This window comes from Hibiscus syriacus, unplaced genomic scaffold, assembly GCF_006381635.1.
Source record: "Hibiscus syriacus cultivar Baekdansim isolate YM2019G1 unplaced genomic scaffold, ASM638163v2 tig00015482_pilon, whole genome shotgun sequence".
NCBI classification, from domain to species: Eukaryota; Viridiplantae; Streptophyta; class Magnoliopsida; order Malvales; family Malvaceae; genus Hibiscus; species Hibiscus syriacus.
In genome coordinates, this window is record NW_024062366.1 from 1 (window position 1) to 67,829 (window position 67,829).

Consider the following 67,829-nt stretch of genomic DNA (forward strand, 5'->3'; position numbering starts at 1 on the left):
GTTGGGGTCTAAGATATCTGCATCTGGTGCTCTGTTTCCATGTTAAACATTCTTGAATCGAGCATCAAAGATTTCCAGAACAAATCCTCAAATTGTCACACCCCAACTTAGGATCTAAAATTTTCTTAAAATTTATTTGGAGGACTAAATTAAAATTTTAACTAATTAGGGGACCAAAATAAAATTTTGATTAAATTTGAATCCAAAAAAAAGAAACTAAAAATAGATATCTATAATGTAATTATATCATTTTTCCTAAATGTGGGTTTTAAAAGCCCAAATATCATAAACTTTACCCTTCTCCTCTCTCTCTCTTCAACCTTTCCTCTTTTAGTATGAAATCTTTAATCGACATTTTGTCGTCAATCGTTGTTCTGTTTTGATACCTCCCACACTATCGTGTTTCTTGCGTCATCTCGAGTCCACCGGTGTCCATCTTGTGTCCTTTGCTAACAACGTGTGAGGGGTGAGAAAGAATAAGTTTACGACGTTGCGAAATCGAGCTCTCTGTCGTTCACCGTAGTGAATCAAACTTGGTAAGTGTCTCAAACCTCTTAAAATGCATATAGAAAATTTTCGTAATTTTTTCGACCCCTGAAGGCTCCGCACACGCTTGCGTGTGGGGAAGGTCAACTGCCTGGGGGCTTCTAAAAGCACGATCCGACCGACCCGACCTGTCTGCACGATCCGACCCGCCCGTCCGACCTGACCCGGTCCAACCCAAACCAAACCGATCAGCCGTTGACCGTTGACCATATGTTGACTGTTGGCCGCCATTGACTTTTTCGAAAACCTCCATCTTGACGTTTTTCGATGTCCTGGGTCCGATTTTGCGATTCATTTTGCCAAATCCTGATTCGAAAGCCCCGAATCGAGCCTGTTAACCCAAAAATACTTAGTATTTTTAGCATTTTTTATTATTTATTTGAGGTTTGAATATGAAATTAATTCGAGAATATTTTTTTTATGAAGGTGCGTGTGTTTCTCCCGACTAAGGGTCGATTAGATCTGATGCTTCCCGTCTGTCAGATCCGCTCGATCCGCATTCTTCGAGAGTTACTCGTAGGTTCCCGTAAATTATTTAAATAGAGGTTATTATTATTCATATTAGGAATCTGATATAAATTTTTTGATTCGTAGGATCTAGCACTGCCGCTGATCGTGATGGGAAGACTCTGTAGTAGGCTTCCTTATCAGATTACTCAGACCGATACATGTGTGTTTCTTGATGGTGTTACATTACTATTTTAAACTATTTATCTAACCTGTTTTAGATTTCTGATGGTACTGAATATTTTTACGACACAATACCTAATTTTCTTAATATTATTTATCTGATATCTGATTTACTGTATATTTTTTATATGATCTATGATTACTATATTTCTGTATCTGATTTCTGAGTATGAAATATTTTCATGTTTTAATGAATTAAACTATCATTTTCACTCGAATACATACATGTTTATTACTGTCATTAGGGGTATTATTGGAGAAAGTATATCAAGCCTAGTCTATGACTTGTAAGACCTTACTGCAGACTCCTCTGCTTTGTGCTCAGGGTAAGTCCTTACTGCAGGTCCTTATGCTATATGTATAAGGCCCTTACCGAGTGTACTGATGGGTATATGGTTATGAGGAACCTACACATTTTGGTGATCTGATGGGGTAGTGTTATATTTTTAAAGCATGTTTGATGAACTATTTTTTTACTGAAGTATTTTATCTGTATGTTTTTATGTAATTTTAACATTTTTAAGATAGTAGGAGACTGTAAATTAGTAGACTTGGCATCAGGAGAACCGACTACTCTAATTTTTGTACCACTGTATATCTCTATATACCTTTTTGTTACACTTTGGGGACACATGTTTTTGCTACTGTCTTAATATATCTATATTACCGATATTTTGTTCTGTATGTGTTTATATGATTTTCCGATATATATATGTTTATCGTATGAATCTTTCTTATAGCTAAGTTCATATTATAATTATATAGAATTTTAACGTTGTTTTAAATATAAAAAGAATTTTGAATACTATATATAACAGTCTAGATTTTTTCATAACGTCTAGGTCGGGTTTAGGGTTACAAAATTTTTGCATAAACTGTCCTCCTCGATCACCAATATTTGTTCCGATTTGGTGTTTTTAGAGTGTTTCCCGAAACTTGTTACATACTTACAAGACACCACACTTGCGAGGCACTGCGTAGTAGTGTTGAGAAACTTGTGCAGTAACCAAGAGGCTAGGACTTGGATCACTCGAACATCGGGCTGCATTGCTTCTATTGCTGCGGTACTCGAGACCGGTGGTCACGAGGACCAAGAGCATGCGGTGGCTATTCTCCTTATGTTGTGCTCGCAGAGTATTGAATACTGTCGCTCGGTGATGGATGACTGTTGTATATTTCCTCTCCTTTTTGATTTATCAGTTAACGGAAGCGAAAAGGGAAAGACAAGTGCAATGGAATTGCTTCGGCTCCTTAGGGATACAAACATGATAATGGTGATGATGATGAACAACACAAATGCTCTAACTCCAACGACGTCGAATACGAAGATGCTAACGACTATTCCAGACAAGATGTCTCGTAAGACATTGTTTGGAGTGAAATTACCAACGTTCGCGAGATCCAGTGCACCAAAAAAGAAGAAATGAAACTGGGATTTTACTGCTCTGTCAATATTATGGTTGACAAATCTTTACCTGATAAGATGTTTTACTCTTTCCAGGGAGAGATTTGCTTTCTGGGATTTGGCAACGCTATCTTCATTCTGTAGATAAAAATATAGACAATTTGCTGTTAATTGTCTTGATTCTAATTAAGATTCCCAAACAAAATACAATTCAGATTGCACGATGCACTGAAAAGCTAGCAATCAACCAGCAAAGTCCGTACAAGAAAAGCTTCCATCCGAATACAAATGCTAGTACTGAAATACAAGAAGCATTACAGAGGAGAAAGCTGTACATCTCACCCACAAGCTACCATTTACAGGCTGTTTTTGCTGGCTTGCAATAAAGCTGATGATACTAATCCATGGCAACACCAATGATACCAATCTCCAATCATTCACAAGCTGGTTTGGTGTCAAAGCTGCTAAGACAGATTGCAAAGGCTTGGAAAGCGGATAGGGGTATCGATAATCCATGGTGAAGATGTCCTTGCCAATTTTTCCAAACTGTAAGATTACCTTCTCTTGATTTTCAGGTGATACATTATGCGCAGGCTCAACAGCTGCAACAAGCTGGAAATTCTTAACAGAGGCCACCGTCACACGACCCCTGAAATTGAGGCACCAGCACTGTAACTGTTCATGCCATCTAGGAGCCTTGTTTTTAAGGGTTAACGGCTCTCCCGAGCCCAGGGAAAATAAAGGTGTGACTGCCAGGCCTGGGGAGCCGGTCTCTGTCAGTGGTCCTTTTCCTTTTGAACTAGGTAAGGGAGAAAGCTGGTCGTTGAAGGATTGCTGCAATGCCAAAGGTGTTGGGGCAGTGCCTCCTTCCTGAATAGCAGAGACAGGAATTGAATGCAAAATGCAAGTCATTCTCCTCGGTCCTCGGGTTCGCAGAACATTGAGCTCATAGGTAATGGCACCTATGCTGTAGTTGCATGCAGGTAATCTCGGGGACACCTGCTTAGAGTGGAATCTCCGATGGGTAATCAATGGGATCATTGAGTCGCACGGAGTTTGACTGTCATAAATGGTGAACTTGGTACCCAAAAAGTTAGACCTGAAAGGAAACTCGCAATGTCACCCTTGGCATCAAGCTAGTGTAATCAAGGAAACATAAGATATCAAATTGCAAGACTTGCCTTAGTTTACCAGCATACGAATAGCTGGCCCTAGCAAAATCATCAGCAGCCAAAGATATAACGAAGTCTGTGCATGTTGCCCTTCTGACTTTTCTTGCTGCCAAAAGCAATTTATGAGTCTCTCCTTCGGCTGTAATCAAAGCAGCGACACAAGTTGATACATATAAAATAGTGAGCAAGCTTCATATTATCGTACTTGAAGAATCTTGAAAATGGTAATATCATAGCCCCATTTGGCCATACCCATGTCTGAATATATCTCATATATTAATGCTTCAAGAAAAAAGATAAATAAATAACCAGTTTACAAGAAACACAAAGGACAATATAAACGAGATGACTTACATGGTACCAGACCATAGAACAAAAGATATGTAGAAGTTGCTCTGTCCCTTCTAATATAGCATTGTATCGGAGACTCACGAGGACCGGGCTGTTCATGAGCACAAAGCAGGTATAAAAAATTAGACTTAGCTTAATATGCATGCATTTGAAAGTTCTTAATATACAACAACCACCCAATGATCATTCCATGATGGAAATGTCACAACAAGGCATATGAATTGTCAGCAATTAGTAAATTCTTGACATAGATGCATGTTGTTGATGGTCTTTTCAGAAGAAGGGTAAATGAACCTACAAACAGTAGAAGTAGAGGGGCACAGGAGTAGGTACTCCGAAACATGCTCTAGTTCTCAAGTCTGCAAATATTGGATAGAGCTCTTCATTGCTACTCCGATATTTGCCGACTCAAACCAGAGCACGCCCAAGAATACCAGCTCTGGTTTCCTCCTAACTTTATTCAATCTCTTGCAGCTTCATTTACCCTTCATTCAAATAGACCGAAACACACACAACTAAGTTTTTTTTTTCTCCCCGTAATGTAAAATTAGCTAAATCTAAACAGTTTGGGATCAAAATGGCAACTTTCCAATAATAGTATAACCTGCTTCAATGAGATTGGAAACGTTAGCCTTCCGCATTGCTCAGGAGTCTTCACAATCTCCTTTGTAATTTCCCTCCAAGACCTACAAACTGCAGCACAAAAAACAACAGCAGCTCGAGCAGGCCAAGCTGTTTCACTCTCTTCCACCCTATGGATGATATCTAAGAGCAACTCTGGCGGCAGATTCGCCCAAGGGCATTGCTCGACGCATTCGGATTCCACCGGTGGCTGATCCTGAACCACATGGGATCGAGTCCGGCTACGCCAAAGCTTGCTCTCCCCACCTCTCTTTGATATGTTCCCAATACCATCTTTCATTTCCTTTAACTCTCGCATCATACTCTTTAGTGACATATTTTATAAGCATACCAAATCCTATCTCTCAATATTCAACTGCAAATATATAATAATATAACATTAAAAACACCAGAAATAAATATCTTTTGTCAATCATTCATATCTCAGCTAAACTAAAAGCAAATTTCTATGAAATCGAACTTCCATAGACCAAAATCTTCAAACCTTAATAACAATTAATACCCAGAAACTAAAAGAGGGAAAACCCAAAGATCAAAATCTTCAAACTTTAATAACAAATAATACCAAGAAACTAAAAAAAGGAAACCCCAAAGATCAAACAGCCAATAATGACGTAAAAACACACAAAAATTAATAACTTTTCACCTAAACAAAAAGTTAAAGAAATGTGGACAAACCAGTTCTAAGCCCACCGGTTCAAATCAACCGAAAACAGAACCAGCTCAGATTCATCTCCAAACGACACACGGTTTAATCAATACCACAAACTAATATGAAAAATCAGTTAACAGTGAAAGAAATTAATAAAAATGCCTTTTTGGTGAGAAAAAAATGCCAACTTCTACTTTTATGAGTGGGAATCTTAGATGTCCACGTCAATAGTAACCCCTACGCCACCGCCTTAACCGCCGTCAGCGCCGGCATTCTAACAGCCAATCACCCGCTCTTAGGATGATATTTGGGTCTTATCACCAGCACTAATGATTTTTGTGAGTTAAAAAAAATGCGTGATGACTAACACACGTGGCAATCAGCAAATCAAGTGTTTCGGGAGATACGTCTTTTCCTAACCATCTGATCAGCATTTGATGGATTTGGAACATCTGCTTTTCAAATCAATATCTCCTTTTATTTACCAATTTTATAAAAGGGTAAACTACAATCAAGGTCACTGAATTGTGTGTTTAGTAACAAACAAATCATTTTAGAAAAAAATAAAAAATAACTCAATTAAAATAATGTTATAAACATGTCATCTCGTTATTAAAATTAAAACGGCGTCTAATGTATCTTTATATAATAATATTTTTAATTTCCAAAATCTATACATTTTATCAATTATGTCTTAATTCAAAATAATTCAATAAATTTAATCTTCATATTTAAAAATTCTATCAATTTTATCTTTTATTACGATACTGACAAACCAAACGAGAGTATAAAATCAAATTAGTTAGATAACTATATTTTTTCATAAAACAATAACAAACTACTGTTAAATTGTTATTATACCAAAAAATGACATAATAATAATATAACATTCATGACAAAAGAATAATTATTTTAGGAGAATAGTACATATTAAAATAACAACATTTTAAATATAAAGAATTAAATTTATTAAATTACTTCAAAATAAATCAAAATAATAAATTATATAAAATTTAAAAGTTAAAATATTATTATATCATACCATAACATTATCTCATCTATAAATATTTATCTCAAGATATAAAAAGAAAATTGAATTAGACATGTATATATACAAACAATGTAGAAAATAATGAAAAAGAAAGTTAAAATCCAAAATAATTTTTACCTTGTCCTCAAGTAATCTTCTTGGGTGAACCGCCATAATCATCGGTGACGTAGAAATTCTAAAATACAACTCGTTAATATATGATTGAAAAACAATAAAAATTAGTTGTAATTAAATTTTTTATTGAAAACGTAACTTTTTAGTTTTGACAAAATAATGTTTTATATTAAAATGAAAATATTATTTTTTTCATAATATTTTTTATTGCAACTGACAATGTTACATTTCTTATAATATTTTCAATTGTAACCTTTAAACTCCTTGTAATATAATTTTTCAATTATGGAAAAATATTATAAAATTGTATAACTTTTAAAGTTAAACAAGATAATATTTTATGTTGAAAATCATAATAAATTAATTTTAAATTAGATTATCACACAACGTAACTACTAAAAGTGGTGAAGTCCCATTTTCATTGTTTTGGTGGAAAGCAATTTCTAAACAGCTCCATGAAAAATTAATGGAAGGGACAAATCATAATGAGATATGGAAGATAAAGATGGTCTATATGGATATAAGTTGGTTTAAGTAATGATAGTTGAGTTTAATGGTATGATAGGGGCTTAAAATATGAGAATTGAGTGAAGAGATGATGATTTTCGGGTTTAAACAGTAAAATTATGGGTTTTACAGATTAAACAGGGGGAACAGATACCCCCTGGGGGTACCGATTCCCCCTAAAGAAAAAAATGGAATTTTGGTTCATTAAACTAGCTTAAGCTATTAACATCAAGTTAAGGTTTAGGCTTCTGATAATTGGAAATTATGTTTATGTAGATATTGAGCCTAAACAAGTTCCAGAATAATCAAAGAATTAGGATCGAATCAAAGCAAGGCTAAGGGCGTGCAATTTAATTTGTACTTAGGTTATTGAACAAACATTGGCTAGCGATGAGTCAGCGACGGAGTTACTGTGGTAAGAAGTGACTCCTAAAATATTATTCGATTTGTGAGTGATATGATGCTTATGTGGCATGAGTGTATGTGATATATATATTATTGCATATGTTACATGAATTGTGTGAATACATGTTAGTGTGGTAAGCTATGTGAAGTGGTATAAATAATGTATGTGATTACATAAGTTATATGATATGAGATAAGACAGACATATGTGGTTATATGAGACATGATAAGAAAAATAGGAGAAAAGGAATATGAGATATGTGAAAGTGAATATATGTATACAAGACATAACATACATGCTTACATAAAAACATGAGAAATGATATAAGTCATATGAAACGATCTACATGAATACATGCACTTGTGATACATGTGATGTGATATGAGATATATGCTTACACATACATATGGTATGTGATAGAAGACAAAGAAATATGTGATCATATGAAATGTGATAAAGAGCTATGTGAAATAACAAGTGATATGAAATGTATAAATGATAATGTGTTGAAAATATTTTGATATTTCGATATAACAAACTAAGTTTAAATGAATTTTAAGATTTTACAAATGATTTTCTAAAGTATATTCGATTCAATTAATCGAATATCAAATTATTACTCCAAGTCCTTCAAGATCATTTCAAACCTTCCTAAATGTGTAAAATTGTGTTTTATACTTAAACTATTTTTGAAACAATTTTCGCAAAGTATTTTGAACCAAAATCAAGCCTAAAATAAAATTTTCAAAGTGATGCACTGATGCACCAATCCATGCATCGATGCACCATGGAATTAATTGAACATCGAATGCATTTTATGCATCAATGCACATACCATGCATCGATGCACAAGACCATGCATCGATGCACTCAGGCTATTTCAAAACATCAAATGCATTTTATTCATCGATGCACTCTAAGTGCACCGATGCACTGAGAGTCCAACGGTCAAAATATTTGAATTTTACACTTGATGCACCGATGCACCTAGGGTATGCATCGATGCATGAGACACTTCTAACTACTAATATTAATGTTTTCACACTTAAACGACTCTATTGACTCCACTAAGCATCCCCGACGTTCAGAATTATTTGAAGGTGAATTTAAACAAGCTTAGAAGCCATTGATCAAAAACAAGAAACAACAAGCAACTAGAATCAAGAGAGAATCAAAGAGAAAGCATCAAACCTCAAGTTTGAGCATTTCAAGCCTATTTTTCATTCAATATTCATTTTGCTTTCAAGAACACTACTTGTACTCAATTGTATTCATTTTTAGTGTTCTTTTCTTTGTTCTAGAATTGTGCAAACAATCTACCTTGTGAGGATTTCCTTATAAGTTTGCAAATTTGTAATATTCTCTTTGAGAAAGAGTGTTCTCAAGAATTGGGGTATAATCTTGAGGGTGTTGTAAGGTTATCTCTTTGGCCTCAAAAGAAAGAACAAATTAGTGAATTTGTTGGAAAATCCTTAGTGTGGATAGATAAGGTAGTGGTCGTAGACTTTGGTTGAGAAAGTCGAACCACTCTAAATCGCTGTGCAAATTTTTTCAATTTTCTGCAAAAGCTTCCACCAGATTTTTATTTGCCAATTCACCCCCTCTTGGCCAATTCCGTCGATCGATTAACTCAACAATTGGTACCAGAGCCTAACTCATTTGAATGTTTAATCACCTCTTGAGTCGATTCGGGAAGAGTTACATCGATAATCAAAGTCATCAATGGCCTCCACTTTAAACGTCGACTCCGGTCTCGATTCGATGCCCATCAACAAGCCTCCTTTCTTCAATGGGCTAATTATGCCTATTGGAAGAATATGATGATGTATTTCATTCAAGATAGTGACATGGGAGCATGGAATATTGTAGAAGACGGATATATCAAGCCTCTCACTCATCCAAGATTGTGGAGTGAATGAGAGACAAGAATGCTCCAACTCAACTCCAAAGCCATCCATATCATATTGTGTGCTCTTGGACTAGATGAATATGGAAGAGTTTCATCTTGTACAACCGCCAAAGAAATATGGGATAAACTACAAGTCACTCATGAAGGCACGACGAGGTAAAAGAATATAAAATTAGTATTCTAACAGATAGCTATGAAAATTTCAAGATGAAACCAAATGAAGATATCAAAGCTATGACGGATAGATTCTTAACGATTGTCAATGGTCTCAAATCATATGGAGAGATCATACCAAATGAAAAGCTTGTGAGGAAGTTAGTTTACTCACTTCTAAAATCATGGAAATCCAAGAAGACTGCAATCATCGAGGCTAAGAACCTAAAGTCCTTAACTCTTGAAGAGCTAATCGATTCCCTCTCACTCATGAAATGATGCTTGAAGATGAGTGGACCTCGATAAGATTGACGAGACACCAAAGAGAAAGAGAAGAAGAAAAACATTGGAGTTGCTCTCAAATCCACAAAAGATGAGAGTGATTTGGATGAATATGGCGATGACGAGGAAATGCATTGTTTGCCAAACGGTTCAGAAAAATGATGAGACCTTACCGAGGAAGAAAATTCAAACGAAATGAAGGCCTAAAAAATGAACCAAAAGAGAATGACCCTATCATTTACTATGAATGCAAAAAGCTGGGGCATGTAAAATATGATTGCCCACAATTAAAAAGAAATGGTCAATAAAAAAATAAGCACAAGGCTCATGTGGCTACATGGAGCGATGAAGAGGGTTCCGATGAAGAGGAACAAGAAGTAGCAAACTTGTGCTAGATGGCATTCGGGGAAGATTCTAAGGTAACCTCTAACTCATCTGAATTTGATGATTTATCTTATGATGAGCTATTAGAGGAATATAATGGGTTGGCTTCGGATTATGAGAAATTGTTTAAAATATAAAAATGATGTTTCAAAATTGAAAAATAAAAATAAACTCATATCCAAAACCATCAACGATCTTGAAAGTAAAATCAAAGATTTGCAAATCAAACTAGAAGAGTTTGAAAAGAAAAAATTGGATTTGCAAAATTTACTTTCAAATGTCAATGATGATCATCAAAAGAAAATTGATGATCTTAAAACTTCTTTTGATAAAGTTAGAACAAAACGTTTTGAAAATGGAGAAAATTCAAAATCCAACTTTGTTAGAAAAAGTTTTAAAAACTACAATCATAGAGGTCCCCGAAGAACCTCTAATGGAAAAATCGTTAGAAATATATGAGTTCCTAAAGAGCTCATTACTACTAAAGATAAGGATATCCTACACAAATGGATACCTAAGGGGGCTAGGATTTTGGAAACTAATGAATATGGACCCAAAATAATTTGGGTACCAAAAATTAGAAATTAATCTATGTTTGTAGGGAAAGGAGCATTGCTACAAGGCACGAGAAACAAATTCAAACTCATGGTACCTTGATAGTGGATGCTCAAGACACATGATCGGAGACAAAAACCGGTTCATAGAACTTAACGCCAAAAATGGAGGAGAAGTGATTTTTGGTAATAATTCAAAAGGTCACATCGAAGGTATAGGTACTATAGGTAATACATCTTCCATACAAATTAAAAATGTTTTATATGTGAATGGATTAAAGTATAATCTTTTAAGTATTAGTCAATTATGTGATAAAGGATTCAATGTCATATTTGAAACCAATGGTTGTAAAGTATTGACATTGCATCTAATCGAATTATGTTTGTTGGTCATAGAATAGGAAACATATACATGGTGCATTTAGACTCTATTGATATGACTAATTTATGCCTAGTTGCTAAGGATGAGCATGATAGTTGGTTATGGCATAGGAGACTAGGATATGCTAGTATGAGTGTTTTGCAACAACTAATTCAAGGTGATTTAGTTCGAGGGTTGCCTAAACTAAAATTTGATAATGATAAAATCTGTGATGCTTGTGCTAAAGGAAAACAAAAACGAGTTTCTTTTAAATCCATTAATGATGTATCAACTAGTAGAGTATTACAATTGATCCATATAGATCTTTTTGGGCCAACTAGGACTACTAGCTTGGGTGGAAAATAATATGCATTTGTCTTGGTAGATGACTATTCTATATATACTTGGGTTCTATTTTTAAGTACTAAAGATGAAGCATTAGAAAAAATCATCACGTTTTCAAAAGTAATCCAAAATGAAAAAGGTTACTCTATAACTAATGTTAGGAGTGATCATGGAACTGAATTTGAAAACCTTGATTTACTGAATTTTATGATTCTAAAGGTATTAGCCATAATTTTTCAGCACCTAGAACCTCTCAACAAAATGGAGTTGTTGAGAGGAAAAATCGAACTTTATAAGAAATGGCTAGAACCATGCTTTGTGAAAATAATTTGCCAAAATATTTTTGGGCGGAAGCCACAAATACCGCTTGTTATGTTATTAATCGAGTAATGATTAGGCCTATTTTAAAGAAAACTCCATATGAAATTATCAAAAATAAAAAGCCTAACATTAGTTATTTTTATCCTTTTCGATGTAAATGTTTTTTTAAACTACGGTAAAGACAGTCTTAGCAAATTTGATGCTAAAAGTGATGAATGAATTTTTCTAGGTTATTCCTTAAGTTCTAAAGCTTATCGAGTATTTAATAAAAGAACTTTAGTTGTAGAAGAGTCTATACATGTTGTTTTTATGATAATCTCCTTCCGAGGAAGGATTCTTGTTTGAATGATGATGTAGGTATTATAAATACAAATGACGTTAGACATGACGTTGGAGAATCATCATCAAAGGAAGAAACGAAAGAAGAGGAAACTCATGATCCTCTCGACAATCCAACTATTGAAGGAAGGGAAGTATCTTACCCAAGAGAATACAACTATGTCAAGGATGGTGAAATCATAGGTGATCCATCCAAAGGAGTAACAACTCGATCTTCTCTTAGAAATATTTGTAATTATGTTGCATTTATCTCATGCATAGAGCCTAAGAATATTAAAGAAGCATTAAATGATGAACATTGGATTATGGCTATGCAAGAAGAGTTAAATCAATTTGAGAGAAGTAAAGTATGGACATTAGTTGAAAGGCCTAGTGATAAATCTACTGTGGATACTAGATGGGTGTTTAGGAATAAGCTTGATGAGAGTGTAATATAGTGAGAAACAAGGCTAGACTTGTTGCTCAATGGTATACTCAAGAAGAGGGTATAAACTATGATGAAACATACGCTCCCGTAGCTAGGATGGAAGTAATTAGAATGTTATTAGCATTTGCATGTTTTCATTAATTTAAATTGTATCAAATGGATGTTAAAAGTACATTTTTAAATGGTTTTATAAAAGAAGAAGTGTATGTGGAACAACCTCCAGGTTTTGAATATTCAAAATTTCCAAATCATGTTCTTAAATTGACAAAAGCACTTTATGGTTTAAAACAAGCTCCAAGAGCTTGGTATGAAAGATTGCCAAACTTTAATTGAAAAAGGTTTTTCAAAAGGGAAGGTTGACACTACATTGTTTTTAAAGCATAAAGGTAAAGATTTATTAGTAGTTCAAATTTATGTTGATGATATAATATTTGGTTCTACTAATGATATTCTTTGCCAAGAATTTTCTAAGCTAATGCAAAGTGAATTCGAAATGAGCATGATGGGGGAGCTCTCATTTTTCTTGGGACTCCAAATCAAGCAAAGAAAATATGGCATCTTCATCAATCAAGCTAAGTACGTCAAAGATATGCTCAAGAAGTTTGGACTGGAAAATGGCAAACCTCATGACACTCCAATAAGCTCTTCAACAAAGCTTGACTTAGATGAAGGAGGTAAATGTGTAGATGTTAAATTATATAGGTCAATGATTAGATGTTTACTTTATCTAACTGTAAGCAGACCGAACATTATGTTTAGTGTTTGCTTATGTGCTAGATTTCAATCATGCCCTAAGGAATCACATTTTCTAGCTGTTAAGAGAATCTTTAGATACCTTAAGGACACTCCTAGTTTAGGTCTTTAGTATCTTAGAGACTCTAGCTTTAGCTTGCATGCCTTTTCTGATGCGGATTATGGAGGATGCAAATTAGATAGGAAAAGCACCTTCGGTACTTGCCAATTCCTTGGAAATATGCTGATTTCTTGGTTTTCAAAGAAACAAAATTGTGTTGCATTATCTACCACTGAAGCGGAATACATTTCAGTCGGTAGTTGTTGTGCACAAGTTTTATGGATGAAACAACAACTTTTTGATTATGGAATTGAAGTAAGTACTATTCCTATCAAGTGTGATAATACTAGTGCTATTTGTCTCACTAAAAATCCCATCCAACACTCTAGAACTAAGCATATTTAAATAAGACATCACTTCATTAGAGACCATGTCCCTAAGGAAGATGTAGTTCTAGAATTTGTTGATACTTTGCACTAATTAGAGGATATTTTTACAAAGCCTTTAGACAAGGAAAGATTTTGGACACTTAAGAGAGAATTAGGTTTAACCAACCTATCTTCACTTAGTGTTTAAAATAATTTTAACACTTTTAAGAATAAATGAAAAATGCTTATAATAATAATTTTTTATTGCATTCTATGCTATTAGTTAGGGGGAGTTTATGTTATTTGGTGAAAATTAATTTTATGTTCAAATGTAGTTTAAGGAATAATTTGATTGATTGAACATGATTAATTTTCAATATATGAGTTACCAAAACCACTAGAGCTAATTAATTTAGCATTTTGAGTGTTTAAAATGGATTTTCCACATTTTTGTGCTTAATGCATCGATTCACTTAACAATGCATCGATGCATCCCTTTGAATGTGCATCGATTCATCTTGCCGATGCATGCCTTGAATGTACATCGATGCACAGGGTCATGCATCCGTCGGGTTTTAGGTTAAAAAGGCTTATTTTCTCATTTGTTTCAAAACCTAAAACTAAACTCTCTTAGCCGTTCGCCTCCTCTCTCTTTCCTACTCTCAAAATTGCTCCAAATCCTTGGTTTTTGATCAGAATCTTTGAGCTTTTCAACTCCTAATCCTGCTTCAATCATTAATTCGTGCAAAACATTAATACATCCCTCTCAATTCGAATTTTCAAGGTAAACTTTTCTAAAAACTCATTTTATCAATTTTCGATCTTAGGGCTAGTTTTGATTAGTTCTAGGATGAACATTATATCAGTCATTGGTTATATGATGATTCTAAACTATATTTTACAACAAATTTCATAAAAAACACACAGTTTTTCAAAATTTTATTTGAAATTCGAAATTAAAAAAAATTATTTTCGAAAATCATTGATGTTTTTGACTTCATTATATTGTTTTTATGAAAACTATATGTATTGCAATATTTCCAATGATATTTTCAAATAGTTTTCAAAACTTTGCCCATTAGGATTGTTTTAGAGAACCTTGATTATTGCAGACTCAATTGAGTTTTGGGATTGATTATTGTGCATACATGTTTTTTAATTTGCAGGTTATCTATTTCTTTCCTTTTTCCAATCTTTAAATCATGTCAAATCCCAAATGTCCTAGTTCTTCTTCGAGTCGGTCAAACCAAAATCGTCCTCCCGTTCCTCCACCACAAAATCCAAACAATCCTTAAAAGACCATAATTAATACATGTTTTAATATGCCTGAACGTCGGAGAGAAGAATTGTACCATAGGTACATGGATTCTTTCCAATCTTATAGAATTAGGGAAGAATGTATTCCATCTCTACAAGTCATGATAGACTTTAAATTTGAATACCTCCTGATTCTTAGAACATGGAAGTTTGATAAACTATTTTCTCTTAGACATGTCGTCTTTCATCAATTAGTCCGCATTTTCTATTCTAATGCGGTTTGTATTCAAAATGAAACTCAATGTGGAACTATACGAATTAGATCCTACCTTTTAGGACAATATATTCTTATTGATTCCGCAACTATAGCTTCAAAATTTGGGTTAGATGACAATGGTGTATATGACGAAAAAGAAACTGTGGAATATCCATATCTCCCAAACGCTAGTGTTAGTACCCTTCGATCTCATCACGATCGTTTTCTTCATTTAATGATCTTGTGGTAGTTTCGACCATCCGCGGGTAGGTACTCCACTCTTCGTGCTAGGGATTTATGGTGGATGTATTGTATTAAGAATAAGATCAAAATAAATCTTCCACAAATTATCTTTAGTGTGCTAGTCGATACCGTAAACATTATCCCATCCAAACATGTTGAAACATTAGTTTATGGTTGTCTTCTTAGCAATCTCTTTATCAAACTCGGTTTGGATGTCTCTCTTGACAATCCTATTCCTCTCCAAAACCCAATCAATCTCACATCCTTGAAGAAAGCGGATTGGAAACAAGACGAGGTAACCGGTCAATGGGTTTTTAGACCCGGTAAGCAAACTCCAGGAGCTAGTTCCTCACAAGCTGCTCCTAGCTCCTCTCGTATTCCTCCTCCGGCTCCGGCTGCTAACGATGATCCTGAATTTCAACAGCTTATGCAAGACATCGATGATCACGTACCCGATGACGAGCCTACACCGGAACCAGCTCCACAAGAGGATCAAATGCCTCCATATTTTCGTTCGTTTTTGGAGACATTTGATCTACGGTATGCTTCCATCGAATCCCACTTGACTGCTACTCACGAAGCAGTAAATCAACGCTTAGACACTTTGGAAGCTCGTCAGATGGAGTTTCAAAGGGAGATGCTTGCACGCATGGATGCTCTCTCTCTTGAGATGCAAGCTCGATTTCCTCCTCCGCCTCCCGATCCTTCTATGGATGACTAGACTTATTTTATTTTGATTGTATTTGGGATTAAAACTTAAAACTTGGATTATTAAAACATTTTGTTGTTTTTGAATTGTTTAATTATTATTGGATGTTTGAACTTTTTATTTATTTGGTTTGATCTTTATTAGCTTCATGTTTATTATTTTTTGCATTATTAACATCTTAGTTGCATTATGACCAATTTACCATTTCGTATTTGATTTGAATATTGATTATGAACACTAATGGCTAACCTCACTTTTGATCTTTGATCTTAGCAGCTTAAGCTATATTCAATTAAAATGTTTAATCAATTGGCTATGTTTTTCAAAGCCTTCTTTCACTCAGTTTTTGAGTCTTTTTTATTTAACAAAAAAGGGGAGAAGTGTTAAGTGTTAAAAGTTTTAAAGGGGAGAAGTGTTATAGTAAGGGGGAGTAATTTCAAAATTGATTTCAAAACTTATTTTCAAAGAAAATCTTAAAATTACTCAAGAGTTTTGTTATATCAAAAAGGGGGAGATTGTTGAAAACATTTTGATATTTCGATATAACAAACTAAGTTTAAATGATTTTCTAAAGTATATTCGATTCAATTAATCGAATATCAAATTATTACTCCAAGTCTTTCAAGATCATTTCAAACCTTACTAAATGTGTAAAATTATGTACTTACACTATTTTTGAAACAATTTTCACAAAGTATTTTGAACCAAAATCAAGCCTAAAATCAAATTTTCACAGTGATGCACCGATGCACCAATCCATGCACCAATGCACCATGGAATTAATTGAAAATCGAATGCATTTTATGCATCGATGCATATACCATGCATCGATGCACTTAGTGCATTTGATGCATCGATGCACAAGACCATGTATCGATGCACTCAGGCTACTTCAAAACATCGAATGCATTTTATGCATCGATGCACTCTTAGTGCATCGATGCACTGAGAGTCCAACGGTCAAAATATTTGAATTTTACACTTGATGCACCGATGCACCTAGGGTATGCATCGATGCATGAGACGCTCCCAATCACTAATATTAATTGTTTTCACACTTAAACGGATCTATTGACTCCACTAAGCATCCCCAACGTTCAGAATCATTTGAAGGTGTATTTAAACAAGCTTAGAAGCCATTGATCAAAAAAAAAAAAGAAACACAAGCAACTAGAATCAAGAGAGAATCAAAGAGAAAGCATCAAACCTCAAGTTTGAGCATTTCAAGCATATTTTTCATTCAATATTCATTTTACTTTCAAGAACACTACTTGTATTCATTTTTGAGTGTTCTTTTCTTTGTTCTAGAATTGTGCAAACAATCTACCTTGTGAGGATTTCCTTGTAAGTTTGCAAATTTGTAATTTTCTCTTTGAGAAAAAGTGTTCTCCAGAATTGGGGTATATTCTTGAGGGTGTTGTAAGGTTACCTCTTTGGCCTCAAAAGAAAGAACAAATTAGTGAATTTGTTGGAAATTCCTTAGTGTGGATAGCTAAGGTAGTGGACGTAGACTTTGGTTGAGAAAGTCGAACCACTCTAAATCGCTGTGCAAATCTTTTCAATTTTCTGCAAAAGCTTCCACCAGATTTTTATTTGCCAATTCACCCCCTCTTGGCCAATTTCATCGATCGATTAACTCAACATAAAGCCCATGTTATGTGATATGAGAGCTAGTGGTATAGTTGACATGCCAAGAGTCGAGGGTTATAGTGGTTATTCGGGACAATATAGTGGTTCTTCGGGACAATACAGTGGTCCTTCGGGACAAATTTCATATGTCACTCAGTGGGACTTATACGAGCTGTGGTGACAACATTTGTGCACAACCGCAATGTACTCACATACCTTCATTTCTTGTAACACCCCCAACCCGTACCCGACCCGGATCCGAGTCTGAGGTGTCACATTGACTTTTCAAACTTTGACTCTTGACAAAATTCAAAGAAAATTTAAAACTTTCATTAAAATAAAAGCGGTTTATTTACATAAATCGACCAAAATAACCAAAATCGATCAGAGCATATTCAACTCAATCAATTAGTACATGCCAACTATATTCAACATAACCAAACCCATTTAAATTATCTATTTTCTGACCTGAAATCTTTGTAAGGGAGATGTTGACATGTTTTGCTCTTCTTCGCTTCTCTTATCGCTTCTGTAACCTACGTGTGAAACAATCACACGCTAAGTCTATGACTTACTGAGGCAATGAACATATATGCAAACTTTAACTAATAATCATACATGAATATTTACTATTATCATTCATACAATTCATACACTCTTACAGGTAACAAATATATACATACGTAAATGTCATAATTATTCATATCTCTTATCTCAAGTTCCTATGATCTCTTATATTCATATCATTTATCTTGTAAACTTGTTACTATATCATCATGTAAATTAATTATAATCATTCACATATACTGTAACATGTACTCATATATGTCCTAACATAAAACACATATACAAAAGCAACTATATCATCATCTTCATGCTTATCACTATCATTGATTCCTTTTTCATATGATCTTATAATTACCATTTGTACAGTCATATATCACACATAACATTTCACAAGGAAACAAACACATTATCATATCAAGCTCATTTATATTATCTCTTTATTAGCCCATGATACACATATGAGAACTAAAGATATGCGAGTACATAGAGGTTGTGCACTATGCTGTCACCACAGCTCGTATAATTCCCTCAAGGGGCACTGAATATTTGTCCCGAAGGACCACTATATCCCGAAGGACCATTGATTGTTCCGAAGAACCACTATGTTCTGAATGACCACTGTTTGTCCCGAATGACCACTGATAATCCCTCGACTCTTGGCATGCCAACTATACCTCTAGCTCTCATGACACATAACATGGGCATTGTCATTTATGCCATTTCACGTATTCTTATATACACATAATTCACTTACGCGTAGAACATTTTCATGTCATATCGCTTATATACTTTTTCACGTAGTCACATAGATCCATGTCATATAACATATATCCAAAGTGCATATAATCACGTAGATCATTTCTCAGATATTCATGTAAACATACATCTTATATCTCGTTCACATATGATCATATATACTACATATAGCACATAGAAACACCTAGAACGCTTTCACATAGCTTATATCAATTTTCAGAGTCCTTTCATATTACTTGATAACATATATCATATATGTATACAATAACTTATATCATATCATCTACCTTATGCTCCATTTCTTTATATTCCCTTAGATTTCATAAATTATATCGTATTTCTAAACATATATCATTTAATAGTATTTTATTTATGTATTAATTTAATCTATTTACTTAATTCAATTTCGTATATTCATTATAACTTTTTCATATAGCTCCATAGATCTTTAGCATATAACTTATCTTACATATTCGTATCATCCCTTTATATTCAAGTTTCCTACTTGATGTACTATTCCCCTTTCATTCTATAATTCAATCTTATTTAGTTCCCTTCACTCTCAATAAATCAAAAAGCTCTATTATACTAATTCTCATAGTGGATCATATCACTATGTACTTGACCAACTCATGTTTCTATTATGCATATAACTATTACACATGTTTACCTAGTTCTTATCACTTCTCACGAACTCACTTTCATCATATTTTCCTATTATTACATATTTTATCTCATAACCATGTATTCACATAGTCTTATATTTCATTATCATATGACTTATATTTGTTCTCCTATGACTCTCCGTAGACATCTATTTCCATTTCCAAATATCACTTGACTTATCTTCTATATTCCTATAATTTCATAACTTATTTTATATTCTTTCATCAACACTTAATAATGTTTTTACATAAACCATATAGCACATAAAAAAACATATCAATTCATATAATCAAACATACATACATTTCATATTAATTACATAATCATGTACTATACTATCGGAAATAGACTTATCGCAAGTCACTTTCCATATAATCCTATGTAATAAGATGCACTCACCTTGGCCTTACTAAGTTCCAATCCACTTTATGTTTTCCTCTCTTTCGATCGAATCTTAACTTGATAATCGTTCCGGAACTGGTTCATGTTCGATATCTACATAATCATACATTGATACATATCAGTATCCCATTGATATACTCAAATCTATCATTTTTTAGACCAAAAGAAATGTCTATTTCAATTTCCCTTGAAGTGCACCGATGCATCCCTTAACATGTGCATCGATGCACTCCTTATGCATCGATGCACTAATTGTATTCGATGTTTCCATTTTTAAGGGGTGCATCGATGCACTTCCTGTGCATTGATACACACTGAACAATTTCTGGAAATTTACCCTTGATGCATCGGTACATGATGAATGTGTACCGATGCACACTAAGCCATAATTCCAATTTATACCCGAAAATCCACTCTTTTTAGCTTAATTACTTCATATATAATCCCCTTTCTTATTCTTAACTTACATATTAATATTCAAACTCATTTCTATTCATTAATCACCTCTTTAACATCAAAACCCTATTCTCCATATGTAATTCAAGAATTACACTAAATTTTCAACATGTTCCAAATTCAATTTTATTACTTCATATCTCTTAATTAGATTGATTACAAGTCAAATTTATCTTCCAACTCTAGTTATGAACTCTATCTCAAGATTTCATCCAAGAACCTCAAATCTTTAATCCCTCCTAACTCCATCATACCTTGATTTTAAGATAACTTAAGCTTTCCTTAAGCTTAGTTATCATCTAATAATCAAAACCCAATCTTAAATTTAACCAAAAACTCAATAATCAGAAAACTCACCTTTGGCTCTTGGTTTTCACGTGTGAAGGAAGAAGAAAGATGAAGAGAATTCTGGAAACCACTTTGTTTCCTCTTCCCTTCCATGTGTTTAATATATAACCATATTTAAATATTTTCCTTGCAAATAACCCTTTTGCCCTTCAATTCACCTTATAATTACTAACATCTTTCAAGTAATATTTTAAAATAAATCATTGAACTATTTCATTCTTCTACTTTAGTCACCAAATTCTGAAACTTTACAATTCGATCACTAACCCAGTATTGATGTTACAGTTCTCAACAGTGTACATGGGCTAATAAATAAATTAAATAAATATACTGAATGTGATATGTATATGTGATTTGTTATATGGAATAAATTACAGGATTCATGTATTGGTTATATGAAATGATATATGTTTTTAGTTATATGAACTGTATTACATGAATTATATGATGTTAAGTGTATTTCTTTATGAAATGATATATGATGGGTATAAATAATAAGTATATGATGATATGATAAAAGGTATTAATGATAATAATAGGATAATTATAAGGGAGAAGATAATCATATATGTACATGTGTGGATTTGATATATGAACAGAAATATGATGGAATATGTGCATGTATGCATTTTGTTTATATGAAATATTATATGGTTATATTGTATGTTTTATATGCCTCACTAAGTCATCGACTTAGCGTGTGATTGTTTCACACGTAGGTTTGGAAAGCGATAATAGAAGTAAAAAGGAACAAGACATGTCAGTTATCCTTACCGAATATTAGATCAGAAATGTATATCGAATTATATGTATTTTGTTAGAAAGAATTTAGTTGGTATGTAATAAAAAGGATTTGTATTAGAAACGCTCTGATCGAGTTTTGTAATGTTTAAACGTATTTTTTTATAAATGGTAAATGTATAGAAATGAACATTTTAAATTTTAAGAGTTTATACGTATTTTATGGAAGTATTGTAGCAGTACTGTAGCAGGGTATCGGTTCCCTGTAGCAGGGAATCGGTTCCCCTATGACAATCTGGAAAATTTTAACATTTGTGTATTGTAGAAGGATACTGTTTACGGTACTGTTTTTTACTATTCATGATACTATTCATACCGTATTTTACTGTTCATAAATACGTTTTTACCTCATAATTTTATAACAAACACAAATCAACAATATATGATCGTATTTTCTTAATATAAGTTCAAATATTCTGATATTTTGCAAGAATAAAGGTTTTGAAATGTCAATGTGACATCTCAGACTTGTATCTGGGTCAGATACGGGTTGGGGTGTTACGGGGCCAATGGGTTATTTCAACTGACAAGTGTGGTTTAAGCTTTGGCAACCTAGGCCACATGATTATTGTTAATTTTGTAACTAGTTAAGCTTATGATCGTACACTCGGACTTACCTATCTATTAATCCATCAATAATCATTAGTATTAGGATTAACAACATGCACCCTAATATCGGATATCGGAATATATATATATATATATATATATATATATATATATATATATATGCACGAACAAGATTGAAAAGGAAGATTATTAACTCACATCCAACGTTTATTATTTTTTTCAGTATTTTTTCTATCTTCTTCAAATCACATTTGGTCACAGATTTTTGTCCAATCTTAAAAAGATGAATTAGGTAAGATCACACCTTTATATTCATACCATCAATAAAAATTATAATCTTGAAATATTTGCTAATAAAAAACAGCAGATTATATTCCTCCATTTACATGTATATTTTTTCATTTTCTTTACTTTAAGCTTGATATTCCTCCATTTACATATATATATATTTCTATTTTGAAAATGGTTTGGTAACAAGCAATCCAAAGTTTCTCTGCAAACCACATGTGCCCTTAAATAAGCAAACTCAGACTTACAATGAACCGCTACAAAATGCTTGGAAGTAAGCCTTTCTGATTATAGTTCTTTAATCTACAAATCATGTTAAAATGGATTAATTCACAAATTAGGCCCTTCATTATACCTGATTTTCACTTGGCTACAATAAGAGGTTAAAAAAGTGCCTTTTCCTTAGCGGAAAAGCTTGGTATTGTATGAAGGATTAGGTAGGTAGGTACCTTTCAATCCCAAAGATTTGAATTATTTTAAGATCAAATCGGATATGGGACGTTTGTTTCAATATTTTGCTTCATGGCATCACAATCTCAACCTCTACGCCTGTCAATGGCGACTGAAGTCTCTTTCAGTATTTTGCTTACAAGCTTTGACATATCTAAGACTCCTTTGCAATTTTTTTTCCTAATCATCTTCATTCTCTTGTTCTTAACAAATTGTTATAATTCGCCCTGTTTTTAAAGCTTATATAAGTAGCTCATATGCTTCAACCTTCATGTCTCATATCCATACAAGCATCGAGATTTTCGAAGTTTTAGCCCAGCTCAAATGTCTATCAATGGGTTTTTGGTTTCCAAAACGACCCTTTTTCTCGTCGGTTTCATCACATTCGTTACCCTGCCTGCAGAAGCTGCTGTGAGGAAGTACCAGTTTGATGTGAGTAAACTCAGAAATGAACGTTTAGATTGTTTAAATTCTCGTGGTTTCGAATTGACATGACGTGTTTAATGAACAGATTCGAGTGAAGAATGTTAGCAGACTGTGCCATGCGAAGCCGATTGTGACCGCAAATGGGAGGTTTCCAGGGCCTACAATCTATGCTCAAGAGGGAGATAGAGTTATTGTCAATGTTACAAACCATGCAAAATATAACATGTCGATTCACTGGTAGGATTTTGATGAACTACGTGCAGAAATAAAAAAGTTGAAACGAAGTTTCTTATAATGTGTTGTTCTGATGATCTGTTTAGGCATGGATTGAACTTTGAAGCAATATCGAAACGGTTGGGCGGATGGACCGGCTTACATAACGCAGTGTCCGATTCAGACTGGGAATAGCTACGCTTACGACTTCAATGTAACAGGGCAAAGAGGAACTTTATGGTGGCATGCACAAACAACCAGCTCAGATTCATCCCCAAACGACACACGGTTTAATCAATACCACAAACTAATATGAAAAATCAGTTAACAGTTAAAGAAAATAATAAAAATGTCTTTTTGGTGAGAAAAAAATGCCAACTTCTATTTTTATGAGTGGGAATCTTAAATGTCCACGTCAATAGTAACCTCTACGCCACCGCCTCAACCGCCGTCAGCGCCGGCATTCTAACAGCCAATCACCCGCTCTTAGGATGATATTTGGGTCTTATCACCAGCACTAATGATTTTTGTGAGTTAAAAAAAATGCGTGATTACTAACACACGTGGCAATCAGCAAATCAAGTGTTTCGGGAGATACGTCTTTTCCTAACCATCTGATCAGCATTTGATGGATTTGGAACATCTGCCTTTCAAATCAATTTCTCCTTTTATTTACCAATTTTACAAAAGGGTAAACTACAATCAAGGTCACTGAATTATGTGTTTAGTAACAAACAAATCATTTTAGAAAAAATATAAAAAAAATAACTCAATTAAAATACTGATATAAACATGTCATCTCGTTATTAAAATTAAAACGGGCGTCTAATGTATCTTTATATAATAATATTTTTAATTTCCAAAATCTATACATTTTATCAATTATGTCTTAATTCAAAATAATTCAATAAATTTAATCTTCATATTTAAAAATTCTATCAATTTTATCTTTTATTACGATACTGACAAACCAAACGAGAGTATAAAATCAAATTAGTTAGATAACTGAATTTTTTCATAAAACAATAACAAACTACTGTTAAATTGTTGTTATACCCAAGAAATGACATAATAATAATAATATAACATTTATGACAAAAGAATAATCAATTTAGGTGAAGAATACATATTAAAATAACAATATTTTTAAATATAATGAATTAAATTACTTCAAAATAAAATCAAAATAATAAAATTTAAAAGTTAAAATATTATTATATCATACCATAACATTATCTCATCGATAAAGATTTATCACAAGATATAAAAAGAATAGTTAAAATCCAAAATAATTTTAAACCTTGTCCTCAAGTAATCTTAAAACAATGGAAAATGTGTGGCGTTTATTGAACCTGTTAGGCAATTCCAGACAATGGTCTAGTCTAGTATGGCCCTGGCCGCCAGAGCCAAACTTGAGGTGAACGTAGAAATTCTAAATACAATTCGTTAATATATGATTAAAAAACAATAAATTTTAATTGTAATTGAAACTTTTATTGAAAACGTAATTTTTTAGTTTTGATAAAATAATATTTTATATTAAAACTGAAAATATTATTTTTTTTCGTAATATTTTCGATTACAACTGAAAATGTTATATTTTTAATAATATTTTTAGTTATAAATTTTAAACTTCATGCAATATAACTTTTTAATTATGGAAAAATATTACAAAATTGCATAACTTTTTAATTTAAACAAGATAATATTTTATGTTGAAAATCATATTAAATTAATTTTAAATTAGATTATCACACAACATAACTACCATAAAGGTGGTGAAATCCCATTTTCATTGTTTTTGGTGGAAAGCAATTTCTAACCAGCTCCATGAAATATTAATGGAAGGGGACAAATCAAGGGTTGAAGCTCCTCATTTTGTGTGTAAAAATTGAGTTAGCTTTATTTTTGATAAGGCGAGACACCCCATTCCCTTGATATCCATGCCCAATTGTCATTAACCCCTAACCAGCTCTTCCCCTTTCACTCTAAGTTGCCGTGTAATTGATTCATGCTTGTGATTTTGCGCAGGGGTTGACGGTTTGATGTGATTCATGTGGAAACATGTTGAATTTATTAGGATAATGAAGGATCCTCTTCCTTTAGCTGACATCTTGAGTCAAATGACAAACGCCTCGCCCATAATAAATAACAAATTGCGGGTTGAATTCATCGAGCGACTTTAGTAATTAAAGCGACTGTTTTTTTTATATATTCTAGGTTCGAATAGTTGTGTTTGTAGGGTGTATGTGAATTATCAATAGTTAATAAAGATTATAAACAGCGTCTGTAGGGTATGTATATTGTCAATAGTTAAGAAATATTATAAACAAATACTACTTTATATTAGCGTGGGTTGAAATATCGGATTAACACCATCCACCCTAATATCGGATATATATGCACGAACAAGATTGAAAAGGAAGATTGTTTGGTAACAAGCAATACAAAGTTTCTCTGCAAACCACATGTGCCCTGAAATAAGCAAACTCATACTTACAATGAACAGCTACAAAATGCTTGGAGGTAAGCCTTTCTGATTTTAGTTCTTTAATCTACCAACCATGGTAAAATGGATTAATTCACAAATTAGCTCCTTCATTATACCTGATTTTCACTTGGCTACAATATGAGGTTAAAAAAGTGCCTTTTCCTTGGCGGAAAAGCTTGGTATTATATGAAGGATTAGGTAGGTTGGTACTTTTCAATCCCGAAGATTTGAATTATTTTAAGATCAAATCGGATATGGGACGTTTGTTTCAATATTTTGCTTCATGGCATCACAATCTCAACCTCTACGCCTGTCAATGGCGACTGAAGTCTCTTTCAGTATTTTGCTTACAAGCTTTGACATATCTAAGACTCCTTTGCAATTTTTTACCTAATCATCTTCATTCTCTTGTTCTTAACAAATTGTTATAATTCGCCCTGTTTTTAAAGCTTATATAAGTAGCTCATATGCTTCAACCTTCATGTCTCGTATCCAAACAAGCATCGAGAATTTCGAAGTTTTAGCTCAGCTCAAATGGCTATCAATGGGTTTTTGGTTTCCAAAACGACCCTTTTTCTCGTAGGTTTCATCGCATTCGTTACCCTGCCTGCAGAAGCTGCTGTGAGGAAGTACCAGTTTGATGTGAGTAAACTCAGAAATGAACGTTTCGTTTGTTTAAGTTCTCGTGGTTTCGAATTGAAATGACGTGTTTAATGAACAGATTCGAGTGAAGAATGTTAGCAGACTGTGCCATGCGAAGCCGATTGTGACCGCAAATGGGAGGTTTCCAGGGCCTACAATCTATGCTCAAGAGGGAGATAGAGTTATTGTCAATGTTACAAACCATGCAAAATATAACATGTCGATTCACTGGTAGGATTTTGATGAACTATGTGCAGAAATAAAAAAGTTGAAACTAAGTTTCTTATAATGTGTTGTTCTGATGATCTGTTTAGGCATGGATTGAAGCAATATCGAAACGGTTGGGCGGATGGACCGGCTTACATAACGCAGTGTCCGATTCAGACTGGGAATAGCTACGCTTACGACTTCAATGTAACAGGGCAAAGAGGAACTTTATGGTGGCATGCACACATTCTTTGGCTAAGGGCTACAGTGTATGGAGCCATTGTCATCATGCCGAAACCAGGAACGCCATTTCCGTTCCTGAAGCCAAATATGGAACAAATTGTTGTATTAGGTCGGTTCCAGAGTCGATGTTTTCAGATTGGTTTTTACTAGTTTCTTGTGATTATGATGATATGATGGTGAAAACTGTGTTAATGGTGCAGGGGAATGGTGGCACAAAGATGTTGAAGAGATTGTCAAGCAAGGAACTAACATGGGATTGCCACCAAATATGTCGGATGCACACACTATCAATGGCAAACCGGGACCTCTTTTTCCATGTTCTGAGAAGCGTAAGCCGAAACTTTTGTCGAAAAACAAGTTTTCACTTGCAACGCTCATTGTTCAATCCTGAATGTTTTCGATTTTCAGATACATTTGCAATGGAAGTCGAATCCGGGAAAACGTACTTGCTGAGAATCGTCAATGCTGCCCTCAATGACGAGCTTTTCTTCGCAATAGCTGGTCACAGCATGACGGTAGTTGAGGTCGATGCGGTTTATACGAAGTCGTTCGTCACTCAGGCAATACTAATTGCACCAGGGCAAACCACCAACGTTCTCGTTCGAGCTGATCGATCCCCGGGCAGATATTTCATGGCTGCTAGGCCTTTCATGGATGCTCCACTTCCTGTAGACAAAAAAACAGCTACAGGGATATTCCAATACAAAGGAATCCCAAACACTGTTCTTCCTACACTTCCTCAATTACCACCTCCCAACGACACAGATTTCGCTTTGGGTTACAACAAAAATCTCAAAAGCTTGAACTCTGCAAATTTTCCAGCAAATGTGCCCCTTAAAGTCGACCGAAAACTGTTCTACATGGTCAGTTTCGGCAAAGATCCTTGCCCGACATGCGTTAACGGAACGAGAATCTTAGCCTCGTTGAACAATATTTCCTTTGTGATGCCTAAAATTGGTCTTCTCCAAGCTCATTACTTCAATATTAGTGGGGTTTTTACAACTGATTTCCCTGATAAACCTCTTAAGCCATTCAACTATACTGGTGCACCCTTAACAGCCAATCTTGGCACTGCACATGGGACAAGGCTTAGCAAGATTGCCTTCAATTCTACAGTTGAGCTAGTGCTTCAAGACACTAATCTCCTTACGGTCGAGTCACATCCGTTCCATCTCCACGGTTATAACTTCTTCATCGTAGGAACTGGTATCGGAAACTTTGATCCTGTCAAAGATCCAGCTAAGTACAACTTGGTCGATCCTGTTGAAAGGAACACCGTCGGTGTTCCGACCGGGGGATGGACCGCTATTCGGTTTAGAGCAGACAATCCAGGTAATAAACTCAACTTGTCTTATACAGAAAAACTTGAATTTGATTACTATGTTTTTTAATTTCATTGAATTTTCCCGGTTTAGGTGTTTGGTTTATGCATTGTCATTTGGAGCTCCATACTGGGTGGGGATTGAAAATGGCATTTGTGGTTGAAGATGGAAAGGGAGCTGATCAATCAGTTCTTCCTCCACCCAAGGATTTGCCACTTTGTTAAATGTTGAAAAAGTTTCTCAAAGTTCAACAAAGACCATGTTTGTGTATAAAACTGTATCTTCTGCTTACATATATATGTATGCATGTGTGTAAAAAGTATGCATCTTCTGCAAAAATTGCAGGCCATATCTTGAGGAACAAAATTTAAGGGAAAAGATTGTAAACTTCTAATTGTTTTTATACTCCAATTGTAATGAATTAAGGTTCAATGTTTTAGTTATGCAGTTTGAGTTGCAATGAATTATGGGAAAGGAAAAAGGATTGTTTTAATATTTTATATGTTATAGTATTATTTTAAATTTATGGGAAATGACGACTTTGTAATATAATGAATAGTCGAATGACAATTTTGTAATTTTTAATAGTCGAGAGACTCAACAAAGCAACTCCTAATAGTAGGAGAATCATTTTATAACTTTTAACGGTCGAAATATTCAACAAAACAATATTATATAATTAAGGGATCATTTATATACTTTACTCTAAGGGGGAGTTTGGTTTGTTTAGCAATAATGTAAGATTACAATGTTTGGTTGGAGGAATATAAGATCACTTGGATGCATATTTTATCAAGTTATCCATGTGATATATGTTTTTTAAAAGTTAAACTTTAATATTAAATTATAAATATTTGAATGAAAATTCATAAAAATTATTTTAAACATTATCTAACTTTCGAGAAAAAAATAGATTTAATATACAATTAATATTATTAGTATATTAAACTTACATTTTTAAATAGTTTTATAAGTATCATATTTATTTATATAAAATATAGTATAATATGAAAAAAATAATATTATGATATTGAGTGAACAAATATATTGTTTTCCAATATGTAAGATTCATTTTTTAATAACTAAAAGTTAAATATTATTTTAAATAATTACATTTTTACAATACTATTATTTTTCTCATCTCATAAATTATAAATAATTAATATATTGAATATTAAAAATATAAAATATTTTTAAATTCTTAAATTTATTAATATTTTAGTAAATCAAACTCTTTGTATATTATTAAAATGTTTATAATTTTGAGTAAAACACAAAAAAAAATAATTGAGAAAGATCATTATAAAAAGAATTCATTAGTTTAAGGGTATTTTTGTTCAAAGTGATGAGAATTGTGTAATACATAAGAAATTGGAGGTAATGACATTCCTACAATTTTAACCAAAAGAATATTATAATTATGAAAAGAATATTCTATGATAATAATTTTTCCGTGAACCAAACGGGAATGCAATTTTAAAAAAATTACTCCTCTTTGAAATAATACTTTCCGTGAAACAAGCTCCCCAAAACGTTTAAACTCTTAGGGGACGTTTGGATGAGGGAATGTGAGATTTTCATGGGAATAGAATCCATATTCCTCCGTTTGGTTAGCCGGGAATCTCATTTCCCGGTAATGTAAGATTATCAATAGTATATTTTTTTGGGTATATTACCAGGAATGTCATTACCTTTATTTCCTTAGATATTGTTGGATTACCGGCGTTTTGGACTAAAATGCCCTTAATTTTTTTCTTCAAAAATATCATTCTCCTATCATTGAATAATAAAAATTCTACGAAGGTTAAATTATAAATTTATCCTTAAACTATTTTAGATTTACAAAAAAAAAATTATAATTAAAATTTTATATTAAGTTCAGGGGTTAAAATAAAATTGTGCCCTTTCATTAAACCTTTTTATATTTTTAATTTTGTATAAAAATATATAAATTTTATGAATTTAATTTTTTTTAAAGAAAATATATAAATATTTTCTAACTTGTTAAAAAATATATATAATAAGGACAATTTGGTTAAATATATATTATATAAATATTTTATTCCTTGAACCAAACACGATAATCTTAAATTCCTACTAAATCAACCAAACACGATAATCTTAAATTTCTACTAAACCAACCAAACACAAAATACAACATTCTCAGTAATTCTATTACATGATAATCTTACATTCTCACTAGTAATCTTACATTCAGTGAACTAAACATATCCTTAAATATCATTAAACCTAAATTATAATAATTTATGTTGTTTTAATTTACCGCAACCTTATTTTAATAAAGAATCTGGAAATAAAGTAAAGCAAAAAGTTTTAAAGTTTAAAATGGTATGTTCAAAACGCTGCGTTTAATTTATGCGGACCTGGATCAAACGATAAATTAATATAAATAAAAAATAAAGAATTATCCAATTGCCCGAAATCGCGAAAATGTTGAACCAGTTTAAGTGAAGCTGCTTATCAACAAGCCACGAAACGGACGGTGGTAATGGAGTTAATAGCTCTGAACATTTCTCCGGCGTTAACCGCAGAGTGTTTCTTAACGGCCAGAGATAGCAAGCCTTCTGTTTTCCCTCACAACGTTCGAAATCGCCACCAAAAATCACGGTTCCGATTCCAAGCTCGAAAAGCTGGTTCCCGGAGCTGGAATCCAAACACGATTTCAAGGCTAGATTTAATCCAACAAGTACTTGAAAGAGATAGTCTCATTGAAGATTCGCAAGAGCTAGCAGAAGAAATAAGTGGTATCGATTCGTCTTTTTTGTCTTTGAGTGAAAAGCCAGATAGGAACATGGCTTTGCTTGACGATTACGAGTTGGAAGAGCTTGATTTTTCCTCTCCCACTAACCATCGCAGCGGTTCGTAACCTTAGCTTATTGCTCCCTTTTTCTGTTATTTAATTCTCTGTTTTTGGTTGTTAAGTCTTTCAAAAATCAACGAATGATATCATGCTCAATGCCTCTTTTTTTAATCATAATTTATTAATACGGTAAGCACTTAACACTTGTAGATACTAAAGTAAAATCTTGCTTTTTGTTATTTTGTAAAATATATTGTAGAAGATGGTGAGACAGAGAACAATTTGAGTTTTTACAGATTGAGCTGAACTCCTTTTGTTGAAAGAACTCGTCAAAGAATACTTTGTCTATAGTTGTTTCATATCTTGATGGTGTGCCAAATGCAGGGTATGTGGCTGTTCTGGGGAAGCCCAATGTTGGAAAGAGCACACTTGCTAATCAAATGATTGGTCAAAAGCTATCTATAGTTACGGATAAACCTCAAACCACCAGGCATCGAGTTCTTGGTATATGTTCAGGCCCAGAGCATCAGGTTTGAAGATTAGTTTCTTTTTTATATCTATTCTTTCCCATGCTTTTGCTCATCTTTTTGGTATTTTAGCAATTTGTGTCTAGTTCCTTGACGACTTAGGGAATTCATGTTCCATTTCTAATTCGTACGGTCCGAAGCTTTACTTGCAGATGATATTGTATGACACTCCAGGTGTTATGAAGAAGAAAATGCACAAGTTGGATTCTATGATGATGAAGAATGTCCGAAGTGCTGCCTTAAATGCTGACTGTGTACTTGTTCTTGTTGATGCATGTAAAGTGCCTGAAAATGTATGCTTCATGGTTTATACATTCTTTGTTAAACATTCCACCCTTTTTCTAAGTTCAGTTTCTTATGTCAAGATCGATGATGTGTTAGAAGAAGGCCTAGGAGATGTCAAGTGTACACTGCCCACTCTACTGGTTTTGAATAAGAAAGATTTGATAAAACCTTGTGAAATAGCAAAAAAGCTTGAGGTAAGAACCTGTTGAGTTTTGTGTGTGCTCTCATGTTTACGTTCTTTAAATTTAAGATGTGTATTTGTCAGTTTCACTAGTGGGTTTTTTGAGAAATGGGTACAGAAATGCTCTTATGTTGCCAATTGATTTATCGCATTGTAAATGTTTTTGACCTCATCTTTGTTTCTGAACGAACTTTTATGTTAACTGCCTGCTGGCAGGCCTACAATAAGACTAAAAGCCATGGTTGTATTGGCCAATTTTCCTTGCAATGTCTAGGGTATTTTCTTTACCTTGTCTCAAAAGGCTATGTTCCTTGTAATTTAACTACCATGTAATATGCATTAACATTCTTAAATATTAAGGTTTTCATTCTTTCAATATTGACAATTATCAAATTAGATTTTCTTGTCATTGCATTCTATTTTTTTTGGGTGGGTGTGTATGTGGATTTATGGTGCATTAAATGAAAAAAAAGAAAAGAAGAAGAAACAAAGCAGATATGAATAGTCCAACGCTGTTTTAAATGTTGCTTAGACCCTTAACCAATGTTTTTCGAAGGTGTTCTCTTAAAATATTTGGTGCAGTGTCTCCAACATATTGTTATCACCACCTAGCATGTGAGTTCAACTTTCACTCTCAAATTGTTAAGTTCATTCCCCTATGTCCTGTATTTTAACATTAGTAGCTCTGTAAATTGGTCTTTGCCTTCAAGGTTGGTTTCCTAAATAGAAATACTATGCCTTGCAGTGGTATGAGAAATTTACTGATGTCGATGAGGTCATACCTGTGAGTGCAAAGCATGGACATGGGGTAGATGATATCAAGGATTGGATACTGTCAAAACTTCCAACCGGGCCACCTTACTATCCAAAGGTATGAAGAAACTCAACAGATTTATCTATTTGTATTCCTTACCAGCTTATCTTCAAGAATGGAAAATGGTGGTAATTCTTGTTATCAATTCAGGAATGTTGCCTTAAACTTACCAAAATATTTGAATTTATCTATTATTAAAAGGAAAATTATGATATGATATGAAGCTTTATCCAATTCAAAGCAAGCAACATCAATTGACATAGATTTCTTTGTTTAGCTTAACATTGAACTTAGTTGACTGTAAATTTACCCAGAGTCAAGTGCTGCTAGGTTACAGTTCTGCTGTTTCCTTGATGCAAACATATCACGAACATAGTTGGAAAGCGCTTTCATTTCTTGAGCTTGTAACTCGTATAATATTGTGGATAAGATATGATATTAAAGTTGCACTTTTGTCAATAATCTAGGATTTTATTTGGCTTCATGCCAATTGTTGCACAATTTTCCTCCAGAAGGAAATTTTCGATCAACTTTTGGTGGGACTTGAAAAATGAACTGCTTCTTTCTTATGAACAGTGTTTATTTTTTATACGTTGCCAGGACATTGTAAGTGAACACCCGGAAAGGTTCTTTGTAGCTGAAATTATCAGAGAAAAGATATTCATGCAGTATCGCAATGAGGTTCCTTATGCATGTCAGGTATGGGCTATAGTTATCAAGTTTTCCAGCAAGATATAATCATCAACCAAACCCCACAAAACCAGATTTAATCTTAAAAATTTCCAGGTAAATGTGGTGAACTACAAAACAAGGCCAAATGCAAAAGATTTCATACAAGTAGAAATTGTTGTTGAGAAAGACTCCCAGAAAATCATCCTCATTGGAAAAGTAAGCATTATCTCGAGTGTTTCCGACTTTTTGCAATTTGCTTGATTCATCAGTGGTCCTTTCACGTTTGTGCTTGTTGAATATGTTTGACTAAAAAGGGTCAAGTTTGACCAGTGGTCGATATATTCAAATTAACTAATTTAAACTATGAAATGTAAATAATGTACACTTGCATACGTTATAAGCCTTGCATTTGATGCCTTGTGTCCCCTACTACTACTATTGAAGGGAGGGAAAGCTCTAAAAATACTCGCAACAGCTTCTCGGCTTGACATAGAAGATTTCTTACAGAAGAAAGTCTTCCTTGAGGTGAGAACTTAAATCACAATGCTTCTCTTAAGTTGTAAATTGTGAAATGTGCATGGTTTACTTTTGCTACAAGGTATTATATGCTTTGGAGATCTAAAGACTGTCTCACGGCTGTCCTTTGAGAAAAGGCACCCGAATATGGGGATCTTAAACCTTATTTTATAAGGCCATGGTCCAATTCCGACAGAGTGTCATTGTTTATTCTGGGATTCTCTCTGTTATGAAGGTCTAAAGACCATTTTCTCAATTTATCTTTCGAGCAAAAGTGCCTCGATAAGGTTCTTTCTTTATCGAGGCACAATTCAATCTTGATCCCGTTCAACACGATCATTAACAGCATTTTCACTGTCATTATAACCAAAATACATGCATTTAAGGAAATTGATTCGGTGAAGCATGGTTAATCTGAAGCAACAAATTCTATATACAGATTGAAGTGAAAGTAAAAGAGAATTGGCGGCAAGATGAAGGGCTTTTGAAGTACTATGGATATGGAGGGAAAATTCGAGCACTATAACAACGTCCAACACTTAGTACAGGTTATTATTATTATCATTATTATTGTGTAATCTATTAGAATAGTTTTTGAAAAATGTTTGAATCAGTTTTGACTAAAAGTTGGGCTCAAGACATGCGACGTCGGTTTCAGATTTCATCTTTTATGCAATTTTTATAGGGAGAAAAATTAAAATACTTGGAACCACTCATACGTAAATCTAATGTATATTACCTGTGATGGTTGGTCAAGTTGCATTAACGCATAGTGGGAGGAACGGGGGCCTGCTGAAAAAGCAAAGCTTATCTCATATTTTGGAAGTGCTTCTATTGGTTTATGATGGGACATACATTCAAAGTACTTTCATGCACAAATTAGGCAAATGAACGACTGTATTAAAATTCATTACCAATTAAAATACGAAAAAGGAATAAAACTATAGGAATTATGAAATGTTAAAATGATTGTCGCCAAGATTCAAAGGAGTCCATTAAAACCAGTTGGGGGCATATGCACCGCACACAGAGGAGCACAAGTGAACCACTGAGACGACGTTCCCATCTTATTCTCACTTAAGCTTTCGCCATTTTCATAGGCGTCCCTCTTTCTAAATCTATGATCTTCCATGCGCGATACGTTAGGACGCAATCATGTCGATTGTCCAAGCATTGGGAAAATTTATGGTCTTCTCAAAACTGTGTTGCACATGCAAACCAACCTTCTTTTTTTGCACGTTTCAGAGCATGAATATTCGTAGTTTTGACTTTGGTGTTATGTGGTCTTGTCAAGAGTTTTAATAGGGTTTCGTTGTAAAATTTTATAAATATGTTGTTTGTCGAGAGTTCTTGTAAGAATTTTTAAAGCAAATACATTCATATTATTGTCTTTGTATGAGCTGGTTCTGTCTCCTTCATTTAGAGAATCTGTGATGGATTCACACAATCAAAAGCAAGGTAAAATCATGAAAACCGAGCTTTTATACACAGACCAATTAATGTCTATAAGCTATACACCAATTTAGATATTTATAAACATCTTAAAAAAATATATGTTAGTTTAAAATATTAGTTAAATTTAAATCGATTTATTTTATAATTTTGTATTATAAAATTTTATATATTATATAATATTTACATGGAGATTAAATAGATCACACTATCGTTTAAATATTAGAAAATATGTTAGTTTAAAGAAGCATGTATGATGGTGATATTTATATAAAACTCGTACTGAATATATTAAATGATTTCAATAACAAAAGTAAATGTTATTCTCGTTAGATATATATCTTAAATTTCGAATAGTTGCATCTGCAAGGTTTGTGCGTGTTGTTAATAAGTTAAAAATGTTTTGAACAATAAAAAGGCTCTATTTAGGCAAGGGAAGGAAAAAGTCCAGGCCCTGATGGCTACACTTCTGGTTTTTTCAAGGTTGTCTGGGACATTGTTGGAGATGACTTTGTTTCTGATGTGAGGTACTTCTTTCATTCTTCTTGTTTGCTGCCAGCTTTCAATTCAACTGCCTTAGTTTTGGTCCCTAAGTCCCTCAATGCTTGCTTGGCAAAAGATTTTAGGCCTATTTCCTGCTATTCAGTGGTTTACAAGACCATTACAAGAATTCTTGTGAATAGATTAATGCCTTTTTTCCCTGCCATGATCTCTCAAAGTCAGTCTGCTTTTGTTAAGGGAAGGAACATAGTTGATAACACTTTGCTAGCTCAGAGATTGTTAAGGGCTACTCTAGAAGGAGTCTTTCCCGTAGGTGTGCCATTAAAATAGATTTGCAAAAAAACTTTTGACTCTATTAACTGGGGTTTTTTGCTGACTGTTCTTGAGGCTTTGGGTCTTCCTGATACTTTCTGTAATTGGGTCAAAGCTTGCATTACTACTCCTATGTACACTGTCTCTTTAAATGGTAGTTTGGTGGGGTTCTTTAAGGGAGCTAGAAGGATTAGGCAAGGAGATCCTTTATCTCCTTACCTCTTTGTCATTGCCATGAATGTCTTGTCCTCCTTTTGGATGCTGCTGCAAAATAAGGAATATTTAAATTCCATCCTAAGTGTAAGAGAGTTCCCCTCACTCACCTTTGCTTTGCGGATGATTTGCTAGTTTTTTGTTATGGATCACTTGATTCTGTTTTGGGGGTACTAAGCACCTTAGAGAAATTTTATGAGTTATTTGGCCTTAAATTGAGTGCTCAGAAGACTGAATTTTTTGCTTGTGGGTTGAATGTGCACACTCTGGAGCAGATTTGTTTGGCTATTGGGTTTAGGTTGGGGCACCTCCCTATTAGGTACCTTGGAGTACCTCTTGTGACTAGGAAGCTCACAGGTAAAGACTGTGCAGCTTTGTTGGCTAGGATTAAGGATAAACTCAGCCAATGGTCTAATAAAAAACTTAGTTTTGGGGCAGACTGCAGCTTGTTAAAACTGTTTTGTTTAGTATTTTTAACTACTGGAGCAGACAGCTCATACTCCCAGAAGAATTTATTAGAGACATAGAGAGGCTTTGTATGCGCTTCTTTTGGAACGGCAGTGACACCCCAGCCAGGGGAGCCCGTGTGGGCTGTAATCAGGTTTGTACCTTGAAGTATGAGGGTGGTTTGGGACTTAGGGACCTTGTGGTATGGAGCAGAGCCTGTTGCTAGTTAGAAATATTCTGGCAAATGAGGGCTCTCTCTGGATTATTTAGATTAAAGAATATTGCTTTAAATATGCGAGTTACTGGGAGGTTGATTCTAAGCCCCATTTCAGTTGGATCTTAAGCAAGTTACTGAGTTTGAGAGAGGAGGCTAGGAGATTGTTCCATCCATGTGCTAACTGGAATTTAATAAAGGGGAAATGGATCTGGGACAACATTCGTGACAGTAGAGAGAAAGTTGTCTGGCATAGGCTTATTTGGTTCCCTGCCTGTATTCCTATATTCTCTTTAATCTCGTGGATGGTCATCTTGATAGGTTTCCTACAAATGATAGGATTTCTCGGTTTGGGTTGATTGTTGACAATGTTTATAGAATGTGTGGGACTGGTGTGGAGTCTCGGGATCACCTTTTTGTTGGCTGTTCTTATGCAAAGGAAGTGTGGGGCAATGTTCTGAGTTCTTGTGGCCTTTCTCATGAAGCACATACTTGGGATGAGCACTTTCACTGGCTGCTTGTTAATCTAAAGGGCAAATCCTTCAGAGTTCGTGTTCTTAAGTTCGCGTGGACTGGGTTTCTCTACTTTATTTGGGAGGAACACAACCATAGACGCTATAGGAGTTTGTCTCGCTCGGTTGATGTAATTGTAAATAGGCTAAAGGAAGCTGTGAAAATTAAACTGTATAGGCATAGAATGTACAGGATTGATGATATAAATAGGCAATTGTGCATGAATTGGGGTCTCATCTAGCTTGTGGTTGGTTATGTTCTGTAGCAACTTGGCTGCATTCTTTTTTGGATGAAATATAATTTACTTATAAAAAAATATTTTGAACAAATATTACCTTATAATTATCTCAAACTATTAAAAAACCGGCTGTATATTTATTAAAAGTAAAAATAAACTATAAAAAAACCAAATATTTCAACAAACTGAAGAAGAAAACTTGAAGAAGTAAAAACAACAATTTATTTGCATAATTGAGAATCAAAATTACTGACCAAAAAACCGATATTTCAACAATTTATTTGCATAGAATTAACTGGAATCAATAGTTTATCAATTTTTACGCAATAAATTAGTAAAAACAACAATTTAAATTCAATAATTGAACTAACTTGTTAATTATTAATGTAAGTATGACTATCAAATTGTGATATATAAAGTAAATGAATTAACTTTTCGTAAAATAAAAAATAAACTAATTTATAATTAAACTGAAATTTTAATGTTTTATTATTTTTAGACATTATGATAAATTTAACTTTTCTTAGTTCTTTGGAGTTAAATATATTTATTTTTTTTAAAAAATAGATTGATGTGATTTTAATAAGGATAATAATAAAATTATTTTTTTTGTGATTGCATGGAAAGGTTACGCCTATTTCAATTCCTCTTTACACACATCAATTTCACTTCTCCAGGGGTTCCATTAGTTCGTGCATCCCCTAAGAGAGTGACCTAACATACTTTGCTAAACCATCGATCTGCTACCATATTGCTGCTCCTCCTTGTATTGTTGGTTCGTGTTCTGAGTGTTTTCTCGATTTGTAGGGTTCTTGCTGTTCGCGATCTCCTTTGTTATTCTCAATGCTTTCTCTAGGAGAGTTACATGTTCAACCATTTCAGGATCAAAGGTGAATCTGTTTCTTCTTCCCCACAGTGCCCAAAGAATAGCTCCAAATAATGTAGGCCAGTCATTGCCTTCCATCCCCACTTGATTCATGTTAGCCAGGTTCTTTTTAATCCATTCTTTTATATCACTGCTCATGAACTCCTCCATTTTGCTAGGGTTAATCAGCTGTCTCCAGAGTATTAAGGTTAGGGGGCAAGCTCGGAGAATATGGTTAGCATCCTCCATCGGATTTTCGCAAGTAAGGCAGCTTCCATCGGTGGACATATGTCTTCTTACTCTTCAGCATTGGTGAGGAGTCTCTCATTACAAACGATCCAAAGAAATGTTTTTATCCTCGGCAGACTTTGGTGTTTAATCAAAGTTCCTCATATTTCCTCCCGTTGATCGGTATCGTCTCCGGTAATGACAAGTAAATATTAGGCCACATTCCCTTATAATATTTGATAATACGTTATTTTTTAAATATATATTATAATTTTAAAATAACTCATTAATATGGTACTATATCACATCAATAATTACATATTCATGAATTATTATATTAATTTTATGAAGAACTTAATAATGTAATTAGGGATAGGTAAGGCCGTATGGGTCGGGTTTTCAGTCAATCCGATTCGACTAAAAAAATATACTTTTCATCTGAAACTTGATCCAATTAGGATTTAGGGTAATTTTATCTGACTTGGAATTTTACCCGTATTTTGATATAAACTCGAACCTGATCCGACCCAAAACAAATATATTTATATGAATTTATTAATTTTATTCTATAATATAAGAATTTAATTAAAAATATAAAGATGAATATTATTATAATTATCTTTAAATATATAAGGTATAATTATCTTTAAATATATAAGGTATAATTATATTATTTTTGGATCGAGCCGAGTCGTACATTTTTTACTATAAATTTGAAGCCGGCCCAATTCATACATATTTTCTAAAAAATCTAACCCATACGACTCAAACCTAAAATTCTTTTTAAAAAAAATCAATAGAATTAGATTGAGTTGAAACCGGTCGGATTCAAATTCAGTGTATATCCCTCGCAATAAAGATCATTTTAACTAAGATCACACGAGTTTCATTAAAACAAGAATGATTGTATTTCTGGAGCCTAAAGTTCGGACAAGAAAGATCAATGTTTTCTGGAGCAGGGCAAGCTCCGTGCACATCTCCAACCCAACGAATTCCAAGGCAAATGAAGTATGAATTTACCCGCGAAAAGAGGAAAAAACCGTTTGGTCCGAGATGAATTCCCCGATTCCCATCATCTTTTGAATGGAGAGGCCTTGCATTTCGCTCAGATTTCTAATCTGTAATGAAAAAAAAAATATTATTCATATGTTTCAAAAGTTAAAAAACCAATTCAAACACGAAAGCTAAAGATTTGGGTGTTTTGTTTCTTACATGTTTGAATGCACTTGGTTAGTAATATTTGATATCGTATTTGCAGAGATTTGGGTCCAGGGGGGTCGACGACTGCTTGATTCTTCTCCCCTTTACTGTTTCTCTGTCTGAAAAAAATTCCTTAATAGCTTCAAATAATGGCTGAGACCCAAGGTTTTCTAATTATAAACCTTTTCTTTTTGTTATATCCTTGTGCATGCTTAGATTTTCTATTAACATGTTTGTAGGTATGGGAGTAGGACATGAATGAGAACCCTTTTTTCCTTTTGCTGGTTAATCTCATTCTACTTTCCTTTTTTCCTTTTTCTGTATTGGTTTTGTATCTTTCTCGTATTGTTGGCTCCTTAAAGATTTGTCACTGAGAGTGTACCTATGTTGATTTGAATGAATAACTTCTCATATAAGAGAAGTATGAATTGGACCGATTGAGCGATATAGAGATAAAAGGGAGTGTTGTTTTTCGTAAAGGTCTTCGGTTCGAGCAGGTGTGTTTGTAGGATGGGTGTGTGTTGTCGATAATTAAGAAAGATTTTGAACATATACTAATATTAAAAGAAAAGAGAAGTATGGATTGAGCTACTTCTGTTGGGAAAAGGTCGTAAAAGTTCTTATTTTGAATAAAGGGGGTTGCACTTTGGAATGTCAAATCCTTAAAGGATCGGTGATACCCGAAAAGGACAATATGTTAAATGAAATCGAATGCGAGGAATACGCACGGGAACCGGTCATCACCCTCGGAATAGATTGTTGTCATTGGAGGAGAATGCTTTTATTTATTCTACTGTTGAATGTTCATTTGCATGATCGTTTGTTGTGGCATAACTGTAATGGTATTCTGGTGATATATTTAGTTGTTATAGTTGTTAATGATGATCACTGGGAAGCCAAAACTTAATGTTAGTTGATGAGAATGCTTGGACTGGTTTCTTTTAGTATATATATTCATTTCAATGTCAATTTCTCCATTGTATCAGATGCGGACGGGTCCGCTAAGAAGACGACTAGGAGTGCATCCAATAAACTCAGGAATTCGATGTCAAAGAGAGGTAGGAGGAGCAGTAAAGTAATGTCTATTGAAATTGATGATGAGCGTATTCCGGAGGAGGTGCAGTCTGTTGATGCCTTTCGTCAGGCACTTATATCGGAGGAAAAGCTACCTGCAAGACATGATGATTATCATACAATGCTCAGGTTACTATTTTTCCAGACTCTTCATTTCCGATAGAAGTACACATCTCTGACATGTTTGGATATGAATACTAAGGTATAATCTTCTAAATACATGATTTTTTTTGAAAAAGTCGAGCATACCCTTTTGTACCGAGTTTGTACAACATAGGCTCATCTATTTTGTTGTAGAGAAATACACTGTTATATTGCAAGACTTTAAATTTCAACATGTATTCGGGTGTAAGCAGGCTGATTAATCGGTTTGCATGTGAATCCAATTGTAGAATGCAAGTTCAAGAAGGATTTGAGCAGCAATGCAGTCTGATTTATGTGGCCATTTATCCCCAAGATTTCAGATAATAAGATGTCCGACTATATTATATTTAAGTTTCAACATTACCGACCCCTCTGTATTGCAGGTTCTTGAAGGCCAGACGATTTGACCTCGAGAAATCAAAGGAAATGTGGATTAATATGCTCCAATGGAGGCAGGAATTTGGTACCGACACAATTATTGAGGTTTTCTTCTATTTGTTGAACGTTCATGTCGAATATGGCATTTCTAAAAAAGCTCTGGAAGATGATTCCCAATTGCTTTCCCTTTAGGACTTCGACTTCAAGGAGCATTCAGAAGTGTTGAAATATTATCCCCAAGGGTACCATGGGGTCGATAAGGATGGACGACCGGTTTATATAGAAAGACTAGGCATGGTAGATGCTGGCAAGCTCATGCAAGTGACGACAATGGACCGCTATCTCAAATACCATGTAAGGGAGTTTGAGAAGACCTTCCAGATGAAGTTTCCAGCTTGCTCAATTGCATCCAAGAAGCATATTGATCAAAGCACAACCATCTTGGATGTGAATGGAGTGGTAAGTGAGATTCAATAATCACTATATCTATGATACAACAAATTCAATACTCAGTTTAAGAAATTCGGACTTAATCCTGCTGGTTCTTCTAGCCATCCTCTTCAACCTTCTTTGTACAAAAAGGAAATGCTCATTTCAAACTTTAACAGTCCAACTCAGTTGTTTTTAGAAAGAAGGAAAATTTTAATCATGTGTAAGAATGTCTTCTGTCTTAATTTCGAGTTAATGACACAGGGTCTTAAGAGCTTCAACAAAGCTGCAAGGGACCTTGTAGGTTGTCTTCAGAAGATTGACGGTGATAATTACCCTGAGGTACTGATTTCCTTAACGTTATTCAAGTATAATAGCCAAGGTTTAGATTTAGTAGTGACGTTTTAAACATCAAATGATGGAATTGGTGATGTGCAATGTTGGTGCTTTTCTGCAGACGTTGAACCGCATGTTCATCATCAATGCAGGTTCCGGATTTAGAATGTTGTGGAACTCTGTCAAATCTTTCCTTGATCCTAAGACCACAGCCAAGATCAATGTAAGAATACATACTACATTCGCTTCCTCACACTCAAATTTGTAAATTTTAACCAATAAGAAACTAATTGGTGAAACCGATTACATACCAGGTTCTTGGCAACAAATTTCAGAGCAAGTTGCTTGAAATAATTGATGAAGGGTATGTTCCCATTAGATTATCTAAATTTTGTTTCTTTTTCATGATGTTGAAACAAATCACTGGTGTTACTTCTTTTCTTTTCGTATGTATCTACATATATATATTTTTTTCTTGTTGGTGCTCTATATCAGTGAATTGCCCGATTTTTTGGGAGGCACTTGCACTTGTGCTGATCATGGAGGTTGCATGCTTTCCGACAAGGGACCATGGAAGGACCCAGAGATCATAAAAGTGAGCCAGATGTTTTTCTTTCTTCTTTATCAGCTGCAGTCATATTGATTATCTAGTATGGTTTGTAATCAGGATTCTAGGCACTCCTAACCAATTTTTTACCGTCTTGCAGATGGTTCAAAGTGGTGCTCATAAGGCTCAAAGAAATCGGAGGCTGAAAGCACAGAAGAGAAAACAATTTCAGAGGATAAAACTGTGATGACGGAGGTTCTACTTTCTCTATCAATATGCACCTAGCTCGCTCTTTTTCCCTCTATATTGATGACTTATGATACTCTGACTCAACGGTTGACCAAGTAGTTTGTTTCACAGGCGAAACAGGCTAGTGATTTCATCGATGCTGAGCAAGTTCCAGATGCTGCAGATAATCAGTCAAAGAATCAAATTGAGCCACTGGAACCCGCCCCGGTACTGGATATTGTAAGTTTAGCAGCCTTCTTTCTGAATACTGTCAATTATTAGGAGATGCCAGGACCTAAAATGTGATGCAAGTTGTAAAAATTATAGGAGCCTTAGAGGATGCAATGTCTATCAACATAGTACTCGAGCAGAGTTCCTAGATATCTTGACCTGATTGAGTTCACATGGTTTCCCTTAACTCCCTCATTTTCTTCTGAAATTCCCAGGTCCCAAAGGCAACAATGGAAATTGTTCCAGTGGTTAAAGAACCCACGGATTTGGCTTTGCAGAAAAGAGAGCAAAATAAAAATTTTGCTCCTCTACCGATAGGTACATGGCTTACTCAGATTGTGATTTACTCTGCATGTTCCTTGATCGTGAGTCAATGTCATGTTTGTTATTTTATTTGTGTTATAAGTGTCTAAGGTACCATATTAGGGTTCTAAACTATAGCAGGTGCTAAGGTTTGTTGTGGAAATCACAGATTCTTTTACCAAGCAAGAAAGTCGCAAGAACCTTGAAATGGTTAGCTCTCCTCTTTTCAATGGTGTGATGGCCTTTGTTATGGGAGTCGCCACCATGGTGAAAGTGACACGCAACATTCCGATAAAGACCAGCAATGCCAAGCCTCCACTTCTGGTTCCTAACACAGGGGTTAAGATCGAAGAAATTCCAGTCCAGGCACCCCAACCAAGCATCACTCCTAATGAGTTGGAAGCGGTCATGAAACGTATGGCTGAGTTGGAAGCGAGACTAGTTGCTATCAACATGCAATCTATAACAATGCCTCCTGAGAAGGAAGAAATGTTGAATTCTGCACTAAGCCGGGCTGATGCCTTAGAACAAGAGCTTATGGCAACCAAAAAGGTAACTGTTCCTACTTTTGATGAAATTATTTACCCGTAATTGACTATCATATTAGCACAAGCTGTAACTACACCCATCTATATTGCTTCGACTCTTCTTTTCTCTTGGAGTACTATAATTCGATGCATTTCTGGACATAAGTATTGGATTTAGTCCTTCAAGGACCATTAAATTCAAATACATGGAAATTTTGAAAATTTTAACACTTATGTCAAACACTCATTCCTGAGTGTGAGTCGAATACAAAAGAGGAAAAAGAAACCACAAAGCTCAGTCTTTAGTGTCTCGGTGTTGTATGGACTTAAAAGGTAATTGTCGTTTCCTTGCACTTTCAGGCTCTAGAGGACTCATTTGCTCAGCAGCAGGAGCTCGCGGACTATATCGAAAAAAGGAAGAAGAAGAAGAGGACTTTATTGGTAAGCTATTAAGATCATAATATTACCCCCCCCGGTTTTTTATCATTTCCTTACGAACCTGTATCATTTAGAAATCTCGATTTGTTTGTGTTCCAGTTTTGGTGAATGATGAGACGCCGTAAGCTGACAGATGCCGAGGAAATAGGCGGTGGAACAATTTGTTTCTCAGCAAGGCCAAGCCACCCCACACTCTCCAAATGCACTCTGGTCATCTAACATTGCTCTCATAAGATGCCAATCTAAAAGTTTTGGTTTGATCATTAAATTGGCCTGCAAGGACCAATGTACATATATATTATACCTGTCACCATGCATGAGTCCGACCTTCTTCTATTGTTTTTTTTTATCTGCCTGGTTTAGAAACCAGGGCTTTCAAAGCAAGGAAATGGAAATCCCCTAGAAACATGCAGGGGAGTTTAATTTTTGTCAGTGTTAATCTAAATACTATTCTTTTATTGAAGTTAATATACATATTTACTTCCTATTCTCTGTTATAAAGCAATTTGGGAAGGATGATCATCCATCTATGTACTATTCTTTCATTGAAGTTAATCTACAAATTTGATTCCCAGTCTCTGTTATAAAGCAAAATGGGATGATTATATGATAAAAAGCAAATATAAAACTTTTGGCGTTCTCCCGTTAAAGACAAATGAAAAACTTCTTGGAAATATTTCACATTATCTTCAACACTGTTGTAAATGTTCACATCATTAAAATAAGTCTTCAACATTTATTTTGATGGTCATTTTAGTCCTTATTATCTTTCACACTGTTATAAACATTTTAATTTTTAGTTAAAATAATCTCTCTTGAAAAAAAACGTTAATAAAAAACGATCGACATTAACAAGCGTCGTTTTATTGTCAAATAGTTCATTCTTCTCAAAATAAATAAATAAAAAACGTTAATAGGTTTGTTTTCGTCGCAAGTTTGTTGTTGTTCTGGTCTTCTTTTACAAGGCTTGGTTGATGTGAGTCTTGTGATGCATATGTCATCCTCCCTTTCTTCAAAAAGATTCGACTTCGAATCTGAAACATTAAAGAAAGCAACATTAGAATCGTTTAATGATTCATTCACATTATGCTTACCCAATAGATATGCTTGAACGGTAAAGATGATGATGGTGAAGATGAATTTGTGGAAAATAGATGGATAAGTGTCCTATTGAACCCTCCTAGTCGCAATGAAAATGCAAACTCGATAATATGACTCGGTCCACAGGGACTTTGGAGTTTCAGAAGTTGTGGACTTTTCGATTTTAAATCTAGATAAAGATGAAAAGTATAGGGATTTGGATAGAAGGGAAAATAAGATAGGGATGAGAGAAAAAAGGGATTTAAATTATTTAAAAATAATTGGGGATAAAGATAAATTAAATAAATTTAAAATAAATCGAGATAAGAAAACTTATTGTAAAATTAGCATCAGGTTTCAACTTTGCCTCAATTCCATCTGATCATTGAAATATATTTTTACTTTGGATATCTTTCGGTTACAGTCTACAGTGTCTAACCATTGTAACTTGTTTTTCTCTCTTGTAAACCGAAAATCCAAAAGCTATCTTTGAATTCCAGTCCTTATGTGGACTAACTACGACTATCGTCGTCAGTACCAACTCAGTTTTAAAAGCTTTGGAAAAATCCGACTCGGATTATGTTGTCTCAATGAAAATCGAGTCCAACCTCAATTTCCCTTAGCGGGCCGTCGCTAAGTGTGTTCACAGGAAGTTAAACTTGCTACCAGTCGATTCTTCCTCCTAACTATAAACCATAATAACATCCAAACCAACGAGCTCTTTTTGATTTAAAAGTATTTTGATTTTAAAGGATAGATTGATTACCCATCCTATTTCTCCGAAAAATCCAGAAAATAACTCAAAGGTATTTTTCAATCCTCACAATAGGGATTGAGTCATCGCTTTAACCCTTGGGCTTATGGAGAAATTAGCTAAGTATGACAAAAAGATAGCATCTTTAAAAATAAAAATAAAAACAAAAACAAAGAAAACTTTGAAAATGAAAAAGAAAAAGAAAATTTTTATAAAACCCAAAATAAAAAGGAAGAATGAATTCTGAATGTCTCTTTAGGCTTATCCTGAGAGGGTATTTATAGCCTTCAAAAATCCTAAAAATAAGAAAAATAATTCCTAAAAAAAAGATAATTCATAAAGATAATTCTTAAAATATTTAAACTAAAATTCTAAAAACATGAGTTTAACTTGAATTCGAATTTCAAAAACGCGAAAAACTCATTCACCCTTCTAGAAGGGCTGATTGAACCTTTTGAAAAAGTGCTGACTTAACATCTCGCCAGATGTGTCATACCGAGAGTCATGCCCACTAATCCAGCTTTGATTCCGAAAATAAAAAAAAATGCAGTATTATGTCATTTTAGTGCAATTTCTAGACTCTAGTGTTCTATATAGAAAATGAATCAAAATTAATAAATCAACCACAAAAACTAACAACTTAGGAGCAATTTAAAGGCAAAATAATAATTAAATAAACCATCTATCAAATTCCCCTCACTTATTCGATGTTTGTCCTCAAGTATTCCTCAATTAACATATCAAAATCATAAGTTGTCATCTTCAATTTCACTTTATTCCTCAAACTTTCAATCTAACTAAGTCTATGACAATTGTCGAATTCAAGGTACAATCAAGCAAAGACACGACTAAAAAAATTTTAAACAAGCAAGATATCCCTATTAATTGTCGACATAAATAAAACATAACTCAATACCTCACAAAGATTCACACATATCTGCTCAAAGTGTTTAGGGTAAAATGAAATCGCTCAAACCAAAACTAACCAAGATATTATTATAGACTTGGAATCCAATCAAGTCTTCACTACTAAAAGTGAACATAATGTAATAATCAATGAATCTTTAAATCAAGGTGTAACAGGACTTCGGTTAAGATAGGAAAAAGTCAATGATAATCAGTTTAAATATCAAGACAAGAGATTTATAAATTATTCATAATCTTCATAAAATAAAATAAAAGTAAACATATAAACATAATCATAAACATAAATCACCCTTTTTTTCAATTTTTTCAATTTTTTTATTTTTTTCTTTTATGGTTTTTTACTTGTCTCTGCACTGTACTGCTTTAATTTCTACATTGTTTGAATCATTTTTTAAAAAGAAAAAGAAATAACAAAAATAGTAAAATAATAATATAATAATATAAAGAATATAAATCAATGTAAACAACTAATCTACTTGTCTTGATAAGTGTAGAAAATATGGATAAAAATAAAGGCTTGGGTTTAATTATGTGGTTTAAAACAAAGAAAAGGATAAATGCTCAAAAAGTGGTTCACTAGTTGATACATAAATGTGTAGGTTTTTTTTAGAAAAAAATGGGTTTAACCCTAAGTGCCCCTATCACATTAAAACATTATATCCAACATGTAGTCTCGAAATGTATTAAGATTACAAGTTCCAGAATATCATAATTAGTCCAGCACACTCAGTCAAACAATGAGCAAGAAAGAATAAATATGCTCGTTAGGTTCAAATCTCATAACAAATATGTATTAAAAGTTTATATGTACTGAGTCAAACTCATCTCCATCAACAAATGCATGAAATATCAATACTTAGCAGAAAATCACCAGTTATGCCAATAACCATCATGCAAATTAAGTTCGATCAAAACATAGTCACAATCCAAAAGAAAGCAAGAGTATAAAGTGAATTTCAAGATAAGGAACTAAAGATTCCAACACATCAATATAAAAACAACTTAATTCCAACCAATCAAACAAGCAAGCGAAAATTTTGATAGCAAATTCTACCCCCTCACTTAGACCATATTGACCCAATATGAATAGAAAAGCACAATAGAGGGAACATAATTACTCCCCTGGTTTAATGACGACCGCGGTCGTGGCCACGACGAGTCAAACTCGATAGAAGATAGGATAAGATCTCAGCTAAGTTAACCTCAGAGGAATCGAGGCGTCCATGAACCTCATGGATCTCACTGTGTGGATGTTCGGCCGGTGGTGGCTGCAGAGTAGTTCTCCAGAGAAAAACTCGCTAATTGCAAGGCGTGATAGTGCCAGGAGGAACTATGTGAAGAGCATCGGGGGTGTCGGAAAGGAGGTCTATAATGTCTAAACACCTAGTATCCAAACATTCATTGCAAAAGCATAAGTAAATTGGGTAGTGTCAAACGTCAATGGAAACAAAGGAAATGCAAAGTGAGTAATAAAAGGCCCGAGAATAATAGGCGATTGGATCGCACAACACGCTCAAAGGCGCGGGTGAACCAAAAACCCAAATTTACCTTAGTACCAATTTGCATACCCCATAAAAAGAACAATTCAACCTTACTAAGTGCAGAAGTAGTATCATTACATCCAGAATAGTTATATGCTAAAAACTAGTGAATGTAGCTGAGAGTGGGATCATGAATGTGCAACGCTTTAGTAGTGCGTGTATTGTATTAAACTCCTGTCGAACCTATGAGTGCCTCATAAGCTATGTCAGTGTCGAAATCCTAAGGTATCTCAAGTAAAGCAGTCAAATAGCCATGATCAGTGATATCCGTCACGAATCCCATAGAAAAAGTGAAATCATCTACATACATTCTAAAATATTGGCCAAGCAATCAAAAGGAAATAATATCATGAGAGTCGATACAAACAAATCGATGCTGTAAAAAGGTAAATGTAGCAAAAATTTCGAACACCAATTCATAGTACGTGCTACACCTAATTTCAAGATACAATTCTCAACCAATGGCAACAAAATAATTGGAGACAGATTCTCGTAAATGTAAAGTATCAAGATTATGAGAAGGAATATATTTGAAAACCTGAAATCAACAATATCGAATACTATCAAACCTCTAGAATTCATTGTCATCAAATTTTATATATCCCTGAAGAACTTCTTCAATCAGAACCAAATAAATTCAGCTTCGGCATCGTCGTTCAAAAGAACCGTCATAATCAACATCACCTCCGTGGGCAGAATGCTCACCAGAATCGGCTACAACCCTTACAGCAAATGAATGAGAAGGTTGTGGCGCAACATGCTGACGAGAAGAAGAAACTTCTACAGCAGCCAGTGAAATAAGAAATCCTTGTTCAAAGTCCTTTGTATAACCAAAAAGAGGGTGTAACATCAGTAAATGTTCAATTTCCAGAGGGGAAGAGTTTACCTTAGGCTGCTCAGGGAAAACAAATGACGGTGCCGCAACATCCGCCATAGACTGGAAGTAGAACCCGACGACATAGAGCAGAACGTTGGGGTGGCCGTAGAGGATGATTGGGTTGGTTTTGGGTTTCTTGAATCAGCATTGTGATGATTGTATGAGGTCGAGTGGCCTCGTGCATTGGGGATAGGGTTCTCAGTGGGGTCTCTTACGGACGTCATCCATACGAGCAAGAAGTGGCGCAGACAGTGAGTCAAAGTTACTCAGAACGTGGATGAAAGGCAGAGCAACGTGGCGACGATGGCCTCCGAGGGTAACCGATGGTGGTGCTCCTTGGTTTCTTTGGTTGCGGGTGCACACCATTGTGAGGAAAAAGAAGATGCGACAGTGCAAGAAAAAAAAAGAGGCGGACGAGCAACGAGAATCGGAGAAAAGGAATTGGCGTCCAATGGTGTAGGCTAGAGTGTATTGGTCGGCTAAGGAAAAAGAGAAGAGAGGGCAAACAAGGGTGGTGTTGTGCTGCTAGGTAAAGACTAGAGGGAAAATAAAAATTTTGTTTTTATTTTGGATATAGGTCACGTGGGTATTATAAGGATAAAGAGGAAGAATTTGACTTGGAGTCCAATTATTTGGGGTGGTTAATGATAAGTATAAAATAGTATATAAAATTTAAAAGAAGAGAAAAAAGAAGTTGGGATTATGTTGGGTATTGGTCGGCTAGGATTAGGATAAACATGAGGGTTTGAGATTTAAAGTATTTGAAAAAGAAGATAGTGATAGATGGGTCCATGGAGGGTTAAAATATAGGAAAAGTAATTAAAAAGAATTTGTGGGAGATGAAAAAGGTGGTCGGTCAAAGTAAAAGAGAATTGTGTTTTTAAATAATTTAAAAATATTAGATAATGATAGGTAAAAGGGTTAGATGAGACTCATAAGAAGTTTAAAAGGAAAGAGAATGGTTGTATGTTAAAAAGGTGGAAAGGTGAGACCCAAAGAAGCTTGTGAAACAAAAAATAAGTCCCTCAAAATTTTAATTTGGCGGCAGAACTAAAACTTTTGCTTGGGAGTTGTTATCGTGAGCCTATGGGGTGGGTTATGCTAACCTTGTCGTCTCCCCTCTCCAAATATAAAACACTGCTCCTATGATTGGATATTCGATTGAAACTCAAATATGTTTAAAGAAAAATAAAATAGAATAAAATAAGCATTTGATAAAATAAAATTGAATAAAATAAATTTAAATGAAATAAGGTGTGCTGAAAATAAAACGAAATGAGTTGCCTCCCATAAAACGTTTTTGTTTAATGTTGTTAGCTCGACGACCTGTTTTCCCCCCAGTATTTTGGTTCTTCTAATTCGATTTCTTCAATTAGACCAACTGGAGCATTTTCATAATACAACTTCAACTTTTGACCATTAACTTTAAATCGAACTCCTGAGTTATCTTCAACTTCAATAGCACCGTGAGGAAATACGAGAAAATACTTGAGTTACTGTAAGCGATCAAAGCCATTTTGATCTGAGCATTTCGATTTCTACTATCATGGAATTCTTTTTTTCTTTAAATATCCGAGCATTGTCATAGGTGTTTTTCGGATTTCCTCAAGTTCCTGAATATGTAACTTTCGAGCTTCACCAATCGCATCCATGTCCATTTTACATTGTTTAACTGTCCAATATGACATGTTCTCCAATTCAACAGGCAAATGACATGGTTTACCGAAAACAAGTCAGTATGGAGACATACCAATGGGACCTTTATAAGCGGCTCGGTATGCCCAAAGTGCATCGGTTAATTTTAAACTCCAATCCTTACGGTCTGATTTAACAATTTTCTCAAGAGTAGTTGTAATTTCTCGATTTGACACTTATGTCTGCCTATTTGTTTGTAGATGATAAGCAGTAGCAATTCTTTGAGTTACTCCAAATTTTTTCATCAGAGATTCAATTACTCGGTTAATGAAATTTGTTCATCTATCGCTTATTATAGCCTGTGGTGTGCCAAACCTGGAAAAAATAAAATTTTTCAAGAAGGTGACTGTAGTTTTAGCATCATTATTCCAGGTAGCCTTAGCTTCCACCCATTTAGAAACATAATCTTCAACTAAAATTATATATGTATTTCCAAATGAAGAAATAAAATGGCCTATGTAATCGATTCCCCAAACATAAAAATCTCACAAATTTGTATCTGATTAAGAGGTATTTCATTTCTACGGCTTAAATTTCCTATACGTTGACATATTTCACAAGTTTTACAAAATAGTTAAGAGTCCCAAAAGATGTTAGGACAAAAGAACTCATATTCAAGAATTTTATGGGTTGTACGTTTTGGCCCAAAATGACCACCACAAGAGTAAGAGTGACAAAATTGTAAAATTAAGTTTACCTCATCTTCGGTGGTACATCGTCGAATTATCTGATCCGAGCAGTGCTTACATAAGTAAGGATAATCCCAAATATAGTATCGAGATTCTCACTTTATTCGATTGATTTAAGCTCTTGGTAAATCTAATGGTAACTTATCAATGGCCAAATAATCGACCATATCCGCAAACTATGGAGTTATGTTTTGCGCCACCATTAGATTTTCTTTCAGAAATTCTTCTCGAATTGGTGGATCGATTATGGAAAGGGGATTTCGACTCAAGTGATTTGCGACCAGATTTTTGCATCCCTTTTTATCTTATATTTCCAAGTTGAATTCCTGTAGCAGAATCCATCGAATAAGCCTCAGTTTTGCTTATCAAATATCTTAAAGCTGCATGATCAGAAAAACAATAATTTTAATGCCAAACAAATAAGATCTAAATTTTTCTAAAGCAAAAATTATAGCAAACAATTCTTTTTCCGTTGTGGAATTATTTTTCTGAGTTGAATCCAAGGTTCGAGATGCATAGGTTATGACATGTGGCTCTATGTCGATTTTTTGACCGAGAACAACTCCAACGCTTGTATCTGATGCATCACACATAAGTTCAAAAGGATAATTTCAATATGGTGGTTGAACAATTGGGGTTGATATACGCTTTTCCTTTAATGAATCAAATGATTCCTTGCATTCTGAATTAAAATCAAACTTTTGAACCTTTTGAAGTAAGTTGCATAAAGGTTGTGTTATCTTCGAAAAGTCTTTGATAAACCTGCGGTAAAATCTTGCATGTCAAAGAAAATAACGAATTTTCCTCATAGTTGTGGGGTAAGGATCTAACATCCTCAATACCGAGTTAGTGACTAAATTGAAAAACTTCATAATTTAGTGACTAAAATAGATAAATTAAAAAGTTTAGGGACTTATATTAAAAACTTAGTGTAGGATTAGATAGAAAAAAAGGAAGAATTGGAGGGTAAAATAGTCATTTGATTAAGAAATGAATTAAAAATTGAGATATGGAAGAGATATATACACGTAGAGCAAAGGTGAGTTTTCTTGTTAGTTGTTATTAGTTGAAATTAAGTTTAGTTTTTTATCATTATATGATACTTAAGCTTAAGGAAAACTTAAGTTATCTTAAAACTATAAGATAAAGGAATTAGGAGGGATTAAAAATAAGGAGTCTTAAAATGAAATCTTAGCAAAGAGTTGATAAGTGGAATTTGAAACTAAATTTGACTTGTCAATAGTTGAATTGAGAGATATGAAGTGATAGAATTGTAATTAGAAGATGTTGAAAATTTAGTATGATTCTTGATTTCCGTATAGAGGATGTGATTTTGAGGATAAGAATGTGTTGAATGAATATAAATTGATTATGGTATGTATATGTGAGTTTAAGTGTATAAAAAGGGTGAAAGAATGAAAGGTTTAGATTATTATGGTTAAATTTCGGGTTTAAAAATGATTTTTAGGCTGTGAGTATCGGTACTGCTTCATCAAGTACCGATACTTCAAGAGTAAAATAGTGAATTTTGGTATAGGGGTATCGATACTGGTCGAACAATATAGATACCATAGGCTTGAATTTGACAAAGACATTCATGGGGTACGATACCTGGAGGGTAGTATCGATACCATGGGTACCGATACCATAAGGTCAATATCAGTACCAATTTTTATAACAAGTATTTTGAATGAAAAAAGGGTACCGATACTATAGCTAGGGAAGTATCGATACCCTATGGGGGTACCGATATTACTTCAAATAGAAAATTAAATTTAGTTTTTCTTATGGTCTAAGAAATTAAGAACTGATTCATGATATTTGGAATGTTGATATGTATATATGTATGATTATGTAGATATCGAGCACAAGCAAGTCCCAAAACGACCACAGAGTTAGGATTGATCCAAAGAGAGAAAATCATAAAAGTGGAATTGAAATTAAATTAGGCTAAGGTGAGTGCATACTATAGGTGCGGTTCAATGAAAATAAGACTTGTGATAAGTCTATTTCCTATGTTAGTTCTCATGGTCCAATAATTATGAACATACATATGTTATCATCCTTATAAATACATGTATGAGTTATATATGTTTATATGATTTGATTCATGCTATATGATTCATGTGAATATATTTAAATAACATATGTTATATGATATGAGATTGATGGTCATATGTACATGATTATGTGATGAAATTATGATTATATGAAGGTATGGAAGATAATGATTATACCCATATTATGTGATATGAGAGCTATAGGTATAGTTGGCATGCCAAGAGTCGAGGGTTACATAGGTCCTTCGGAAACATATAATATGTCCTTCGGGACATAGATTTCATATGCCACTCAGTGGATTCTTATACGAGCTATGGTGACAGCATATGTGTTCACATCCTCAAAATACTCGCATACTTTAAGTTCTCAGTAATGTACATGGGCTTATAAAAGATATAAAGAGTGTATTTACATGATTATATGTTAACATGTTACTATTGTTTACACTGAATCATATATGACATTATTGAATGAGGATATGATAAGTATAATTGCATTTGGATAGTTAGATTGCATGTTCATAGGAAATGCCTTGTTATATTTTTATGCCTCACTAAGTCTATGACTTAGCATATAAGTGTTTTACACGTAGGTGTTGATGAGCAAGAGGATCAAGCTTAAGACCAGTAGAACAACATATCTCCACTCGAAGATCATATCAGAAATATTATGTAAAGTATGTCTTTTTATGTAATAGACAGGTTGGCATGTAAACAAAGTCGTTAAGTATGTATGCTCTGATCAATTTTGGTAATGTTTTGAACATATGGATGTAAAAGGTTAACTTTATATTAATGAAAGCTTAAATTTTCTATACTTTTTTATAAAGGTACATGTTTTGAAAAGTCAATGTGATACCTCAGATTCGTATCCAAGTCATGTACGAGTTAGGGGTGTTACAAAGAAAGTGAGCGTATAACATTCGTGTTTACTTTATCAACTGAAATCCCTTTTGAAGAAACATAATGGCCTAGAATTAACCTCTTAACAACCATAAATGACATTTTTCATAATTTAAAACAAGATTATAATATAGGCACCGTCTAAGCATGTTTGTTAAATTTAATAGGCATTCATTAAATGAATTACTGTAAACAGTGAAGTCATCCATAAAGACTTCAATACCTTTCTCAGTATAACCAGAGAAAATGCTAATCATACACCTCTAGAATGTGGTAGATGCATTGCAAAGTCTGAAAGACATACTTCGGTAGGCAAATGTGCCGAAGGGACATGTAAATGTCATCTTTTCCTGATCTTCTGGTGCCACTAAAATCTGGAAAAAAAAACTTGAAAAGCCATCAAGACAATAATAATGAGATTTACCAGATAACCTTTCTATCATTGATCTATAAATGGAAGAGGAAAATGGTCTTTTCGGGTTAACAAATTCAACTTCTTGTAATCGATACAGACTTTCCATCCATTTTGAACTCTTGTCGGAACTAACTCACCTTTCAAATTTTCAGTTACCGTAACTCTGGTTTCTTTGGAACCACATGGACTGAACTTACCCAATTACTGTCTGAAATTGGGTAAATTACATCTGCATCAAGAAGTTTCTGGATTTCCTTTTTCACAACTTCCATCATTGGTGGATTTAATCAGCGATGTCCTTCCCTTGACGTTTTTATTCATTCTTCAATCTGGATTTTGTGTATACAAGTTGAGGGATTAGGTCCCTTAATATCGTCAATAGTACAACCCCTTTTATGCGCTCGTAATACTGTTACCAAGTCATCCTCTTATTTTTTTTTCAATAACTTACTTGAGATAATGACTGGTAAAGTTTCATTTTCTCCCAAAAAATGCATACTTCAAGTTCTTCAGTAATTTTTTTTCAAATTGATTTGAGGTGTATGCGTAACAAAAGGTAACAACTTAGGATTTGAAGGAATAAAACATGAATCAGAATTAACCGAAAAAGTTTCTTCAAATTCTTTGGTTTCATAGTCAAGATCTTCCAATTCCCCACACAGATTATCAACAAAGTTAGATTCTATAAATTTTTCAATGACATGTTCAATGACATCAACGAAGTTTATACTAGCAACATTATCAGGATAGCACATTGCTTTGTATACATCAAATTTTACGACCTCACCATCAAACTTTAATACTAAAAATTCCACTTCTTATATCGATTTTCATATTTACCGAGCTAAGGAAGGGACGACCCAAAAGTATCTCAAAATAAGTATTTGTTCGGTCATTTTCCATGTCAATGACATAGATATATGCTAAAAATATAAGCTCATTTACCTTAACTAAGACATCTTCCAAGAGTCATTCGGGATAAATTATCGATCGATCCACCAGTTGTATTGTTACTCTTGTATCCTTCAAAGGCTCATTAGAAAGTAAGTTGTACAGAGATAAAGGCATAATATTTATAGAAGCACATAAATATCATATTGTATGTTTAATTCCAACTTTACCAATTTTGCAAGGTATAGCAAACATACCTTGATATTTTAACTTTGGTGGAAGATTTTGTTAGAAGATAGCTGAAACATGCTCTCCCAAATTCACATTTTTCTGTTCCGGTAAGCATTCTTTTTGTGTTACATAGGTCTTTAAGAAATCTAGCTTACTTTGGTATTTTTCATATTATGTCAAAAAGGGTATGTTGATTTCAACCTTTCAGAATACTTCTAAGATTTCATTCTCTTCAGCTTGTTTGTCTCTTTTTACTAACTTGGAGGGGAAAAGTGGCAAAGTTTCTTAGGGATATGGTGTCAGATAAGATTTTGAAACTTTTTCTTCTTTCTTTGGAGGTTTGTTTCAATCCTATTTTCTTTAGGGAGATCTGCGCCAATTGCTTATTCTACTATTTGAGATTTTGGATTTTAGTCATCTCTTTGTGGATTTGCGCTTACTGCTTCTGGGATTGGTTGTTCCACTATCGTACTACTTCGGAGAGTGATGACACTTACATTCTCTCGGATTTGACTCCGTTTGAGAATGTAACTTACCTTTTGATTTTAATCTTCCCACACTTTGAGCCAGTTGGCTCATTTGTTTATTCAATTCTTGTAGGTGAGCCTCAGTTCGATTTCGAAAGTTTTCCCATGATAAGACTAAATGTTAAAAAATGGATTTCAGAGAGGATTTTTGTGGTTGAAATGTTTGTGAGGACCTTTGTTGATATGTTTGATTATGCCTTAGGGTTTGTCCATAGCTCAAATTTGGATGGTCACTCTATCCCAGATTATAAGTATTGTAGTATGGGTTACAGGGTCTCTAGGGAGCTCCTAGAAAGTTCCATACATCATTTGCTTCAGCACCAACTTCCTCCTGTAGCATTGAACAGTTGTCAGTCGGATGATCTGACATTGTGCATATTTTGCATACTCTTGTTGATCTAATTTTCCCTGCAACAAAAGAATTAACTACATCAGATAATTTATCAATTTTTTTCTAAGGAAACAATACTTATCTTGTGAACTCGTCGTCTGGGTTCATTTGAAGTGCCAAATTGCTGAGAGTTGGCAGTCATTTTCAGAATTAATTCACTTACTGCAACTGGTGTTTTGTTTATAAGAGCTCCTTCACTAGAAGCATCTATAGTTTTCATCTCTATTGGAAGTAGCCATTCATAGAAATATTGCATGAGTGTTTTCTCGGATAATCCATGATGTGGACAACTTGCATAAAACTTCTTAAATTGCTCCCAATAATTGTAAAGTGATTCTTCATATTTTTGTCTTATTCCCAGAATGTTTCTCCTTAATTCACTTGCTTTTGTTGTTGGGAAAACCTATCAAGAAAAAACTAAGTTAAATCAGCCCAAGTATTTATAGAATTGAGAGGTAAATAAAATAGCCATTCTTTAGCTACACCAGATAAAGAAAAAGGGAAAGCCCGTAGTTTTATTTGGTATTCAGATACTCCCTGAGGTTTCATGCTTGAACAGACCATATGAAACTCCGTGAAATATTTGTGTGGACTCTCACTGGAAAGCCCATGAAATATAGGAAGAATGAATAAGGCTTGTTTTAGAGTAAACGGAGTTACGTCTTGAGGAAAAGTGATGCAGAGAGGTCGTTGTACGGTAGGTGTCACAACTAACTGACGAATTTGATCTACCATTGATCCTAGTGTGTTGTTTGTGCCTAGTATATCTTTGTTTATCGGTTCTTCGTTTTTATTGAAGGAATATGGTCATTTTAGATTTAATTCTGGATATGATTGCTCCAGTTGTTCCTGTTGTCGTTTTCTCTTTTTCTCAAATCTTTTCTGCTTGAATTCGTTTGGTTCGAGCTTTAATTTCTTGAACACATTCTACAAATCACCTGGATTACATTTGGTCATAAATAAAAAATAAACAACTTTATTAGTTACTTTAGCCGAAGTCCCTGGCAAATGCGCCAATTTGACAAATGTCGTTTTACAGTCAAATAATTCATTCTTCTAAAAAATAAACAAATAAAAGGAAATAGTAGTAAAGAGAACCAGGGTCGGTCCACAGGGACTTTGGAGTTTCTAAAGTTGTGGAATTTTTGATTTTAAATCTGGATAAAGATGAAAAATGCTAGAGATTTGGATAGAAGGGAATATAAGATAATGGTGAGAGAAAAGGGGGATTTAAATGTTTTAAAATAATAGGGATAAAGATAAAGTAAATAAATTTAAAATAAATCGATATAAGAAAACTTATTGTAAATAGCCTCAGACTTCAGCTTTGCCTCAATTCATCTGATCATCAGAATATATTTTTACTTCGGATATCTGTCGGTTACAGTCTACATGGCCCAATCCATGTAACTTGTTTTTCTCTCTTGTAAACCGAAAATCCAAAAGCTATCTTTGAATTCCAGTCCTTATATGGACTAATTACGACTATCATCGTCAACACCAACTCAATTTTAAAAGCTTTGGAAAAACCCAACTTAGACTATGTTGTCTCAATGAGAATCGATCCTGATCTCAACTTCCCTTAGTAGACCACCGCTAAGTATGTTCAAAAGAAGTTGAACTTGCTACCAGTTGATTCTTTCTCCCAACTATAAACCAGAACAACATCCAAACTAACGAGCTCTTTTTTATTTAAAAGTATTTTGATTTTAAAGGATAAGTCGATTACATATCCTATTTCTCCAGAAAATTGAGAAAATAGCCTGAAGGTATTTTAAGTGCTTTTCAATCCTCACAATAGGAATTGAGTCATCGCTTTAGCTCTTGGCTTATGGAGAAATTAGATAAGTATGACAATCATACTTAGCATCTTTAAAAATAAAAATAAAAATAAAAATAAAGAAAACTTTGAAAAAGAAAAGAAAATTTTTATAAAACCCAAAGTAAAGAGGAAGAATGAATTCTAAGAGGGTATTTTTAGCCTTCAAAAATACGAAAAATAAGGAAAATATAATTCCTAAAAACAAGAGATAATTCTTAAAATATTTAAACTAAAATTCTAAAAACATGAGTTTAACTTGAATTCAAATTTAAAAAATGCGGAAGACCCATTCGTCATTCTAGAAGCACTGACTGGACCTTCTGAAAGGTGTTGACTTAATGCCTCGTCAAATGCGTCATGCCCAATAATCTAGCTTTGATTCCGAAAATAAAAAATTGCAGAATTATGTCCTTTTAGTACAATTTCTAGAATCTAGTATCCTGTACAGAAAATGAATCAAAAACGAATAAATCAACCACAAAAACTAACAACTAAGGAGCGTTTTGTTGAACCATGTTTTATAATATTTTGATATAACAAATTAAGACAAAATATTTTTGGACTTAATTGAATTTTTTCAAAGTTTTAAAAAATAATTCAAAGTCCAATAAACTAGAATTTGAGCAAAAATAACTTTTTCATGTACAAAGTACCGATACCGTTCTTATAGTATCGATGATATATGAACAGTGTCAATATTATGTATATGGTATTGATACCCTAGGTAAGAGAAGTATCAATACTCTCAAGGTAGTATCGATACTACCAACTTGCTCAAATTCCAGAATACAAAATAGATATCGATACCCAAAGGGGTATCGATACTACTTTACATAATAGTGGCGATACCATAGTCACAGTATCGATATTGTCAGGCCCAACAGCTAGTAAAGACTAGTTTTATTTAAAAATAACAAAGGAAGTACCAATACCCATAAAAGGAGTACCAATACTCCCTGTACTGGGCAACTTTATTTTGCTCGGAATTTCATCCCCAACGGCTCCAAATCATTCTCAACGGCTAGAAACGACTACAAACACATTCCAATATATAAATACAAGTTCAAGACACTTGAAAAGGGGTTAGAACACCTATCCAAGCATTCAAACACAAGAGAATAGCTTTTCACTCTTTATTTCTATTCTCTTATAAATATTTATGTTTTTGTGAGCTTTAATTTGTAAACACCTTCCTTTTTAGAGGTTTCTTTGTTTACATTCTTTTTCTTTTGTAAAGGGTTTTTTGGTTCTAGCTAAGCCTTTAAAAAGCTAGGGAGTTTGTAAAGTTTATCTCTTTGTCTTTGAAAAAGAAAAAACAAATTAGTGGATTTATTGGAAAATCCCAAGTGATGAGCTTAGGTAGTGGATGTAGACTTAGTTGAGAAGTCAAACCACTATAAATCGTTGTGCAAAATTATCTATATTTTCTTTCTCCTTACTTCCTAAATATAATTTGCCAATTCACCCCTCTTGGCACTTTTTCGGTTGTCAATCTCCAATCCTAAATATTGGTATCAGAGCTTGGCTCATTAGAATGTTTAATCACCTTGAGACGATTCTTGAATAAGCTCTATCGATTTCCAACACAACTGACAAAAAGATGGCTTCGACCTCCGGCTCTTACTACATTGAAGACTCTCAACCGGTCAACAAGCCACCTTATTTCAATGGAACAAACTATGCCTATTGGAAGAATAGGATAATGTTCTTCATTCAAGCTAACGATCTAGGAGCTTAGAACTATATCATAAGAGGATACTTCATTCAAACCTGTGAGAAGAATGATTGGAGTGATGGAGAGAAGAAGAAGTTCCAACTCAATGTTAAGGCTATGCACATCCTCTTTTGTGCGTTAGGCCCGGATGAATATGGAAGAGTCTTCTATTGTTCTAATGTCAATGAGATTTTGGACAAGCTCCAAGTCACTCATGAAGGAACTAACGAAGTAAGGGAAATCAAAATCACTCTTCACAACCATAATTATGAGAATTTCAAGATGAAACCAGATGAAGATATCAAAGCTATGACGGAGAGATTTTATGTGATTGTCAAAGGTCTCAAGGGATTTTAAGAAGTAATCATTAATGAGAAGCTTATGAGGAAGATGATCTACTCTCTTCCAAAGTCTTGACAATCAAAGAAGACATTGTTATCGAAGCTAAGAACCTCAAGTCACTCACTCTTGATGAGCTTATCAGTTCTCTTCTAACTCATGAGTTAATGGTAAAGGAAGAAGAAAATGATGAAGAAAAGAAGAACAAGAATAAGGAGGTAGACATTGCCTTCAAATCCACCAATGAGAGCAATCAAGATACAAATGAAGAGGTGGATGAAGACGATGATGAAGAATAAGAGATGACCAAGTTCTTCAAAAAATCATGAATCAAGGAAGTGAACCATGAATCAATAAAAAAAAGAAGAGTCCCCCGGTGTATTTCAAATGTCAAAGAACGGGGCATGTCAAGTATGATTGTCTCCTCCTAAAGAATAATGGATCAAGTAAGAAGAAGACATTTGTGGTAGCTTGGAGTGATGAAAATGACTCCAACGATGAAGATGAAGTAACCAACCTATGCCTTATGGCTATCAATGAATATTTAATGGTAACTTCGAACTATAGTGAATTAAATTATTATTCGTTTGATGAGTTACAAGTTGCCTATGATGAATTGTATTTGGAATTTGAGATCATGAATTCCAAATATAAGAAATTGATTTCAAAATTTAAAGTTGAAAATGATTTGATTTTTAAAGAAAAAGTTTATTTTGAAAAACAAAATGAAATTTTGAAAAATAATTTAGAACTTTCAAAAAGAAATTTTTGATTTGAACGTTAAGCTTGAATGCTTAACAAAAGAAAAAGAAATCATTTCTAAAAACAATTCATCTATGATAAAAATGGCAAAATGCTCACGTTGCCATTTTCATGGTCATTTGGAACATGTTTGTCCTATAAAGAAAATAAAATCTTTTAAAATTAGACAAGTATGAGTTCTTAAGGGAACAAGAGGTACTGAAACTAATGTTCAAGGATCCAAAGCAATTTGGATAACAAAATATACTTAAATGCCCCTTGTAGTTGTGTGGGAGCAATGTTGATAAAAGTGACGATACTAAAATGCTCTAGCCACACTTGAAAATGAATGGGTAACCTCTAAGCTTAAAAGCTTTTTGATTTTGCATAATTGATTGCATGTAGAGTTTTGAACTTAAATGATTTTGTGTTGATTTTCTATCTCATGTATGTTAAAAAGAATTGTGATGAATACTTCCTAAAGTTTAATGATTTTCATAAACATCATAATGAATTTTGGTCAAAATTTGTTTTAAATGTAAATGATATATCTAACAATTGATATCAATTTTTCAAATGCTTTGATTTTACAAATTTTAATTGTTGACCTTAATTTAAATGTTTATTCATGTGATTTATTGCAAATGATATCTCTCTAACAATTGATATCAAGTTTTCAGATGCATAACATTTTTGGAAAACTTTATGCACTTGCACTTAAATTCAACAATTGGTATTGCATAAAGTATTTTAGACTTGAATATATTGAATTTCATATGCTACTAACATGTTTGTTCATCTTTGTTGAAATTCAATTTTTTTATGTGTCAAGCTTTTAAAAGTCGAATATTTGTTTGGAATGCTTTTATTAAGGGAGAGCTTTTGATTTTTTTAAATGATTTTATGATAAAATTTACTACTTACTCTCCATTGTTATTTTTTGAACCTTAAAGTTGAATTATTTTGTATATAACAAAAAAGAGGAGAAGTTAGGTTTGAAAAATTCAATTTCAAGAATGAAAAAAGAAGAATTTTAATGTTTTTTCAAAATATGTCTCTTTTTCATTAAATGTTTTATTAAGGGGGAGTTTTGCCAAAAACAATTTTCAAATGTTTTGCTATATCAAAAAGAGGAGATTGTTGAACCATGTTTTATAATATTTTAATATAACAAATTAAGACAAAATGTTTTTGGACTAAATTGAATTTGTTCAAAGTTTTCAAAAATAATTCAAAGTCCAATAAACTAGAATTTGAGTAGAAACAAGTTTTTCACGTACAAAGTACTGATACTTTTCTTACAGTATCGATACTATATGAACAATACTGATATTGTTCATATGGTATCGATACCCTAGGTAAGAGAAGTATCAATACTCTTAAGGTAGTATCGATACTACTAGCTTGCTCAAATTCTAGAATGCAAAATAGGTACCGATACCCAAAAGGGTACCGATACTACTTTATATAGTAGTATCGATACCATAGTCATAGTATCGATACCGTCAGGCCCAACGGCCAGTAACAACTAGTTTTATTTAAAAATAACAAAGAAATTATTGATACCCATAAAAGGAGTATCAACACTCCCTGTACCGGGCAGCTTTATTTTGCACGAAATTTCATCCCCAACAGCTCCAAATCACCCTCAACGGCTAGAAACGACTACAAACACATTCCAACATATAAATACAAGTTCAAGACACTTAAAGAGTGGTTAGAACACCTATCAAATAAATCAAACACAAGAGAAGAGCTTTTCAATATTTATTTTTATTCTCTTGTAAATATTTGTGTTTTTGTGAGCTTTAATTTGTAAGCACCTTCATTTTTAGAGGTTTCTTTGTTTACATTCTTTTCCTTTTGTAAAGGGGTTTTGGTTCTAGCTAAGCCTTTGAAAAGCCTAGGAGTTTGTAAAGATTATTTATTTGTCCGAAAAAGAAAGAAAAAATTAGTGATTTGTTAGAAAATCCTAAGTGAGAAGCTTAGGCAGTGGATGTAGACTTAGTTGAGAAGTCGAACCACTATAAATCATTGTGCAAAATTGTCTATCTTTTCTTTCTCCTTACTCTCTAAATACAATTTGTCAATTAACCCATCTTAATACTTTTTCGGTTGTCAATTGAGCTTCTCCTATCATAATAAATTTAAAGACAAAATAATAATTAAATAAATCACCTATCATAATAAAATATCACGTCACGTGATTACTTTAGGTGTTATGTCACGTCATATTGTCACATTAGGTGATGTGTCATATACCCATCATCACCTTATATGATGTGATGTATATTATATTATTATTTTGAGTCATATATGTCACATTATCTTGGATGGTGTAACATGTTATATATCAATAATTTAACATAAATAAAAACGTTAAACGATATATATTTATTTTTAGTCAACTAATAGTATTTATCTAATAAAAATCATTTTAATTAAAATTTAAAATATTTAAAAAAAATTAAGATTGGGACAAACATTACAATAATTTTAACATTTTTACAAATGAAAAGGAAGGCAGATGGAGACCCGTATAAACGGCGTGTTTACTTGGAAAAAGGAGTTATGGAAGGTGTCGTTGAAACAATTCACTTTGAATATTGAAGGAGAAACAAAGTCAAAAGGCAATAGCGATTGGCGAGAATGTATTCAAAGGAAGAAGGCATCTTTTCCACGCTTTTATCAAAGCAAAGCCAACCCTTTTTAGCCACTGGGAAGATGAGATAATAAAGTCCCATTAAGACTTTATTTGATACGAAGTTAACAGAAAAAAAAAACTGTAACACATGTTTGCAATATATATATATATATATATATTTTGCTGTCATTTTGTTAATTAATTGGTCAGACACCCGACAAATCTTTGGGAATCAGTACTTTTCCACTGTCCTTATTACCAAATTATCTAACGGTGAAGATAAAAGTCTTTTCTGTTCACTTCCCTCAAATGGTGGAAAATAGGAGAGAAAAAACAAAAAATTTCAAGTATTTGCATGGCAACGCTTAAGCAAAATCAAACAGCAAATTATCTAATAAAGAAAGAGAAAAAAAGAAGCTTATGGTGATATTTCCTAAAACCCTTGTGCATAGCTGTCGTTTATGCCACGAGAAAATGCCATGTGAGCGTCACATCGCTGTCCCTGACCTTTCCTCATGCTCTTTAAATATTTTCTCCACTCTCTTCTCTCTTTAGTCTGATTGGAAAAATCCAGAATCTAATCAGATCAGATCACATGTATTTTTTTTGGATAAGAGTTTTGCATAAAGACCCAACTTTTCTTTCTGGGGAAGAAAAATGAAAGGAGCTTTTTTCCTTCTTTTTGTGGAGGAATGATCTCAAAGTTGTGAATTTGAAGCTGGTTTAGAGTTTGAACTTTGAAGTAAAGGGTAGGCAAAAGTTGGGTTTTGGGGGAAGAAATGAAGGCTAAAGTTTGGAATTTTACGGACGAATAATTTGAATTTCTAGGAGGAAAAAAGTGAAGAAGCTGATTTAAAAAGATCAAAGCAGGAAGTAAGAATTGATTCTATACCCCTTTATTTGTTTTTCTTCTTTCTTTGGGGTAAAAAAAAGTAGTTTCTTTATGTTATTTTTTCCTGGGAATTTCAGAGAATGGCGACGCTTGTGGAGGCACCAAATGGAGTGAAGCCAAAAGGGAAACATTACTACTCAATGTGGCAGACCATTTTCGAGATTGACACCAAGTATGTCCCAATCAAGCCTATAGGGAGGGGATCGTACGGCGTCGTTGCTCTTCAATCAACAGGGAAACCAATGAGAAAGTGGCTATAAAGAAGATCAACAATGTCTTTGAGAACCGTGTTGATGCGTTGAGAACTTTGAGGGAGTTGAAACTTCTCAGACACGTTCGACATGAGAACGTGATAGCCTTGAAAGATGTTATGATGCCGACTCAGATAACAAGTTTCAAGGATGTTTATTTGGTTTATGAGCTTATGGACACCGATTTGCATCAGATTATTAAGTCTCCTCAGCCGCTTTCTAATGACCATTGCAAGTATTTTATTTTTCAGGTACTTCCGATTTGCTCTCTGTTATAAATTTGTATGTCAAGTTTTTTGAGGTTTTTACTTGGTAATTCTGGATTTAGATACATGTTATCTATGAGTTTGCATTATGGTTTTTAAATACTTGAAATGGTTCATTAGACTTGTTAGTAATTACCATGATTTTCCCATTTTTGAAGCATTAATAGCCTCTCATTTATACTGCATTACTGTGCATTTTGGCTTTAGGCTTTGATGAGTTCCGTTCTGTCATCTGATTTCTATGCTCATTTAGTTCGGTAGCAAAGGAAAATAAAAGGCTACGAGTTATTTGGCTTTTACCAGTGGAAACTGGTTAATAGATTCATTATGGTACAAGATGATGACAATCGAGCTTCAGAAATATTGATGCATATTTGATGAAGGAGAGTTATTCAATTCATTGTTGTTCAGGATCTTAAAGGCCATAATATTTTATGATGTTCGTCGTTTCACTTACCTAAAGGGTCTTTTCTGATAGTTCTGTATCCGCTTCCACCTCCTTTTACCTTCACTTTCTTTCCATTTGGTCCTCTTAAATGGGTTCACTCGGTCCTGTTTCCTTGTAAAACGGTAAAGAATCGAGTACGGCTAATCCTCCCTCACAGTTTTTTCAACATAATTGCTTCACTATGTACTTAACTGCTTGATCAAATGCAGACTCATTCTATTTGGTTGTCAGGATATGATATGTACATTCGATAAAGCGAAGTCTGAATTATGCTGCTTGCTTATCAGCAACACCTAAGACATACTGAAATTTTCTTGACTGTTTCATGTTGAATCTCGAGTGGTAGTGAATCTCTATTCTGTTGCTACGCCGAAGAAAATTTA

General features: G+C 33.8%; 2 protein-coding genes and 2 pseudogenes across 3 annotated transcripts; 3 read left to right on the forward strand and 1 right to left on the reverse strand.

The window, feature by feature from the left end:
• Positions 1-2,990: 2,990 nt before the first annotated feature.
• On the reverse strand, positions 2,991-5,715 carry LOC120207916 (annotated as a pseudogene).
• Positions 5,716-23,460: 17,745 nt separating this feature from the next.
• On the forward strand, positions 23,461-29,115 carry LOC120207915 (laccase-11-like). 2 transcript variants are annotated; one of them, XM_039207315.1, is made up of 6 exons: positions 23,461-23,602; positions 23,682-23,833; positions 27,257-27,501; positions 27,593-27,721; positions 27,801-28,724; positions 28,808-29,115. In XM_039207315.1, the coding sequence occupies exons 1-6, from the start codon at positions 23,495-23,497 to the stop codon at positions 28,936-28,938; spliced, it is 1,689 nt and encodes a 562-aa protein (XP_039063246.1). In that variant the 5' UTR covers positions 23,461-23,494; the 3' UTR covers positions 28,939-29,115. The 2 variants fall into 2 exon arrangements, with proteins under 2 accessions (XP_039063246.1, XP_039063245.1); XM_039207314.1 differs by lacking the exons at positions 23,461-23,602; positions 23,682-23,833 and adding exons at positions 26,581-26,942; positions 27,022-27,173.
• Positions 29,116-31,164: 2,049 nt separating this feature from the next.
• Positions 31,165-35,154, forward strand: LOC120207917 (GTPase ERA-like, chloroplastic). The gene is made up of 9 exons (XM_039207316.1): positions 31,165-31,593; positions 31,920-32,065; positions 32,215-32,355; positions 32,428-32,541; positions 33,274-33,399; positions 33,943-34,041; positions 34,129-34,230; positions 34,459-34,539; positions 34,970-35,154. The coding sequence occupies exons 1-9, from the start codon at positions 31,224-31,226 to the stop codon at positions 35,054-35,056; spliced, it is 1,266 nt and encodes a 421-aa protein (XP_039063247.1). The 5' UTR covers positions 31,165-31,223; the 3' UTR covers positions 35,057-35,154.
• A 5,635-nt stretch (positions 35,155-40,789) lies between these two features.
• On the forward strand, positions 40,790-45,838 carry LOC120207918 (annotated as a pseudogene).
• Positions 45,839-67,829: the final 21,991 nt, after the last annotated feature.

Excerpts from the sequence above, each read along its gene's own strand:
- LOC120207915 (XM_039207315.1), top strand. The coding sequence starts at position 23,495 with ATGTCTATCAATGGGTTTTTGGTTTCCAAAACGACCCTTTTTCTCGTC. Across the intron at positions 23,603-23,681 it reads TGAGGAAGTACCAGTTTGAT|ATTCGAGTGAAGAATGTTAG; the intron begins GTGAGTAAACTC and ends TTTAATGAACAG. Across the intron at positions 23,834-27,256 it reads TATAACATGTCGATTCACTG|GCATGGATTGAAGCAATATC; the intron begins GTAGGATTTTGA and ends TGATCTGTTTAG.
- LOC120207917 (XM_039207316.1), top strand. The coding sequence starts at position 31,224 with ATGGAGTTAATAGCTCTGAACATTTCTCCGGCGTTAACCGCAGAGTGT. Across the intron at positions 32,356-32,427 it reads CATGTAAAGTGCCTGAAAAT|ATCGATGATGTGTTAGAAGA; the intron begins GTATGCTTCATG and ends TCTTATGTCAAG. Across the intron at positions 34,042-34,128 it reads AGGTTCCTTATGCATGTCAG|GTAAATGTGGTGAACTACAA; the intron begins GTATGGGCTATA and ends AAAAATTTCCAG.